Raw genomic sequence first — 72,089 nt, 5'->3', positions numbered from 1 at the left:
GCCCAATAATGTTATCGGGCTAAATTTAAAGTCTAAGTCCTTATCTTATCGGTTCGATTCAATCGGGCTTGGGCTTGTCCTGTTTCCATTGGCGACCTTAGTAAAAGATTTACTAACAATCCTTTAAATTAAGCCAATTTACTTTTTTTCTGATTTCTAAAATTTATAAAATTGTAAATAAGGCTTTCAACGACAAAAAAAAACGTTGCCAAAAACTTATCATAAAAAGTAAGACACTAGAGAAATTGTGACGTTATAAACGTCGCCAAAGACAATCATTAGCCACATTTTTCCATCATCACTAAATGTTTTGTCGCTAAAAAGCTCATTTGTTGTAGTGACGTGGACAAACATACTTAGGTTGCATAAAGTAAACAATAGGCCCTTCGGGCCAAATACAATAGCCTGCTCTGATACCATATTAAAGATGAGCATCCAACTTAAAACCAATTGGTGATAAGTGGAGAGGCCCCCAAGACTTATATATTTTTATGTGTGGCTTAACATATCCCATGTGGAACTAAACATTTCAATAGGTCTTTATGATCGAGAGGTAACATTCTTCCTCTGCCAGTTTTTTGCTGCTGTTAAGTTCCAATGGTATCAGCTTGTACAAGAGCTTTTTTGGGGTATGATGGAATGACACTAGCTTAGAGATGTTCTCCCTCAAGTAGTTGTACCTTCCTCTCATAGCCTCCGAGATATGTTTATTAAGAGATCTAGATTTCAGGATAATATTTTATTTGGGGTGCTACTATCGTGCTTTGTTGGTAAAGTTTGTGGAGTTGTTACCTCATACACCTTTTCCATCTAGGCTTACAAGGTGGATTGAAAGAATCTTATTCGAGGGAACATATGAAAATAAATAAAGTAACATATCATAGTTTATGTGTTTTATATTTAATATTAATAATATTAAATATAAAACACATAAACTATTATAAATTTTGGGCTCGGCCATTATCAGATCGGACATAGGTATGTCCAGACCTAGCCCAATAATGTTATCGGGCTAAATTTAAAGTCTAAGTCCTTATCTTATCGGTTCGGATTCAATCGGGCTTCGGGCTTGTCCCAGCCCATTGGCAGCCTTAGTAAAAAGATTTACTAACAATCCTTTCGTCGCCAATTTACTTTTTCTGATTTCTAAAATTTATAAAAATTGTAAATAAGGCTTTCAACGACAAAAAAAACGTTGCCAAAAACTTATCATAAAAAGTAAGACACTAGAGAAATTGTGGCGTTATAAACGCCGCCAAAGACAATCATTAGCCACATTTTTCCATCATCACTAAATGTTTTGTCGCTAAAAAGCTCATTTGTTGTAGTGACGTGGACAAACATACTTAGGTTGCATAAAGTAAACAACAAAACTAGGCCCTTCGGCCAAATACAATAGCCTGCTCTGATACCATATTAAAGATGAGCATCCAACTTAAAACCAATTGGTGATAAGTGGAGAGGCCCCCAAGACTTATATATTTTTATGTGTGGCTTAACATATCCCATGTGGAACTAAACATTTCAATAGGTCTTTATGATCGAGAGGTAACATTCTTCCTCTCGCCAGTTTTTGTCACTGTTAAGTTCCAATGGTATCAGCTTGTACAAGAGCTTTTTTGGGGTATGATGGAATGACACTAGCTTAGAGATGTTCTCCCTCAAGTAGTTGTACCTTCCTCTCATAGCCTCCGAGATATGTTTATTAAGAGATCTAGATTTCAGGATAATATTTTATTTGGGGTGCTACTATCGTGCTTTGTTGGTAAAGTTTGTGGAGTTGTTACCTCATACACCTTTTCCATCTAGGCTTACAAGGTGGATTGAAAGAATCTTATTCGAGGGAACATATGAAAATAAATAAAGTAACATATCATAGTTTATGTGTTTTATATTTAATATTAATAATATTAAATATAAAACACATAAACTATTATAAATTTTGGGCTCGGCCATTATCAGATCGGACATAGGTATGTCCAGACCTAGCCCAATAATGTTATCGGGCTAAATTTAAAGTCTAAGTCCTTATCTTATCGGTTCGATTCAATCGGCTTCGGCTTGTCCCCCATTTCATTGGCAGCTTTTTTAGTAAAAAGATTTACTAACAATCCTTTCGTTAAGCCAATTTACTTTTTTCTGATTTCTAAAATTTATAAAAATTGTAAATAAGGCTTTCAACGACAAAAAAAAAACGTTGCCAAAAACTTATCATAAAAAGTAAGACACTAGAGAAATTGTGACGTTATAAACGCCGCCAAAGACAATCATTAGCCACATTTTTCCATCATCACTAAATGTTTTGTCGCTAAAAGCTCATTTGTTGTAGTGACGTGGACAAACATACTTAGGTTGCATAAAGTAAACAACAAAGTTCTTCGGGCCAAATACAATAGCCTTGCTTTCGATACCATATTAAAGATGAGCATCCAACTTAAAACCAATTGGTGATAAGTGGAGAGGCCCCCAAGACTTATATATTTTTATGTGTGGCTTAACATATCCCATGTGGAACTAAACATTTCAATAGGTCTTTATGATCGAGAGGTAACATTCTTCCTCCTCGCCAGTTTTTTCTTCTTTGTTAAGTTCCAATGGTATCACTTGTACAAGAGCTTTTTTGGGGTATGATGGAATGACACTAGCTTAGAGATGTTCTCCCTCAAGTAGTTGTACCTTCCTCTCATAGCCTCCGAGATATGTTTATTAAGAGATCTAGATTTAAGGATAATATTTTATTTGGGGTGCTACTATCGTGCTTTGTTGGTAAAGTTTGTGGAGTTGTTACCTCATACACCTTTTCCATCTAGGCTTACAAGGTGGATTGAAAGAATCTTATTCGAGGGAACATATGAAAATAAATAAAGTAACATATCATCCTATGCCAGGTTGTAGTTGGCAATTTCATGTCATAGTCTCAGAGTAGAGCTTATGTAAAGGGAACCACACATAGAGATCTTATTTTAGATTGGGATGCTAATAGTCATGAGAATTCTCGGTCGTTCGATCTTGTGGCGGCTCTCTCCTGTTAATGCCTTGCTAAAGGATCGAAGTTTTTTGGCATTATGCTCATATTTTCCATTGTAAAAGGATCTCTGTAAGACACTCAAGCACAAACTTAGGAAGAATGAAGGACTTCTTTTTGATGAATTTAGGACTTCTCAATAGCTTAATTATGCCTACTTTCCCAATTAGGGGTTAATGAGTATTACCCCCCCCCCCTAGATGAGCCAATTAGGATCCCCCCCCACTAGATGGGAAATTAGGGCATCCCCCCAAATACACACAAAAAAAACACAGTCAACCCAATTTGACTTTTTTTTTGTGTGTGTGTTTGGGTAGAAGGGGGTGTTGGTGTTAATACTCGTTAACCCATCGTAAAAATGATCTACTAATGATATTCCTCTTAGGGTGGTGGTGGTGTTAATATTCGTTAACCCTTGAAATTATCTACTAATTAAGAGGAATATCATAAAAATTATCTACTAATGATATTCTTTTTAATGAGGAATATCATTAGTAAATAATTTCAAGGGTTAACGAGTATTAACCACCCCCCCTCCCCCAGAGGAGTTGGATCTTTATGTTGGAAAATATGACTAATGAGTGATGACAGAAAGTAGTTTATGTAATTCTGTTACACAATTAATGGTTTCTACTTTCTCTGCTTGGGTCTCTCCTTATTCATGATCTACATTTCTTAAGTCGGGGTCTTTGCTTTGTCGTTTGGCTTCAGTACTTTCAGTATTTATATAAATTGTTTTTCGCTTGTGCTTGTGTTCCACAATCTGATGTTGATACCATGATAACCTTATCTGAAACCTTTGCTAATCTTCTAGGTGATCGAATATCATCAAGCAAGCAAATTAGACACTTCTAGAACAGCAAAGGCTGCGGTCGCATACTTTCAGAAACTAGGAATTTCATTTCAATCTGATGAGGTATGTGTACCTCGTGAACTCTTTGTTAAGTACTTATATTGAAATAATAGATGAAAATATTGTGGATCAACTCCTACCTTCGTTGGATTACTTCGGTGTGGTCACCGACAGGTAGGATTTTGAAACCACCTTTTATACTTGCAACTCTGGCATTGGATTTACTTTTTCTTCTTAAGTAGAGAATTTTACTATTGTTCTTGTTAGGTGGTTTAAGTTTGGCCCTTTTGATGCTTTATTGAATAGGTATCATAGGTCTATATCTAGCTATAGACCCATTAGCCTCTCTTTGTCATCACCTATATCCCATATGATCTCATTAACATTAGCTATACCATGTACTCACTTTTGTACCTAAACACTACTACACCATTACATTGACAAGGATACGTGTGTCCGAATCCTGACACGGATATGAAGTGTCTGACACGGTGAAATATCAAAGATGAGGTATAATACATACAATATGTGTCTCGTGTTGTTAGGTTGCGAGACATGTGGATACAAATCCAACACATATTATTTTTAAAATATGGAGGTCCGTGATAACATTAAGTACATGGTTGACAAAGTGTCATTATTAAAGAGATGAATGGACCGATGTACGATTATTAAGTAGTTAGTTTTTCTCCTTGATTTTCTCTCAGAAACACAAACCTAATCTTCTCCTCTTCATTTCAAGTCAAGAGATAGACTTTATAATGGCGGTTCTAGCTGATTTGGTTGAGATCTTCTTTTGCAATCTGCAATCATATTAGTTACTTTTGGAATGAAGATTGCTGAAAGTTTCTGGGCCCCAAATTTCCAGAAAATTAAAATAGGGAATTATCCAAGATATAAATATCTCAATCATCACCCTATTTAATCATCTGAAAACTCAGGGTGAAACGAAAACCTAATAACCTATTATCAAACTAACACAACATTACTTAATAGAGATCAAATAAAACCAAAACTTACAATCCTTAATCACATTATTAAATTAAAAAGAATCTGACCAATTCTATTACATCTGTTTCAAAACAAAACTGTCCACTCCATAAAACTTAAACCAGAAAGACTCCAAGAGCAAATCCAAATCAAACGTCCTCATTCACTCATCCACTGCACTCCACCATATATGTTCCCAAGAACATACCCACGCTTAAAAAAAGAAAAACATGGGTCAAAGAAATTGAATTTGCTGGTATGAGTAAGACTAAAATAAAATATATAGTACTACATTCAATCTTTCAAATAAAGAAATACACTATTACAATCATTTCAACGCTGAAAGACAAGTTAGTTATGTTTTCTCAAACGGCATGTAGTTTCTCCCCAAGTAAGATTTAAATCCCAATATCTTGTAAATTAATTTAATTAAAATCGTACCTATAACCTCTTACGTGATAGGGTAGGATAACGTCCTTGCATAAAATGTTAATAAGTCATACCTTCCTACAAAACAAAGTTAGGTTTTCCAAACATAAACATTTAATTCATACATATACTTCACTCTCACAACAACCATGAGGATACACAATATGACATAATATATCACCAATATTAACATTCATATCACACCACCATATCCATCATATCACGCTAACCACATTCACATTCCATCATAAAAGAAATCATATGCATCATATATACGACCAATTATATCCAACAACTCGCTCATACATAAAGCCAAAATTTTACTTAAAAACCACTCGTCTACTTATGAGAATGATGAAATATCACAACCAGGGAGTACATTCATCTCTCGTGAGTATCAACTCACACAAACCACATAAACATTTCTTTATAAGAAATCATATACATCATAATATATAAATATTCATATGCAATAACTCACTCATACGTAAAATCAATATTTCACTTTGCTTATTAATTATCTCGTTAACTCAATTATTAATAGACACAACCCAACCTTTAGTTCCTACTCCACGATTTGCACTTTACACATTTGCCAAATCACACATACCCGTGTGCCTCATCCATACCGAGTACCATTACAAGACATATGTCCCAAGTGGGGATATCGCCTACAGGAACATATTTCCATCTTATAAACTTGTAATTTGTGAGTCACAGCCATCTCTGGGCTTTCAATGCGCATAAACAAAGCCACTTTTTTAGGCATAAAAATAACAATGTGTCATTCCCAGACATTCAAGGAATCTAGACCTACATTCCATTAATTCACTCAAAAAATCCAGACCTCCTCTTTAAGGCGACTTTTCACATAATATCATTAGTTATAAACATTTCATTTCTTTTCTTTTCATCGAAGAGGCGTGAAGAGATCTAAAGATGTGGGCGACACATTAAATTTTCACAAGACTTTTTACAACACTTTTTAACACCCAAGAGTTATTATTTATTATAATATTTTCATCATAAAATAAACATTTTCTCACACAGTATAATCATTAATAAAGATTTCAAACACAATAGTCATTCAACTCGCCTCAATATCAAATATATAAACCATGGGTGGCGTTTAAAGAACATATAAAATTGACATACAAAGTCACTCAAGTTGTCAGCCTTTTGATTACTCTAGATCTAACGGTCAGTAGAGAATTGAACAAGCTATTTTCAGACTGGGTTTTTTGGGTGAAAACCGGTTCAACAAAAACTCGTTCAACAAATGAATTGAAACCGGTTTCGGGTTTCACCATTCTCATCTCAAAACAGAATACGAGAGAGTGATGGGGAAAGAAAAAGAAGAAGCTAAGCTCGCCAATCTTCTTTCTCACCTGCCCTAATAATAATAATTATGTTTCATCAAAATATCACTTTGTCAATACTCCATTTTCTCTATAGCAACACAACAACACTATAACTTGTCCCTCCTTTCGTCTCTCTTTCCTTGAAAATGAATCAGACACAGAGTAAGAGGAGAAAGGTAAATTTCACTACTTAGTTTTTGAACACTTAGTTTTGAAAAATTGTCTATTTTTTAGACCAATAAATGCCTTCCACTGACTTACCCATATGTTTCGGATTCAATCTGAAGTAGTCAAAAGATGGAGCATACATGTTCAAATTTGGAGGTTGAAAATCATAAAGAGCCATAGGCGGGCATGCTTTTTTATTCAATTGATGAAGCTAAGGATAATTATCAAGAGTATGGTCGACAAGAAGGATTTACTATTAGAATAAAATTATCGTAGAAAACTCAAGCTCGCGTTGATGCAATCGCAAATGTCTTACTTGTATGTTCACGTGAGGGGACTCATAAAAACAAGAAAGTCACACCTGTCATTGACTTCATGACTGAGGTAGATTTTCCCAATAGAATAATTCTTGCATTGAAAAAAATATATATAAAAAATAATTAGACTGTCCAAAACCATCATTAAGCTTATTAAGTGCAACATATATGCATGTTATTAGTAGAAGAAGATAAAAGAAGAAACATGAATAGTTTTACCCCTTCACATTTGAAAGAAGATAAAAGAAGAAAAGAGAGGATAGAAATATTATCCTCATTAATCTATACCGACCACTATATAGTTTGATTTTGGACATTTAATTATTGTCCTAAGCATGCTTCATTTGTTATTACTTTGAACATAGTATTTGGTGTCTATAGATGTTAGATGCTAGAACTTAGTCACCAGATCGTCGAGCGAGAGCGAGAGCGTCAAAGCGCTCAACTTGAGAAGCTCCCGAATTAAGAGCGTCTATAGAGCGCCTATGAATATAGTATTTATAATTAATATATTCAATAAATACTAAGTTAATAATCACCAAAAGAAGTATGAAATATTGTTTAAATTAATAAATTAGGTGTTTATACATTAAAAAGAAAAACATATATTTATTAATTGACAAAGTAACAAAATTATGTTTGACACTTGGACCCCTATAGACTCAAACCGGTGCTTAGAAGTTGCATAAACTAATGTGCCGGAGAGTATTGGAAAATATGCCCCACTTGAAGCTATTTTGAAATGGAAATACGTGGTGCGAGTCTCCTTTAGGATACCCATTTTTTCACTTCAGAGCGAGTTCAGAGAACAGAGAAGCCACAAATTTATGAATACATTATAGGGAAGCAAGGATGTTCACCCATGATTGGCTTAATTGGTATCTATGACATTGAAAGGAAAGTTAAGTGACAAATATAGCAGTTTCATTCGATCTCATATCATTCAGTTGGGTTTCAAAATACTTATTTCAAAATTCTTCCTCAACTTTTGTTCATCTTCTATCTATATTTTCCTTATTCTTAGCCAATTTATTCAATTGGGGTGTGCAAGGGGCGATAATTTCCTTCAAATAAATGGAATTGGTTTTTGATGTGTAATCTCAACTCAATGAATGATAAATTGTTGATTAATTGCTCTAACATTGTAGAGCGTGGTCTGCAATATTGTAGAGCCGGTTTTAAATTTAGGGAGCCTTGAATTTAGGGAGGTTTTGGTCTTAAACCGTCGGCCGCCGGTTTTTTAGCCGGAGCCGAAGGGCAAGTGCACGGTTTGGGTGACTAAGTGCTAGAATGCACAGGTACTTCAAAATGGAAGTCGCACCCCATGTCACCGGTGTCGGCACTCCCTATTTAACTAAGAATGCAGAGTGTCCTTGCCATGTCTCAGCCGTACCTGTGGTGCAACACAGTTTGGAATTGACTTTTTGTCTTTTTTCTATAAAACCTCTATAATCTCTACGTATCTAGTTGTTAACTTATTATCTAAGTGAAGTTGACAGATACATGTGGCTGTCTGACACGGTATCTTGAAAGTACATGGAAACATTAGCTTTCCTCGTAAACCAATAACAAGCTACTAATATTGTGCAATTCACAACAATAACAATTTTGAGTTAATAGAGTCACAATCTTCAACAAAATTATATGTAAATATTTTCTTTCTTAGAAACTTACCTGATTCGCTTTTCCACTTAGCTCTCCAGAGCGCTCAACGCCTAACTTTCTCTCATCTTTAGAAGTCGTAGGCTCTCTTCCACTAACAATAGGTGCCTATATATGGTAAAATCAGATACATGGTAAGAGGGTGAAGGCCATAGTAACGGTTGATACTCTCTGATAAGAAATGGTCTATTACGTACTAACACTATTTAGACAGTAGAGAAGATAAATGAAAGGGCCTCAAAAAGTGTTGGAGGAGGATACAACCTCTTATTTGTAGTAGTAGTATATAACCATAGCCGAAGAAGAAAAGATTGTCCATAAACACAATTGACAGAATAGATAACACTTACCTTGGCCCAAAACAACAACATACCTAAGACACTCATACCGTACAATAACAATTTTAATATAAAAAATTGTTTCCATACACAAACCTATATGTCGTGCATAATTTAAAGTAAACCAGAAACAATTGGTGGAAAAATACCTGTAGAATGCTTTGAACTTTAAGTATCCAAAGCACTCTAAAATTCTTGGAAGCCACTAAAAAGAATGGAAATTACTGCCAATCACATACTTAAACAACTAATTAAACACCATAGTTTCCATATGCATTTAGACCGTGGGTTCATTTTTTATATGAATTTCACAGCCAGTTGGCAAAATAATTAATCTTTTCTCCCCTGTCTTGGCCTAGTGCGTGATTTCACACCAAAAATATTTAACCTATTTCCAATTTTGAACAACTCGATAACCCCAAGTTTCAAAACTAATATTATAAGAAGCCCTATAAAGGGATAAGCTATGGAAGAAGGTGGAAATTTTTACCTCTGAAACATGACGGCCTAACCTGATTTGCAAGCAACACTTGAACTAAACTGACTTTAAAGCTTACTTCCAGCTCAATGGAGTTATAGGCAAGGCACCAGCTCTTCTTCCATCCCTTGTACATCAGTACTAAAAATCAAATACTTCGGATGTGTTAGTGTTCTAAAGGACATCTTCGAAAGGGATATAAGTGTTGGGACATCTCCACCTCTCAATTTGAAGACGCTTATTTATACAAATAATGAGAAAAGAAGCAAGGGCATCAACAATGGTAAACAAAATCATCAAAATCATGTACCAGTAAAAAAAAAAGCTAGAGTAATAAAAAAAAGTTATGAAAGGGAAGCTATCATAACAAAAAAAACAACACAGTCTCATTTTAATTTCACCAACAACTGTTCATCAAACCAAATAATCTAATGTGTGATAATCGAGAATGTACAAATATGCGATAACGCATTCTTAAAAATACAACTCTTAACGTGCAAAAAAATTGTAAGTGGCTAATCAAGAAACCGGATGGAAGATTCAAGAATTAAAATCCCAATGTGAAGCCCATATTCAGAAGTTTAAGAAACAATTTAAGAGAACCCGCCCATTCTCAGATCGGTGACACCCGAAATGTATTTTTGAGTGCTTCAACAGATATAGCATTCGGTGCTGAAGTTGGTGCTGTGACAACCTGCAATGAATAAAGATAAGCAATTCAGTTAATAGAATAAGATAGAACATGAATCTGAAAGCGAATTGTACCATTGGCTAATCTAACCAAGACTCTGATACCACTTGTTGGGGGTTTATACCAATACCAATCGATTCCCCCACTACATAGATAACTTGTATTTGAACACAATTCAGCTCCAGACAAATTCTAAATATCAACTACAATCTATGCTAACATGCCCAACTCGCTAAACAACTATTAACAACATATGATAATGTAAAGCAGAATTAAAACAAACCACAACACAAAGATATACCGTGGTTCAGCCAATGGTGTCTACTTCCATAAGAGCTAGTCCTTTATAAAGTGGGAATGAATATTACAATCTCTTCTTTCAGTCTCTCACCTTACTAGATCACTCTTATCTCTTTACAAGGTTGTATCTCTGTAAAGGTTATCTCTCAATCTTGATAACTTTCAAGATTGGATTTTCTCTGAATTTTGTGCTGCCTCTCGTGTGTTTTCTGGGTGTTAGGTTTTGCCAAAAACTCTAACCCTTATTGCAAACTCACGGTCCACAATTTCTTATGAAAATAGATTTGGGCACGGGTCGCGTCTCGGGCAAGACCAAGTCGAGCGCGGGTTGCGATGAAGGTATTGGAAGTCTTCTACGGCATGGCGCTGGGTCGCCTTTGGTCAAAACCAACTGAGCTGGTCGCTTAAAACATTTCCACACAGAATGAACTTCGTTCTCTCCTCATGTGAGAGATAATTCCAACATCATAGTGTGTATAAAATACAGGGTTCAAGTTGTAAACCATGCACCTAGGCGGCTAGGCTAAGCTTCACTTACTTTTAGTTTTCTGTTGCAGTGTGTTCAGCTTTGGCTTTTGATTTGCAGATAATGCATAGCTATACTGCAACGTTGGAGTGCCTTTTGTAATGGGAACTACAGGCGGTGATGGAGAGAGGCTGCATGAGACGGTGGAAGAGTAACATGTTTATGCAGTAATATCACCACAGATGGCTTGATTTTAACTACTGAGAACCATTCTATGGTTCATATGTTACTAGAAATACCTTGTCCATCCGGCACACCAATGTTTTGGACTCTCACAGGATTGGCAGTATTCCCTGTCTATGATATCATGAAAGTCGGCATGCCGACTTCGATACTTCAGAATTTAGGATTTTATGCTTGATCACACTCGAATTATCTTGAAAAATTGTTTACAGTGACAAAATGATATTGAAATCTGAAATGTAGATAAAAATCACGATATTTCAAGTATTTTCTAGAAAAAAAAAAAAAAGTTAAATTCATTGGCATCCCTTGATTTTAGAAGAGAAATTAAACTGAGTAGAATACCTATTCTGTTTTACCATGCACATAGGACTATAGGAGTGGTTGATCCCACATGGAATATGTAAATCCATAAATATATATTAGCTCTTGGTCTCTCCACTAATTTCCAATTTGTTTTGAGTTGGATGCTCTTAAAAATTTAATATGATATCATAGCAGACTATTGTGTTTGGTGTGTTCTTTTACAAGTGAGTTAGTGAGGAGCATATTGAGATGTTTAATCCCACATGTATTATATAATTTAGCTCTCGTTTCCACTTCAACTAATTAGTTTTGAGTTGGATGCCAAATATTTAATACACATAATTTAATTGTTATTCTTTTCCTACAAAATTGGTAGAATCCTTTTAGGAATAGATTTCGAGAAACGAGATTAAACTTCTCGGTCTTCTTGAGCAGTTTAACAGTCAACACCTCTTTCGTTATAAAAGATGTTAGAGGTTTTCTTCTACGTGACATTTTTGAGGGCATCCCAAGGCCGTATTCTCATCTCTTTTTCTCCATATTTATCGTCTTTCTTTATACTTAAGATATTATAATATTATATAACAGAAATGTATATTAAGTATAGAAACTTATTAACGAAACATTTTTTTATGTTTGGCTTCTGCATAGGTTGTTCAATTCCTTGCCCGCTTGAAAATGCAGGCTGAACGCTCGTCTAATTCTTTAATGGGATACTCTTTAAAGGTATGCTCTTGTGCTTCAACGATTCTGTATCCTTCTGAAGTGTTACCGTTATGTACATGGAAATGGTGTCGTTAGCTCATGAATCAAAATATCTACCAATATATTATCAATAGATAGTATCTCCTCAGGCCCTGTTATCCAATTCAACCAAGTTTTTTCACTCATAAATAAGTATTCCAAAGGCTGGGTTCCACTGAAAAGGTCGAAAGTATATCTGTTTCTGAACATCACATATAAATCGTAGATGCCTCTGCATAATGCATACGGAATTCGTTATTGCAGTATTAGAAGGTTAAGCATATGTACTCATTCTTGAATTTTATGAAGCAGAGAAACTAATGTCATATGCCTACAATTTCCACTCTCAGTGGATCACTGGTCAAGCATTGAGAGAAACCATTGTCATATGCCTATAATTTCCACTCTCAGTGGCTCACTGGTCAAGCGTTGAGAGAAAGCATTGTACCATGCCTATACTATCACTCCTCAGTGTCCCACTGGTCAAGCATTCAGGGTTTGGCCCAATGTCTTGGGACATCCCACCTTCACCAAGGGGGAGGGGGTCTTATTGGTTCAGGTTTGAAATCAGTAAAACTTGTATATGTCCAAAGAGAGGGAGAGAGGTCTATTACACATCTGTTCAGGAAAGCAATAATTAACCAAAATAAGAAAAATAAAGTGTAGATATTTATAATAAGAGTTGAGATGTGCAGGATGCCGAGGTTAGGAGTATCATCTTTTGAATGATTTGAAGTCTTGGATGTTATGTGCCAGTTCATACCTTCATATCAGAAATTTGATGCTACCTCTATAACACCCCGTGTTTTAATTTAATATTTTTCTAGTACAATAAATAATAAAAATAATAATAAGAGATAAAATAAAATAAAAGGATAAAGATTTGAAATAGATAAGGTAAAGAGGATAAACCCCAGTTCCTATTTTTCGGGAGTTTTGGGAATTTTTTTTTTTTTTACACAGGACTTTATGCGGGGAGTTTTTAACAGGGAGAAGGAGTTATTTTCACAGAGTGGAAAAGAGAGAAAGGAGAAGATTATTATGATTGTTTTCTGACGATTGTTAGTGGCGTTTTCGTTCTCAAGTTTTTATTTCTTCACGCCCCTCGTAAACACAACAGAGGTGAGTAGATCTTATATATACGGATTGAAACGTGATTTAAACTTTATGGATTATTCGTTGGGATTTCAAAATATATGATCCATCGTTCTCATGGTTTTTTATGAATCGATGTGCATGATAATACATAAGGCATTTGTAGTGTTAAGCTGTAGGAGCGTTTTGTTATTGTGATCTATATATGAATATGGGAGCTAGATCTATATATGAATATGGGAGCTAGCCCCTTCTTAAACTTAAAGGCTGATTCTCTCGAGGCACGTTTCGAATAACTAACTTTATTATAAAGTGTCACATTAGATACTTGAAATATAGGTACTGCATGGCAGTTGCAGTCCTTGTAACATCTTGATTTATGTGTTTTGTCTTTGCTGCAATTTGATTGTTATATTGGACAGTGGATATTATTGTGCCTGTTTTTGGTTGTTGTGTGCTGAGTCCCGCATTGAGGGGAATTATTTTCAGTCTTAATTCATTATCTTTCCTGAAAAAAAAAATGAAAGAAACATAATTCATTTGGTTTCCAATTATCTCTTGCTGTGGACTTGGTGGTGATAGGCCACAACCAGTTCATGCTCTAGACTAAAGCCATTCTTCCTATTGTAGACCGCTTCATATACTATGTTGATAGACAAAAGAAGGAGGATATTATGTAACCTGCTGTAGTAAACAGTTTGTCTGATATGGTTTCCATAACATTGAATTATATTATCTTTAAACAGAAGATATAGATTAATGAGAGTCTATTGGCTTGTGGCCATTGCTGTGATTCAAATATTGTAGTAAAAGATTCAATGTGTCCATGTCTTTTTTCTTACAAAGTTATCAGCCCTCCCGTCCTCAAGAGTCGGGTCATCCAAGAGACAGCTTGTTTCATTTACAACTCAATCGACCTCCTTGCATTCCGAGGTTTATGGATATGGTTACAATGTTCGGAAGTTGGCATGTCAGAATTTTCTGACTGCAGAAATTCGGTCTGTGCCTGGTTTGGAATCGAGTTTTCACATAGTTAGAGTCAGATTCAAACTCTTGCCAAAACATGAAAAAATAAGTTTTATGTGTCTACTTTCCAACCCAATTGGCCTCGTTTCATTCCGAGGTCTGTGGTGGTAGATATGATGTCCGGAAGTTTGGTCGACAGAAAACAGTGCGTCAGAAATCAGTTTCTACGCACTGTGTTCAAGTCCAGTTTTAATTTAGTTAGAGTTTGAACTAGATTTTTATGAAAACATGAAAAAGTAAGATTTGGAAGTCTGCTTTCTATTCCAATTGGCCTCATTGTATTCGAAGGTCTGTGAAATTAATTATGACGTTTGGAAGTTTGATGGCAGAAAACAGTGTGTCAGAAATCAGTTTCTTCAAGACTTTGTTCGAGCCTAATTTTGGCACATTTAGAATGAGATTGAGTATTTTTGTAAAACATGAGAAAGTAAGTTTTATGTGTCAGTTTTTCAACACAAACAGCCTCGATGTGTTTGGATACTTGTGAAAAGAGTTGTGTCATTCGAAGATAGTCCGTCAAAATCTAGTTTGCTGAAAATTAGGATTTTTACCGTTTTTAGACCTAAGTTTTCTTTTAGATGGGCTGAGGTTGGGACTTCGAGTTCTACATGAAAAGTATGTCTACATACCCTAGTTTCTAAATATTTAATTTACATGTCATTTGGATGAATGTAGGAAAAACTATAGCTTTGATAATGTGGCTAATAAGAACTACTTAAGGCTTGATTCCAATCTTGAAAGATTTGGATACGTAAAAGACTTTGAGCAAAAAAGTACAACCACTATATTATATTAAATATTATATATTAGTTATTGTGGTAACTATATGTGAACGTGATTGTGTACGTGATTGTGGTTATTTAAAATGTATTCACGAAACATTTAACTAATGTGTTATTTCTGATTGAACCTTTTGATATCTACGATTTATATAATTGATAATGAGGTGAGTTGATTAGTTATTGTGTTTGGAATCTTTAGTAATGAATTATTGTTTGAGACGATGTTTGTTTTGTAATAAAAATATTATAATAAAATGAGAACTCATGAGTGTTAAAAATCCGGTGTAAAAGTGTCCGGTGAAAGTTTCATGTGTCGCCCACATCTTTAGATTTCTCCACGCCTCTGTGACGAAAAGAAATGTTTATGGCTAACGATGTCATGTGAAAAGCCGCCTTAGAGAAGAACTAAGGCATTCGCCTTGCGGATGGGCTGTATTCCTTGAATGTACGGGAATGTAGGTGGATATTCCTTGAATGTGGCGGGAATGACCCAAGGTATTCATTGAATGTGCCATTAATGACCTGTTAGTGTTATGATATGTATTCCTTGATTGTGGCGGGAATGACCTAAGGTATTCATTGAATGTGCCATGAATGACCTGTTAGTATTATGATGGGTATTTCTTGAATGTGGCAGGAATGACTCAAGGTATTCATTGAATGTGCTATGAATGACCTGATATTTTGTTATGCCAAAAGAGGCTTTGTGGATTATGTGTATGGAAAGCTCAGAGATGGCTGTGACTCACAAGTTACGAGTTTACAAGATGAAAGTATGTTTCCTGGAGGCGATATCCCGCTTAAGACATATGTCTTGTAGTGGTACTTGGTGTGAGTGAGGCACACGAATATATGTGATTTGGCAAATGTGTGTAGTGCAAATCGTGGAGTAGAAACTAAAGGTTGGGCTGTGTCTTTTAATAAATGAGTCAACGAGATAATTAATAAGCAAAGTATAATATTGATTTTTCGTGTGATGGAGTTATTGCATATGATGTATATGATTTCTTATGAGAAATATATACGTGGTTTGTATGAGTTGATACTCACAAGGGATGAATGTACTCCTTGGGTGTGATATTTTTCCATTCTCATAAGTAGACGAGTGGTTTGTAAGTAAAAGTATATGAATTGTGTGATGTTATGGATGTGAAGTGTGACTGCGAAATGACTATAACTTGATATGTTATTACGAAAATATTAATGACTTGTGATAGTCTGAGATCTGTGGTTATGCACGCAGAAACTTTATGACGTAATGATGTCATATGAATGACTACCCTTAATATATGTATTATGATAAGTGGTATTCCCCGAATATGCGGGGCGAACCATGTTATATCAATTAGACTTAAATGTCTTAAATGAGGTTTGGTTATGAATGGAAATTTGACTGACTGAGATAAATTATTTTATTGTGATGTCTAACTCTGTTTTGCAGGAGGAAGATCTATTAATCTTTTCTGCAGGGATGTAAATATCCTATCCTAAGACGACGTGTTGGCTTAAAAGTAAGGTATACCAAACTCATATTTAATTAGGTTATCCTATGTGCATTTAATAAATAGAATGTAAGTGGTATTTATGTTGTGAGTTATTTTGGAAAGTGGGAATGATGAGTACTGTTAGATGAGATTCTTGGAATTTGTATATTGGGGGTGAAATCTTACTTGGGAAGAAACTACTCGCCGTTTTGGAAAACGGAACTATATTGTCTTCCAAGTTGAAATGGTTGGTAATGTTATATTTATTAATTTGAAAGATTATTATATATATTTTGTTGTTAGTCTACTCATACCAGCAAATTCAATTTGCTGACCCATGTTTGTTTTGTTTTACAACGTGGGTGTGTTCTTGAGAACATAGATGGTGGAGTCAGTGGATGAAGACACGTGACTTGGATTTGCTCTTGGAGTCTTCTGGTTTAAGTTTTTCGAAAGTGTACGGTTTTGAATTGAAACAAAGGTAATAGAGTTGGTTAGTAAAAATTTTATTTGTAAATGAAGCGTTGTTCTTTCAGTTTTAATTTGATCTCAGATTTTAATATCGTGGTTGATAATATGTTAGTGGGTTTTATTTCGTCTTGGGTTTCAGATAATTGAATATCAGTTTTATTTTTTTTTGGAAATTTGGGGTGTGACAACCTTTGCTGGAACAGATTTGTTTGTCGTCCCACTTATGCCATCCTCCTCTGTGTAGTCAATTTCACAATGCTCTGTTCCGTATAATTAGTTGGTTAATCCTGGTGCCATTTCCTGTGGTAGAATCCCTTTTAGTTTGAATCTTTTACTTTTATAGCATAAAATGCTGGAATGCCATCAACTTTATTTCAATGTGCAACTTTACTTCTCAAGTCTTTATCCAATAACTTTGGCTGGATCGTGTTGGAGTTCGAGTGAGGGTAGTCATCTCACTGAGGTAACGTGGGTGTGCTACTGATTATTATTATTAATTTCTTTTTACGTGCTAGGCTGCGGTTCAAGAAACCTGTTTGTCAACTGTCACATATACTACACCGATAGAATTATTTGTGTTAGATCCTATGCCTTGCAGAAAATCCATTATGGGTATTTGTTAGGTGGATGCTTACTAATATGCCGAGTTGGCCTTACACTTCACTGCTCATTCATTCAGGGCCAAACAAAAAACAACTTAATACCAATTGCTGATAATTGAGAGGCATATATATATATATATATATATATATATATATATATATATATATATATATATATATATATATATATATATATATGTTTTAGGACCTCTCTAATTATCAGCAATTGGTATATATATATAGCTTAATATATTCTATGTGGGACTAAACATCTCAACACGTCCTATCACATGTGACATTATTTGAGTCTAACACGCGTTCAGAGTGGAAGCTAGGTTTTTTTTTATTTATTTCTTCTTTTATTTTTCTTTTGTTAACCATTTAAAACTTTTTCTTTTCTTTTATTAAAAATTTAAAACCTTATCAAGTAGTTGGATGGGCGCGAGATAACCAAAAAATTTGAGCCTAAAATTTTGGGCGGGTTGGAAAAGTTTTGAAACAAAATTTTTGTCTTTAGTGACATCAAAACATCAGCGACGTTTCTTAACAACGTGGTAGAAACACCACATTTTGTGACACTAGTATCGTCGCTCATTTGTGCTTTTAATTTCTATATTTATACCCAACCATTGGCTACGATAACAAAATGTCGCGAAAGAATAATTTCTAGTGACACTTTTCTACCAACGTCGGGATATACTATCATCACCGATGATGAAAAACGTTGTCATTGGTAAAAAGTAGGGTTGTCAACGGGCCGGACCTGAATAGGACACACCTAGGTCCAGGCTCGGCCCAAATCATATTTGATATTTTGAGTTCAAGTCCGGCCTAAGTCCTATTGGGCAAGTTCGGATTCGGGCCAGGCCTAGGTCCATTAGCAATACATGGGAACGCACAATACTAACCAATATGGCTTCCAATTTTCTATGCCAACTTCCAGTAAATATAATATATATATTAATAATATTAAATATAAAACACATAAACTATTATAAATTTTGGGCTCGGCCATTATCAGATCGGACATAGGTATGTCCAGACCTGGCCCAATAATGTTATCGGGCTAAATTTAAAGTCTAAGTCCTTATCTTATCGGTTCGGATTCAATCGGCTTCGGGCTTGTCCCAAACTTTCATTGGCAAAACTATAGTAAAAGATTTACTAACAATCCTTTAAATTAAGCCAATTTACTTTTCTGATTTCTAAAATTTATAAAAATTGTAAATAAGGCTTTCAACGACAAAAAAAACGTTGCCAAAAACTTATCATAAAAAGTAAGACACTAGAGAAATTGTGACGTTATAAACGTCGCCAAAGACAATCATTAGCCACATTTTTCCATCATCACTAAATGTTTTGTCGCTAAAAAGCTCATTTGTTGTAGTGGCGTGGACAAACATACTTAGGTTGCATAAAGTAAACAATAGGCCCGGGGCCAAAATACAATAACCCTTTCGATACCATATTAAAGATGAGCATCCAACTTAAAACCAATTGGTGATAAGTGGAGAGGCCCCAAGACTTATATATTTTTTGTGTGGCTTAACATATCCCATGTGGAACTAAACATTTCAATAGGTCTTTATGATCGAGAGGTAACATTCTTCCTCTGCCAGTTTTTTTCTTTGCTTTGTTAAGTTCCAATGGTATCAGCTTGTACAAGAGCTTTTTTGGGGTATGATGGAATGACACTAGCTTAGAGATGTTCTCCCTCAAGTAGTTGTACCTTCCTCTCATAGCCTCCGAGATATGTTTATTAAGAGATCTAGATTTCGGGATAATATTTTATTTGGGGTGCTACTATCGTGTGCTTTGTTGGTAAAGTTTGTGGAGTTGTTACCTCATACACCTTTTCCATCTAGGCTTACAAGGTGGATTGAAAGAATCTTATTCGAGGGAACATATGAAAATAAATAAAGTAACATATCATAGTTTATGTGTTTTATATTTAATATTAATAATATTAAATATAAAACACATAAACTATTATAAATTTTGGGCTCGGCCATTATCAGATCGGACATAGGTATGTCCAGACCTAGCCCAATAATGTTATCGGGCTAAATTTAAAGTCTAAGTCCTTATCTTATCGGTTCGGATTCAATCGGGCTTCGGGCTTGTCCCAGCCCATTGGCAGCCTTAGTAAAAAGATTTACTAACAATCCTTTCGTCGCCAATTTACTTTTTCTGATTTCTAAAATTTATAAAAATTGTAAATAAGGCTTTCAACGACAAAAAAAACGTTGCCAAAAACTTATCATAAAAAGTAAGACACTAGAGAAATTGTGACGTTATAAACGTCGCCAAAGACAATCATTAGCCACATTTTTCCATCATCACTAAATGTTTTGTCGCTAAAAAGCTCATTTGTTGTAGTGACGTGGACAAACATACTTAGGTTGCATAAAGTAAACAACAGGCCCTTCGGGCCAAATACAATAGCCTGCTCTGATACCATATTAAAGATGAGCATCCAACTTAAAACCAATTGGTGATAAGTGGAGAGGCCCCCAAGACTTATATATTTTTATGTGTGGCTTAACATATCCCATGTGGAACTAAACATTTCAATAGGTCTTTATGATCGAGAGGTAACATTCTTCCTCTCTGCGGTTTTTCTTTGTTAAGTTCCAATGGTATCGGCTTGTACAAGAGCTTTTTGGGGTATGATGGAATGACACTAGCTTAGAGATGTTCTCCCTCAAGTAGTTGTACCTTCCTCTCATAGCCTCCTCCTATATGTTTATTAAGAGATCTAGATTTCGGGGATAATATTTTATTTAGGGTGCTACTATCGTGCTTTGTTGGTAAAGTTTGTGGAGTTGTTACCTCATACACCTTTTCCATCTAGGCTTACAAGGTGGATTGAAAGAATCTTATTCGAGGGAACATATGAAAATAAATAAAGTAACATATCATAGTTTATGTGTTTTATATTTAATATTAATAATATTAAATATAAAACACATAAACTATTATAAATTTTGGGCTCGGCCATTATCAGATCGGACATAGGTATGTCCAGACCTAGCCCAATAATGTTATCGGGCTAAATTTAAAGTCTAAGTCCTTATCTTATCGGTTCGGATTCAATCGGGCTTCGGGCTTGTCCCAGCCCATTGGCAGCCTTAGTAAAAAGATTTACTAACAATCCTTTCGTCGCCAATTTACTTTTTCTGATTTCTAAAATTTATAAAAATTGTAAATAAGGCTTTCAAATCGACAAAAAAACGCGTTGCCAAAAACTTATCATAAAAAGTAAGACACTAGAGAAATTGTGGACGTTATAAACGTCGCCAAAGACAATCATTAGCCACATTTTTCCATCATCACTAAATGTTTTGTCGCTAAAAAGCTCATTTGTTGTAGTGATGTGGACAAACATACTTAGGTTGCATAAAGTAAACAACAACAGGCCTTCCAAATAAATACAATAGCCCCGCTCGATACCATATTAAAGATGAGCATCCAACTTAAAACCAATTGGTGATAAGTGGAGAGGCCCCCAAGACTTATATATTTTTATGTGTGGCTTAACATATCCCATGTGGAACTAAACATTTCAATAGGTCTTTATGATCGAGAGGTAACATTCTTCCTCTGCCAGTTTTTTGCTGCTGTTAAGTTCCAATGGTATCAGCTTGTACAAGAGCTTTTTTGGGGTATGATGGAATGACACTAGCTTAGAGATGTTCTCCCTCAAGTAGTTGTACCTTCCTCTCATAGCCTCCGAGATATGTTTATTAAGAGATCTAGATTTAAGGATAATATTTTATTTGGGGTGCTACTATCGTGCTTTGTTGGTAAAAAGTTGTGGAGTTGTTACCTCATACACCTTTTCCATCTAGGCTTACAAGGTGGATTGAAAGAATCTTATTCGAGGGAACATATGAAAATAAATAAAGTAACATATCATCCTATGCCAGGTTGTAGTTGGCAATTTCATGTCATAGTCTCAGAGTAGAGCTTATGTAAAGGGAACCACACATAGAGATCTTATTTTAGATTGGGATGCTAATAGTCATGAGAATTCTCGGTCGTTCGATCTTGTGGCGGCTCTCTCCTGTTAATGCCTTGCTAAAGGATCGAAGTTTTTTGGCATTATGCTCATATTTTCCATTGTAAAAGGATCTTTGTAAGACACTCAAGCACAAACTTAGGAAGAATGAAGGACTTCTTTTTGATGAATTTAGACTGTTCAATAGCGAATTATGCCTACTTTCCCAATTAGGGTTAATGAGTATTACCCCCCCCCCCTAGATGAGCCAATTAGGATCCCCCCCCACTAGATGGGAAATTAGGGCATCCCCCCAAATACACACAAAAAAAACACAGTCAACCCAATTTGACTTTTTTTTTGTGTGTGTGTTTGGGTAGAGGGGGTGTTGGTGTTAATACTCGTTAACCCATCGTAAAAATGATCTACTAATGATATTCCTCTTGGGGGGGTGGTGGTGTTAATATTCGTTAACCCTTGAAATTATCTACTAATTAAGAGGAATATCATAAAAATTATCTACTAATGATATTCTTTTTAATGAGGAATATCATTAGTAAATAATTTCAAGGGTTAACGAGTATTAACCACCCCCCCTCCCCCAGAGGAGTTGGATCTTTATGTTGGAAAATATGACTAATGAGTGATGACAGAAAGTAGTTTATGTAATTCTGTTACACAATTAATGGTTTCTACTTTCTCTGCTTGGGTCTCTCCTTATTCATGATCTACATTTCTTAAGTCGGGGTCTTTGCTTTGTCGTTTGGCTTCAGTACTTTCAGTATTTATATAAATTGTTTTTCACTTGTGCTTGTGTTCCACAATCTGATGTTGATACCATGATAACCTTATCTGAAACCTTTGCTAATCTTCTAGGTGATCGAATATCATCAAGCAAGCAAATTAGACACTTCTAGAACAGCAAAGGCTGCGGTCGCATACTTTCAGAAACTAGGAATTTCATTTCAATCTGATGAGGTATGTGTACCTCGTGAACTCTTTGTTAAGTACTTATATTGAAATAATAGATGAAAATATTGTGGATCAACTCCTACCTTCGTTGGATTACTTCGGTGTGGTCACCCAAGCGGTGGATTTTGAAACCACCTTTTATACTTGCAACTCTGGCATTGGATTTACTTTTTCTTCTTAAGTAGAGAATTTTACTATTGTTCTTGTTAGGTGGTTTAAGTTTGGCCCTTTTGATGCTTTATTGAATAGGTATCATAGGTCTATATCTAGCTATAGACCCATTAGCCTCTCTTTGTCATCACCTATATCCCATATGATCTCATTAACATTAGCTATACCATGTACTCACTTTTGTACCTAAACACTACTACACCATTACATTGACAAGGATACGTGTGTCCGAATCCTGACACGGATATGAAGTGTCTGACACGGTGAAATATCAAAGATGAGGTATAATACATACAATATGTGTCTGTGTTGTGTCTGAGACAGACATGTGGATACAAATCCAACACATATTATTTTTAAAATATGGAGTGTCCGTATAACATTAAGTACATGGTTGACAAAGTGCGTATTAAAGAGATGAATGGACCGATGTACAGACATTAAGTAGTTAGTTTTTCTCCTTGATTTTCTCTGTAACACAAACCTAATCTTCTCCTCTTCATTTCAAGCTGAAGAGATAGACTTTATAATGGCGGTTCTAGCTGATTTGGTTGAGATCTTCTTTTGCAATCTGCAATCATATTAGTTACTTTTGGAATGAAGATTGTTGAAAGTTTCTGGGCCCCAAATTTCCAGAAAATTAAAATAGGGAATTATCCAAGATATAAATATCTCAATCATCACCCTATTTAATCATCTGAAAACTCAGGGTGAAACGAAAACCTAATAACCTATTATCAAACTAACACAACATTACGAATAGAGATCAAATAAAAACCAAAACTTACAATCCTTAATCACATTATTAAATTAAAAAGAATCTGACCAATTCTATTACATCTGTTTCAAAACAAAACTGTCCACTCCATAAAACTTAAACCAGAAAGACTCCAAGAGCAAATCCAAATCAAACGTCCTCATTCACTCATCCACTGCACTCCACCATATATGTTCCCAAGAACATACCCACGTTGCAAAAGAAAGCAAACATGGGTCAGCAAATTGAATTTGCTGGTATGAGTAAGACTAAAATAAAATATATAGTACTACATTCAATCTTTCAAATAAAGAAATACACTATTACAATCATTTCAACGCGAAAGACAAGTTAGTTATGTTTTCTCAAAACGGCATGTAGTTTCTCCCCAAGTAAGATTTAAATCCCAATATCTTGTAAATTAATTTAATTAAAATCGTACCTATAACCTCTTACGTGATAGGGTAGGATAACGTCCTTGCATAAAATGTTAATAAGTCATACCTTCCTACAAAACAAAGTTAGGTTTTCCAAACATAAACATTTAATTCATACATATACTTCACTCTCACAACAACCATGAGGATACACAATATGACATAATATATCACCAATATTAACATTCATATCACACCACCATATCCATCATATCACGCTAACCACATTCACATTCCATCATAAAAGAAATCATATGCATCATATATACGACCAATTATATCCAACAACTTACTCATACATAAAGCCAAAATTTTACTTAAAAACCACTCGTCTACTTATGAGAATGATGAAATATCACAACCAGGGAGTACATTCATCTCTCGTGAGTATCAACTCACACAAACCACATAAACATTTCTTTATAAGAAATCATATACATCATAATATATAAATATTCATATGCAATAACTCACTCATACGTAAAATCAATATTTCACTTTGCTTATTAATTATCTCGTTAACTCAATTATTAATAGACACAACCCAACCTTTAGTTCCTACTCCACGATTTGCACTTTACACATTTGCCAAATCACACATACCCGTGTGCCTCATCCATACCGAGTACCATTACAAGACATATGTCCCAAGTGGGGATATCGCCTACAGGAACATATTTCCATCTTATAAACTTGTAATTTGTGAGTCACAGCCATCTCTGGGCTTTCAATGCGCATAAACAAAGCCACTTTTAGGCATAAAAATAACAACAGGTCATTCCCGTACATTCAAGGAATCTAGACCTACATTCCCGTACACTCAAAAAATCCAGACCTCCTCTTTAAGGCGACTTTTCACATAATATCATTAGTTATAAACATTTCATTTCTTTTCTTTTCATCGAAGAGGCGTGAAGAGATCTAAAGATGTGGGCGACACATTAAATTTTCACAAGACTTTTTACAACACTTTTTAACACCCAAGAGTTATTATTTATTATAATATTTTCATCATAAAATAAACATTTTCTCACACAGTATAATCATTAATAAAGATTTCAAACACAATAGTCATTCAACTCGCCTCAATATCAAATATATAAACCATGGGTGGCGTTTAAAGAACATATAAAATTGACATACAAAGTCACTCAAGTTGTCAGCCTTTTGATTACTCTAGATCTAATGGTCAGTAGAGAATTGAACAAGCTATTTTCAGACTGGGTTTTTTGGGTGAAAACCGGTTCAACAAATGAATTGAAACCGGTTTCGGGTTTCACCATTCTCATCTCAAAACAGAATACGAGAGAGTGATGGGGAAAGAAAAAGAAGAAGCTAAGCTCGCCAATCTTCTTTCTCACCTGCCCTAATAATAATAATTATGTTTCATCAAAATATCACTTTGTCAATACTCCATTTTCTCTATAGCAACACAACAACACTATAACTTGTCCCTCCTTTCGTCTCTCTTTCCTTGAAAATGAATCAGACACAGAGTAAGAGGAGAAAGGTAAATTTCACTACTTAGTTTTTGAACACTTAGTTTTGAAAAATTGTCTATTTTTTAGACCAATAAATGCCTTCCACTGACTTACCCATATGTTTCGGATTCAATCTGAAGTAGTCAAAAGATGGAGCATACATGTTCAAATTTGGAGGTTGAAAATCATAAAGAGCCATAGGCGGGCATGCTTTTTTATTCAATTGATGAAGCTAAGGATAATTATCAAGAGTATGGTCGACAAGAAGGATTTACTATTAGAATAAAATTATCGTAGAAAACTCAAGCTCGCGTTGATGCAATCGCAAATGTCTTACTTGTATGTTCACGTGAGGGGACTCATAAAAACAAGGATGAGAACATCGATCTCAGGGGAAAAAGTCAGAGTTGTTCCATGGTGAAAAAACATTGTTTGGCAAGTATGCGCATATTATACATGAAAGAAATTAAGAAGTGGAAAGTTTATGTCTATGAAAATGCGCATAACCGTAATTTTGTTACACCGATTAAAATACATCATTTGCCGTCGAATAGGAATATGCCTGCGGCTGCGAAGGATTTGACTGAAAAATTCGATAGGTAGAGTATGTAGATTTCGAAGGTTCCTTCTATTTTTGGAGGTGACCAATTTGGTTATGGTGGAAGAGATTGCTATAACCACTTGTGGACAACGAGGGGAAAAAAAAAAAAAAAAAGGTGATGCTCAATCAGTTATCAACTATTTTCGAAGAAAGTATCGAGAAAATCCTCAATATTTTTTCGACGTGCAAGTTGATAAAAAAGGAAGAGCAACGAACTTCTTTTGAAACAGATGTAATAGAGTTGGTCAGATTTTTTTTAATTTAATAATGTGATGAAGGATTGTAAGTTTTGGTTTTTATTTGATCTCTATTCGTAATGTCATGTTTGATAATAGGTTATTAGGTTTTTGTTTCACCCTGAGTTTTCAGATGATTGAATAGGGTGACGATTGAGATATTTATATCTTGGATAATTTCTTTTTTTAATTATCTGGAAATTTGGGGTGTGATAGTTTCAGACCTGGATTGGCTGAAAAATAAGGTGGAACCTCTCACCAGGAACAATATTTCTCTTTTTGAGAATCTTCCTTTTTGAACCAAGTGTTGTTGATCATATCAACGACTAATATTCCATAGTGCTATCTTCTTTACTTAAAATTACTTCTAATATATGATAGCTTCCTTATGTATGGAAATTATGTGCTTTGAGTCTTTGACATAGGCAATATGAACATTACAGATTATTGTTGTCAGTAACATTCAGCCGTCCATCGTGATCTGATAATACATCTTCGTGTTCTTGATTTCCATCTACTCAAAATTTATTTCTCATTTTCATAGATACAAAAAACAGCAAGACGAATTGATGGATGTCCCTGAAGAAAACTTAGATAGCCATGCATTACACACCTATCGTTTAACATCACCGAAAAAACAGTAACTAAACACTCTGTATTATTTTTGGTTTGAATGTTGCATACTTGAGCTTTCACATCTAATAAGCATCAATTTTTTTGTTTCTACATAATTCCTAAAGAGATAAAACATAATGTATGTGGAAGGGCATAGTATGTAGAGGGCGCTATTGATGCTGCCATTTTCCTTGCTAAGAAGGTGCGGATTGCTACTCTTTAGTACACTTTCATAAATTAATTTAACCATTTTATAACTAATTGTTGAAATATTTACTTTCATGCAGATTAGATCAAAACAAGAGAAGCGCATCTATATATGACATGATTGATGCATATCCCTTGACAGAAACATGCGCGGATAGTCAACTTCTGAACTTCCAAACTTTGTTATGATTGGCGAAATATGCTGAGAAAAGTACATTAGCAATGAAAATATGGCGAAATACATGTATCTTAGCAGACCACTATTTTGATTAAATTTAATGGTGAATAATTCGTCACATTAGAGGAGGCATTTATGAGAGGGAAAAAGAAAAGAACAGATTTTCCTATTGTTGGATACCAATACCAATTGATTCCCCCACTATACAGATAATTTGTATTTGAACAGAATTCAACTCTAGATAAATTCTAAATATCAACTACAACCTATGCTAACATGCCCAACTCACTAAACAACTATTAACAACAGATAATAATATAAAGCAGAATTAAACGCATACCACAACACAAAGATATATCATGGTTCAGCCAATGGTACCTACTTCCACAAGAGCTAGTCTTTTATAAAGTGGGAAGGAAGATTACAATCTCTTATTTCAGTCTCTCACCTTACTAGATCACTCTTATATCTTTACAGGGCTGTACCTCTGTAAAGGTTATCTCTCAATCTTGATAGCTTTCAAGATTGGGTTTTTTCTAACTTTTGTGCTGCCTCTCATGTGTTTGGTTTTGCCAAAAATCCAAACATATAGTGCCAAACTCGCGGTTCCAGAAAAATAGAATCCTGCCAAAATAGGCATGGGCTGGTCGTCGCCATTCAGTAAAGTCTAAGTCGAAAGGGGGGCCGTGATTTAAAAAACGTATTTATTAATTAATTAATTAATTAATTAATTAATTTATTTTAAATTTGGTTGGATTGGATTTGGGATACGTGGGCCTGATTTTTGGGCCCAAGTATGTGTTGGGCTTAGGTTTCAAACCCAGGTATATATTCATATTTTTCTAGAGAATATGATTTTTGAGATAAAAATAAAATAAAAAATGGAGGCGGAGATAAAGGCTTAATTGCTAGAGCATTGGAGCGCGACGATTCGGACGATGAGGGATTCGTCGAGTTTTAATACAGGTGAGTAGTTTTTCTATACGATTCTTGCTACGTTAGTGATCCTTTAAATCCCCTAATGTTTTATGCCAAGTTGCTTGAGTTATGGTGCATTCATTCTTTTGTTATCGTATATAACACAGTTGGTTGGCTTGGGGACTGTGACTCTCATTTTGGAAATTCCATGTGAAATCTTTCTTTGAAATAAACATGAGGTATAATTCCAACAAGGAGCACTATGGTTCCGGACGAGGTTTAATTTGCTAGTGGCATTACATATGCAAACTCTTTGAGAATCTCAGCCACTTTGTGTCCAGAACTTCAACCTTGTGGGTCAGGTTTGACCTCAATGAAAATCGATAAGTGACAGCACCCTTCCCATAAGCGCAATATATATGATACAACCTAATACTACCATCCACTCATGCATAAAGCATTAGAGCAGCTTACATTGTAAGTAATACGTTACAAGTGTTATTCCTTCATTGGGCATGATGCAGTGTTCACCTGCTGTGTACTGATCCCATTTGCTTGGAATCCGACATCAATGGCGTCGTCTGTCCGTTTTTATTTTGAACTCTTGTTGTCGTGGTGATTTTTATGTGTTGGTTTGAGGTTGGTTAGTGAGGTTTGATTGAATGTTGGATTGGGTGGGGGCTGTCGAAGTTGCAGAAGCCAATAATGGAGGTCGTGAATTTCAGATCTAGTTTGAGGAAGAGTTTTGATTTAATGATTTTAGGTTTTTGCTTTTGTTAAAGTTTAAGGGGTTTTCATGAGGATTAAAATTGGTGGGTTAAGAGGGGAGGACAAGTGGTGGCCGATTTGGTGGCTGGTGGTAGCTGATGGAGAAGATGACACTGTTGTTCTGTTTGGGCCTTGGGCCTTAGCTAGTTTAAGTTGTTGGGCCATTTCATTTTAAGTTGTGTTGGGCCCATTTCATTTTAAGTTGTGTTGGGCCAGTTTATTTCTTTTTGGTTTGGGGCCAGTTTCTATTTTTATTCTGGGCCGACCCATTTGACTTAAAATGGGTCAAAGTGAGTCTTTAAGGGTTTAGACTTTTGGGCCTTGGTTTCGGCCCGGTTTTGGGCTTTATTTTGGTTAGTTGGATTAGGACCATGGGTTGACATGTTTTACCTACGAGTTTGTGTTAGGACCTATTTGGATGAATGACGAACTGGTGACTGTTGGGTTTGACCATTGATCGTTGACCGTTGACTGTGGAATGTTGACTTTTTTCAGATTTCACATACTTAAGAATATGGACAAATGTAGTAATAAAATGTTGTCAAAAATTGTATAACTTTATTTGTCATTATCTAATTAAGATTGACGTGAGTAGTGTGTAAAACATATAAATATTGTCACGTAATAATAGGGGAGTTCTTATAAGACTTAGATATATACGTTTTTATGAGAATTAAATTATATACGGACTTAGATTCATGGACTTTAGTATTGGGCTTTGATGGTGAATTGAGTTCACACAAATATATTGAACGAATACATTACATGATTGATTACTATTATGAGTTGCTACTTAAATGAATTGTAGTATTTATGAAGGCTTGAGATATTCCATAGAGTGTAGTGCAATATATGATTGACACGTGAAATAATAAGTTTCGAGATTTGATATAGAGATACTTGGATAGCATGCAATGAATAGTATTGGCACGTGATAATGTGGATTGTATTATAACCAGAAGAAAAAAAATGACCATTTAGTACCATGAACTTTGGTGGTTTTATCAATTTGGGCCATGAACTTTTTTTTTTGAGCAAATTGGGCCATGACCTTTCTTTTTTGTATCAGTTTGGGCCACCGGTGTATTTCCGTTAGAAAATTTGTCTCTGTGTACAAACGGCTGCCTATGTGTACAAACGTCTGTTATGTGTGCTGGACTTACCCATGGACCCAATGGGCCCAAATCCAAACTTTTTGGACAAATGGTAAGCCTAGCAGCTTTAATTCTTCAAATATTTCTTCAGCTTGCTCAAGACTTCCAGCCTTGCTATACATATTAATAAGTACGGTCAAAGTTATCTGATCACAAGTGAAGCCTCTTTTCTTCATGGCACGGAGAGTATTTTTCAAAGATCGTGTAACCGATTTTGCTTAGCATAGCCATCAATCACTTTGGTGTAGTCCGTGATATATTGGCTTCAAAAGAATCTTCCAGAGGGCATATTCTCGTTACCTAAGAATGATATAGCATACAAGAATTGTCAACTTAAAAACACAAACAAGAACCATACTTACACCGACGCTACTTCGACCAAAAAAAGATTTAAAATTTGAAAACTCTATATGCGACAGCAACGCAATTCATGAGGTCTACATCCTTCCCCAAAGTACACACTAAATATTCACAATGCTACTATGCCAAAAATCCATATTAAAATTTCTAACACAACAGAAACAAGTAATGTAGATTTAAATAGAAACATAATCACCTCAAAGACCAATGGGACTTCCAGTTTGGTCATTTCTTTAAGAATCAATAACCAATCAGCTCTACGAGGCTTCATAATCTTCACCCAAGACCTTAATATAGAAGAAAGCGTAACCCCATTCTTTTCAGAATAATCAAAACAAATAATCTGTTTCATGAAAGCCTTATCTCTTTTACTCATTTTTGGAGGGAGTTCGGCAAGGGGCAGTTAATTCAGGGTATTGTTAAACGTTTCAAAACTTTCAATCACTGTTTCAAAACTTTTCGCCAAAACTTTCTGTTTCAAAAGATTGTCTTCTTCTTCTTTTTTCCCTAACCTTTTCTAATGCTTAGAAGTTAGAACAAGTTTGAAATACTATTCCTTATGACAATGGTTATTCTTAATTATGTAGAGAGTAATTATAGGTTATTAAAATTTCATCTCAAGAATATGGCGAGGAAGATGAATAGTGAAGTTTTTTTGGTTTTGTTAGGCTTGGGCCGAAATTAATATGTGGGCTTGAGTGTTTTATGTTAGGGTTAAAATTTCTGTGAAATTTCGGGTTTGAAACACTTTGAAATTCCATTGCCACATCACCGGTGATTAGGTGTGCACTTAAACGGTGACACATAAGCATTTGGTCGGACACATATACATCCGGCACGCCACATAAGCATGTGAAGTAACGGAATGGTAACGGTGGCCCAAACTGATACAAAAAAGAAAGGTCATGGCCCAATTTGCTCAAAAAAAAAGTTCATGGCCTAAATTGATAAAACCACCAAAGTTTATGGTACTAAACAGTCATTTTTTCTAACGAGAAACGTTGAGCTTCAATACAATTAAGTATACTGGCATGAGATAGTATAAGAATTATTCTGAGATATAAATGTATGACACCTGAATAAATTACGTAACGAAAATCCTAGAACCTAGCTACCACAACTCATGAGATTTGGCCCTAGTGATGGGCGTATGTGATATGATTGGTCCTTCGGGCATTTCAGTGAATCTGAATGGCCCTTCTAGCATAAGTAATGTGATTGGCCTTTCTGGCGTTTCAGTGAAGCTGAATGGCCCTTCTGGCGTAGCCGAATGGTGACTTGATTATTCCGTTCGCAAAATTAGAACGAGACGCGCGATATTTTATGCCGAGTAGTGGCAGTACTTACATAATGGCTTTCGTGTGAGGGTTACCTGGTGTGTGGCATCCCGCTCAGGGTAGTTACGCACGGAGTAGTTCATTATGTGAGGGGAGGCATGTGGATGTACATGTTCGACGTTGGGAAGCGATTGTGGTAGCCAGGAAAACTAGGTAAGACATAGATATGACGTGATTTTAGGGACACGCAAAGAAAGCCTTAAATAATATAATTATGGTAATATGTTGGTTAATGATATATCTTTAAATATATGATTAGATAGAGTTTTGCAGAAGGGTAGGTCAAACTAATTACTTGTGCAGAGACGACCCACTCTGTAATTGAGCATGAAATGCGGTAAGTATAGAATATGTTTGGCTGGTTAGTAGTTTAGTTAGAACCTAAGGCACCTCGGGTGGAGGAACTAAATGCCTTTGTATTATTATTGGGAAGCTAAAAAGCCTCGATTGGAGGAACTACACCGCCTTTAATTATTGTACTTAAGGATGTTGTATTATTCGTTGGATGTTAAGGCGCCTCGGTGGATGAACTAACTGCCTTATTTAGTGTGTAAATATATGTATAAGTATATATTGTATTTTAGAGCTACTCACACCAGTATTTTTATAATGCTGACCCGATTTGCATGTTTGCTTATCGGGTGTGTTCATTAAATGAACATAGTTGATAAGTTTTGACAGGTTTAGTGTTGGAAAAGGTTGGTTGCTGTTTGTGGTTTGCATTAGCGTTAGCGTCGCATTTCAAGATAGGTTTTGTTTTCCCTTGAGGTGAAATAGATTTTCAATTGAGACAATGTTATTCGTATTTTCATTTGTAATTTTAAATAAAGAGTTATTGAAAAGAGATTTGTAACCTAATCTTATTTGTGAATTTTTGTAATGAAGAGGACTTTTGTTTAATTTAAAATTTTTATTGGTTTTTAATTATCCATATATTTAAACTGTTTATGGGTTTTTGGAAGTTGAGAGTGCATCACACCTCAAAAATCGAAGAGTCGGGAACAAATAGTGTTTTTTCCGAATTCTGTCGAAATTCGGGGTGTGACACCAAGTATCTGCTTTGCTTGACCCAAATCTTTCATTTCAAAGGAGTTACTCAAGTCTTTCTTCAGTTTGGATATCTTGTTAATGTTTGGGCCAACTATCAACATATCATCCACATACAGTAATAACACTATGAAATCCCCATCTGGAAATCTCTGAGCAAACACACAATGATCGGAAGCAGACTTCTTGTATCCTTGCTTCGCCATAAAGGAATCAAATTTTATGTACCACTGCCTCGGTGCCTGCTTCAACCCATACAAGCTCTTTATCAGCTTGCATACTAAGTGCTTTTTGCCTTTGACCTCAAACCCCTCTGGCTGGTCTATGTAGACATCTTCTTCAAGGTCTCCTTGAACAAAAGCAGTCTTAACATCTAGCTGCTCAACCTCTAGATTCATACTTGCGGTCATACCCAACACCACTCGGATAGAAGTCATCTTCACTACAGGAGAGAAAATCTCATCAAAGTCAATCCCTTTCCTTTGACCGAATCCCTTTACAACAAGGCAAGCTTTGTGCCTTGGGTGAGGATTGTTCTCCTCATGCTTGACTTTGTATATCCACTTATTCTTGAGAATTTTTCGTCCTTGCGGTTTCTCAACTAACTCATAAGTGTGATTCTTATGCAAAAAATCCATCTCGTCATGCATGGCCTTCAACCACTTTTCTTTGTCTGTACTTTCAAGTGCCTCTTGATAGTACATAGGTTCTCCACTATCCGATAGTAGCACGTATGTATGTGGTGGATACCTGGTTGAAGCTAGTCTCTCTCTGTTTCACCTCCTTGCCCCATTTGCTGGTGCCTTAAGAGGGTGCACTTCTGCTTGCTTTGGTGGTGGTTCATGCATCTCATTTGCATCTTCTATACTAATAGGTTATATCTTATCATGAGCAATAAGATTCTCATCATGAGCTTCAAGCCCATGGTTCTTTGTATTCTCAATACCTTCTGCACGTTCCACAGTAGGAACTTCTAGTTCTGAATCAACAAGATCATTGGTGAAAGCCTGTTGCTTCTCACCCTCCTCAAAGTCTGCTATGGTTTGGTCTTCTAAGAACACAACATCTCGACTTCGGATTACCTTCTTGTTAATCGGATCATAGAGTTTGTAACCAAACTTTTCATCTCCATAACCCAAAAAAATGCACTGCTTGGCTTTGTCATCAAGCTTGGATTTATCATCCTTCGGAATATGCACAAATGCCCTGCACCCAAATACCCTCAAGTATCCATAATCAACATCTCTGCATGACCATACTCTCTTTGGATAATCACTATTCAGAGGCTTTGGCGGTGATAGGTTGATCACATGCACTACGGTATGCGCATTGCTTCTACCCATGGGTTTTAGGTAGCTTAGAGTGAGATAGCATGCATCTCATCCTCTCTACATGGTGCGGTTCATTCTCTACTATTCCATTCTTTTGTGGTGTCTTGGGGAACGATCGCTCATGACGAATCCCATGACTCGGCAATACTCTTCAAATGGCCCAATGTACTCACCCCCATTATCGGCGAAATACACCTATGATAACTTCCCAGTCTCTCTTTCCACCATGCTGTGGAATTTCTCAAACACGCTATTTCATCCTTGGTCTTCAGACTATAGGCCCATATCTTTCTTGACGCATCATCAATGAAGGTCACGAAGTATGAAGCTCCCCTATGGGACTTCACTTTTATAGGACCACATAAGTCTGTGTGCACTAGTTCAAGGACATTGTCCTTTCTGTGAGACGGGAATCTTTGGAAAGACACCCTGTGTTGCTTTCTTACCAAATATTGAGTACATGTATTTAAATGTGTACCTTTAATGTTTGGCAAGGCCTTTTGCTTAGGAAGAACTTCCATCCCTTTTATGCCCATATGACACAGTTTCTTGTGCCACAGTTCGGAGGAAGCTTCTTCTTCTGCCGCATTCACTTCTGCTTTGCACAAAATAGCCTGTGTTTTGTAAAGAGAGCAAGTTTTCTTCCATCTAGCTGCTACAATGGAACCTCTGCTCATTTTCTATACCCCGTTACCAAACGAGTTTTCAAAGCTATCGTCATCTAACTTCCCAGCCAAAATTAGGCTTAGCCGAATGTCAGGGACATGTCTTACATTCTTGAGTGTCAAGGTGTAGGCGACATTGGTTTCTATATGAACATCACCAATGCATATAATCTTTGAGACGCCACTGTTACCCATCTTCACTTCACCATATTCACCACTCGTAGGTAGTGAAGAATTCCTGTCTTGATTGTGACATGATAGGATGCTTACGTATCTATCACCCACTCAGTATCGACTTGAGGTACTAAGGCGGCCACACACCACAATCGACACAATTCCCCACTAGGTCATCGACTAGTCGCGGTAGTATCTCTCAAGTGTGTTTCCGTTCCTCCGCACCATATCTTCATGTACCGCACGGTTATTCTTCTCATCCCTCTTCAATGTTACGACTTATATCCGAAGTGGCCCTTGGGCACAATATAGTAACATTGTCTATCTTCTTTTAGGAGTTCTAGCTTCACTGTAGATTTATACGTCATCACCTCTAGAACAAGATGGTTTTACGTATCTATCTCTTCCCCGTTTCTCGTGATAAGGATCTCGGCGAGGAGGCGCCTTTTGAACTCCTTCTAGTCTCCTCATTCAACAAAGACGGTAGCCATCTCCATGGTAACTATTCCATCCTTGGTCTCCTCCGTAGAGATCGCTAATGTCCCCCAACTTTCGGGTATAGAGCCTAATAGAAACAAAGCCTCAACTTCGTCTCCCAAATTAATCTTCATCAAATGCATCTAATTGATGGTATTATGTAATTCGTTTAAATGCTCAGACATTGAAGAACCTTCTTGGTATTTCGTGTTGGCAAACTTCTTAACGACCAACACTTTGTTTCCGCCCGACTTCCTCTCATAAAGGTCTTCGAGTTTCTTCCAGAAGCCAAAAGTTGTAGTCTCTTGGGATACATGGTGAAAGACATTGCCGTCAATCCACTGTCGAATGTACCCAATTGCTTTTCTGTCAAGCTTGCTCCACTCAACTGCAGCAACCGTTTTCGGTCTTTCTCCTCCATTCTCAATGGGTTGTGCTAAGTGCTTGCAATAAAGGAGGTCTTCCATCTTGGCTTTCCAAATGGTATAGTTCTTCCTATTTAGACTCGTCATGCGAGTGTTCATGGAATGGTCTATTTCTACAAGTTATTTAAACTCAAATCTTCTCTTAGGAATTTTGTCAAACACCTTCCGACTAAGATTTGGATAACACCCTAGGCTAATCTAACCAAAGCTCTAATACCACTTGTTGGGGTTTATACCAATACCAATCGATTTTCCCACTACACAGATAACTTGTATTTGAACACAATTCAATTCCAGACAAATTCTAAATATCAACTACAACTTATGCTAACATGTCCAACTTGCTAAACAACTATTAACAACAGATAATAATGTAAAGCAGAATTAAACGCATACCACAACACAAAGATATACCGTGGTTCGGCCAATGATACCTACTTCCACAAGAGTTAGTCTTTTATAAAGTGGGAAAGAAGATTATAATCTCTCCTTTCAGTCTCTCACCTTACTAGACTACTTTTATCTCTTTACAGGGTTGTATCTTTGTAAATGTTATCTCTCAATCTTGATAGCTTTCAAGATTGGGTTTTCTTTGACTTTTATGCTGCCTCTCGTGTGTTTGGTTTTGCCAAAAACCCAAACATATAGTGGCAAACTCGCGGTTCCGGAAAAATAGAATCTTTCCAAAATAGGCATGGGCGCAGGTCGCGCTCGCGGTAAGACTAAGTCGAGCGCAGGGTGCGCTCACTCGTCAGGAGATTCATCAAGGCACGAGCGCAGGTCGCACTCCGAGCAAGACAAAACTGAGCGCGGGGTGCGCTCAAGCTTTCCCATATAGACTGAAATCTTTTTCTCCTCATGTGAGGGATAATGCCAACACCAATTGCGAGTAAAATGCAGATATGGATAAAGAGTTAGTTGGGTTGTTCTGCTTAGTTGCGTAGGCCATCACCCATACAGAGGAGAGGAGAAAAAAGAAGGTTAACACCATAGCAACAATTTTTTGGCGAAATTTGATGAAAATTTTGGTTTTCCAGTACCTCGGCATGACATATGCTAAAAGTTCTACACTTGTAACTTCCAAGACAGTTGCTTTATTAAACACTAGGGTATGCGTGTCCGATAAGACTCGCGATAGAATCGCTGCGGCGCTAACTCTATAGAAGCGGCTGAACTTGAACACACCCCCCCCCGTTTTGATTCTATTATCTGGCTATTGTTCTATTTATAGTCAAGAATGATGATTATTAAATTTGAAACTTCGACATCACACTAACTTGAACCACGAAAGGGTGATTTGGATAGAACCTCCCCATTATTTGATGATTTTCCAATGTTTTGGATCATGTTAAAAGGTCAGAAAGACAATTCTCATTCAATAAATCGGGTAGTGATTTTGCACATATGTTCTAGACTCATTCATCTAAATGGACTTAAACATAGAAGAACATCAATTAAGCCAAATGAAATAAGAACAATATGAGAAACAAATACATAATCGGACTCCAACAAGTGGTTTGAATGAGGACATCAAAAGCGATTACCAAAAGAGCACCCACAAAAAGTACGCCAAGAACAAAAAAGTAGCAAAAGTACGATAACATTGTTGACAATCATAACTCTTCCGAAACCCGGCCTCGTTAAATGTCAATGTCATTATCATAAATCCCAAGCCTTGAGGAAACTTCATCGAAGAAGTATGTAATTATCTGTTTTAAATTAGTTAAATAGAGTGAGTAGGAAATACTATATATACTAAAGAGAAGAAGAAATTTACAATTTAGAAGTGAAACAATGAGCGATTGTATTCACCTCTAGACTCTTTTCTAGTTTTGGAACAAGCAAATATGTAACGCCCCAAAACTCAAACAATTACAAACCTATGACCGCGTGGTTTTATAGTCAAATTTCAAAGAAAGATCTCCTCGTATTTTTGACATTTCATAAATATAAACCTCATGTCATAACACGAAAATCACAATCATATATTTCTCATTGGTTAATCCATTTACTTAACCGTCTCGGCGGATGCCGGAAGTTTGGCTTACAAAAATGAGACCACTTCAACATTATGACTTAGTACACCAAAGTATTTGACCTAATGCCAGATCATCAAAGCACCTCGTACAAAGTCATTACTGAAAACACAAGTAAAATACATACATCAGAGTCCCATAACTATCAAAAGGTCTACACCCATAACAAATGATATTTACAATGTATACATATACCATATTTTCTAAAATTTTCATTGGGGTAGTTCCATAAACGCGACTTTCTGTAACGCTAATAAATCAAAGAACAAACAATAGCCACCGAAATGCTACCTACACTAAAATACCTATAAAAGCAACATAACCAAATCAAAGCTCAAATCAATCAAAATTAATACTTTTTGACAAACCCAAAACCAAAAAATAGAACCTAATAAATAAGCAAATAAATACAGAATAACAACACGAAAAAGCTTTCGAGTAAACCTTTACATAGAAGAAAACAAATAAGTCATCTCGGCTAAACGATTTTAAAATGAACTGAATCTTTACATGGAAAATCAAAGAGATTGAGTTATAAGAGAAGAGATGTTACTGTTTCACTTGATTTGAGAATCGTGAGATCACACTAAGTTATAGTGATTGGCCAAGGTCCCATCGTCCGCGTTCATGGATGAAAAAATTAAACAACACAATAAGTAGAGACCGAGGGAAGGAAAAATGAAAAAATGAAAGGAACATACACGAGAATCGCCAGAGATCACTAAGTTTGAAGATATGAGAATTGAAATTTCTTAGATTGACTAAATACCATATAAAACGAGGCGTCACCATTTAGTAGGAATTGAAATAGATTTGTATAGAACTATAAATTCGGTGTTGTAAGATCAAAAAGAAGAAATTAGGGGAAAAATAACTAACCAAGGTTAAGCAAAAAGTTCTTTAGCAATCTTCTTGACAAAATGTAATTACACACCAACTTCATAAAACCTACATAATTTGAACGAAGCAAATTAACCAAGTAAGAGCAAATACAAATGTATCAATTTGATGACTATAAATTCAATGAGAAACTACTCAACACGTGACTATAAATGAAAAGAACTTACGGATTATAGTAAGACTTACGGGTAAACAAAGTTTGGGGTGTGACTTTTCTCAATTTGGAGGGAGGAGAATCTTGATTAAATGCGAAGAAGTGCACCTTGATAGTCGCGACATATAATTGACCGTGGCTGAAAACTTGGTCGCGAAGGTCAATCCCCACATACTTCACCGATTGTCCTTGTGACTTATTTATAGTCATTGCATAAGCAACACGCATTTGAAAACCTGTCTTCTTGTCATATGAAAAGGAAAATCGAGAGACGATGGTGACAAAGATATTCTTGGAATAAATGCATGATTACCCGCTTTTCACCACCAAAATTCTTGTGAAAGAAGCGTGAAATTCAATGATGGACCACCATCAATCGGGTTCCATTGCATAATCCATCTTTGGGAGCAATATTTACATGAACAACATTATAGGACAACCGACTTTTAGGTTGAGGCGAAGCGGTGGTAGACCAATTTGGATCAAGTGAGTTTAGGTACTCATTTGGGTATTGATTAATATTGGTTTGATTAGTTGCATCCTCGTCGCCATCTTGTCTGCAGACTAGAAAGAGTACTTTCCCACAGGAACATATTTAAAGGCTGCCGCATTAATATCATTGACATCATCATTAGCGTCTTGAGATAGAATTGTCGCTTCGGTTAAATATTACGGTGTATGGCTGTGGTAGGTTGATTTAGGCGAGGATATGTAGTAGAAATGAGATCACGAAGATTTGCACATCGATGAATTGTTGATGGTAGTTCAACCGTCTCTCTTAGGTCACTTCCTATCTAATTAACCAAAATAGTAATGAATATTAGTACAAAGAATGATGCAAATGAATATCAATATTAAGCAAAATAGTACAAAGAAAAAATACGGTTTGGTACCTCCATTAAGAAATTTATAACGCCTTGATATTTGCGAGTTTCCATTTTCAATCGCGTGTTTTGGGCAAGAGTTAGAACATGAATGTGACTCGGAGGAAGGAAGACCGCAAAGGAAGCACGCCAATCGTGCTCGAACCCGCTTTGGGTATAAGCTGGAAGGCATTGGCCGGAAGTCACCACCAAGTACAACTGTTGTTATTCCACCAAAAGGTTTATTATTGTCGAGTATCGAAGTGTCGCGATCAAGCTGCCTCCACACAAAACTTATTTTGCATTGGGACTTCATCCCAAATAATAAGTTTAGCTTCCACTGAATAATTAATGCATTGAATTCTTACTAAACCCACAAACAGAGGTATCAAGAATATCTAGTGGGATCGCGAAAAGGTCGAGTGAAGCGATGCGACCACCGACCCGATAGTAATGAAGCTATTCGGGATGAAGCGACCATAATAACAATATGCCCTCCGGCCGACCGTAGCGGCGATTGTTTGTAAACAAAAGTTTTGCTGTTTCTGTTTGCTCCATTCAAAAGAAGAGTTTCCCAAAATTTTTTGGGAAACGGAATCTATCAACTTGTTTGATATGAAAAGCGTTGCTCTGCATTTAGGAGAACCACGTTGCCATGTGCTTTTGCATTTTGAGGATCAAACCTGAAATTGTCATTGGTCCCATATGAGTCGGTTTGCAACAACTAAGTTCCATCTTGTAGTTAACAAAGGCAACGGCATTAGAGGGAAATTAGCCCGATTGATTTACGACTCTATCAAAATCTCATTTAAGAGAAATAAACCATAATCTTGCACTTGGCCAGGGTAGGTTACGGAATGTTGAACATTGTCGCGAAGCTTATGTGGAAGGTCATCACATATATTTTCCCAAAAATCATTCCACAATGTTTGGGGTTGCAAAGGATTGCACTCTGCGAGAATAACACAAAATAGTCGGCGAAGATGATATCCGTCTGCATGGTGGAAGCTTCTGTAGACATTGCACCCATTATTTGTCATCTTCCGAGGAAGTCCACGTCGCGACACATGCATCTTTAAAAGTTGGAAGTGGAGGACCATTATCAATCCTTTTCGGATCATCAAATGATTGAGGTCCTTTTACAACGGTTAGAAGTAAGCGCTAAGTAAAATCGCCCACCGGAGTTAGGGGATGAAATACATTCTACCAATAGCAAATTTTCCTCTCGTATCCTTCTTGTCCAAGTCCGAGATTGTTTGTTCGGACATAGTATTCGGGGAACTCTTGATAAGTGAGGCTTCTTGCTCTTAAATCGATGCACAACAATCAAAGAAGGCGATCAAAGTTGACTTTTGGTGCTCATGCTTTGATAGTATATCATGTATTGGTTCATCGGCTTTATAAACTACTGCGGTGCATTCGGGGAGATGAAGTGCCAAGCGCCTAACCGTGGGAATCTCCTCATGAAGATGAAAACTTAATAATCTCCAAACCGCTTCGGTGGGCCAATGTATCTCGCATCCAAGTATTGTTGGATCTCATCCAACTCATTCAACACTATTGTTGTCATGTCATGCCCTTTAAATATATACTTATGAATGTATTTAACCTGGCGGATCAGCCAAACTTCGACATTAATATGGCGGTTGAACATCTTAGAAAGATAAGGATTATAAGGAACAACATCCACTGTTATCAATCATGCCCCTCCATGATATATGATCTACCATTGTCCATTGTCGACGGCGGTAGATAGGATATCCATCTTTATCCATGGTGGTAGCATCTGCAAAAGTCCGGGGATAGTGATGCTTGCATCTACCATTTACCATGCATGGAGAGTTAGGATTATTTAGTCCACATGGACCATGAACCATACATGTGAGGGCGGTCGAAATAACTTCGGGTTGGTTTTACGGATCGAAACTCTGCACATACAATCACGATCAACTTGGCGGTATCACGGATCTTGTCGAATGTCGGAGATATATAAAGTGCATGCATATGGGGCAACCAGCGTTTACGGAACTTCAATGGTGTAGACATGTGCAGCGGCGATTACCAAACACACCTTTCTTTTTAATTTCATTCATCAAGGCCGCCCGCTTTAGTTCAAAGACGGGCCCCCGACCTCAGTCGATGAGTTCTGATTTGGTGCTTTCGAATGATGCCTCAACAACTTCATCCCAGTCGCGGTTTTGCGGTCATTGTGAAATATATCGGGATGCTTATTGTAGCGTGTGATGGCCATTGAATCCCGAAAAATTTGAACATGTGCCTAGAAATTGCCGACCACAAGATCTTTGGTAAGACCACTTTCGTCTTCCAATCTGGTTTGGGTCGAAAGCTTCAATTTCCAACATCGATGATACCTTGATAAAGTTATTTCGAAAGCTTGTCTTCTTTCGTAGCTATAATATCTCATTTTGTTACGTTCGATCCACGCCCGTCCATCCACTTTAAACTCTTGAAACGGTTTGTGCCAGCGTAAGATTGCGAGAATATTCTCGAGGCGTTCAAATATCCGATAAGAGTAGAAATCCATCCGTGTCAATCGGTCATTAGTATTTGAGCGCCTCATATCGGTGACCACCCAAGCTCTCCATAAGGAAACATTAGCACATAATGCAAAGGCAAGTAAAATTTGGATGACATTCAGCGATCTGCATGAATTCTTGCCTCCTTTAAGATATATCACAATATCCCTCATATTATCCCGCTTCATTTGCCATCCCGAATTAAAATGACGACAATCTCATCTACCGGGTTGGCAAGTTATAACGACGTCGTCTCTAGTAGCATTGTAATGCAAATAAGCGAGGTACATTGAAGTTCTCACCATGTTGAAGAGGCGGATCTAAGAACATCGTATGCATGGCGAAAAGTAGCGAGAGAAGCAATTATCTTGGAGCATAGTTGCATGAATTATCTTCGAACATCGTGTTCAAACGGGGATTCTGAAGTTGGCGTATATCCAATCAAAGACTTTGGGATCATATATGTAAAGCCGAGAGTAAGTTGGCTCACGCGATGTCGAGGGAATTAGAGATCCAGTTCTATGGCGAATGAACCCGACCATGTATAGTAAAAAGGCCTTGGACCTCGTCCCCAAGAAAGACACGCCATTTCCTCCAGGCTCGTAAATCGCAAGCTTGGTTGTATTGTCTCATGTACTTCGAAATGACTTTGACTTGCGATCATTTCCATCATATAAAGCTTTAAAGATTTTGGGAGGTAATGGCCGTAGTGGAGGCAATTTGACTTTCCGCTTGCAAAACAACAAGTCCCGAATCGAGGGCGTGATAATGATGAATCTTTTAGTCGCTCATCCATCCAATGGAGTGCATTACAAAATGGACATTTGAACATCCATTCTCCCAAGGAGTGTCTTCCTTGTTCAATCAGACGGTTAGAAACAATATTGTCAACTTCGTCTTCATCATCACTTATGTCGGCATTATTAGCGAGAAATTGGACCGGTCAAAATCATTATGGTGAAACTCCTCACAATATTGTGCGGGATCCCCAAATGGTTGTTGTCGCAAGATAAATAATTGTATATATTTTGACAAAGGTGCTATTTTATTGGTATTCCAATTTCAATAAGTGTGAAGAAGTATACCGCATAAATTTCGGTTAGTTGATGATGATGTAGAAGGCTGCGTTTGTCGAATGTGATGTTGGATGAACAAAGGATGAGGTAGAAGACCTACGATTCACAGCGTCTTCGCGAAGAAACTTGTGATGTTAGGTCGGATCTTATGGTTTTCTTTGAAACTATAAACCAAACCACAAAGAACCAAAAGAAAGATGTAATAAACCACGTCTTAACCTTGCATTTTGGTGAGATGGTGTTGGTACAAAGTTCTCATTGGTTGAATGTGGAATTGCATGAGGTAAGGATCACGAGGCGAAAGAGATACATGTACTACAATGAAACTTGCAATTGAGTTATATATAGATTTTGATTAAAGAAAATCGCTAAGTGAAGTACTCACGTGTTGTTTTGATCCGATGAATCGGCATGGGCACTTGATGTGACACGTTCTTGGGGCGTAAATAGCACTACGAGGATTAAGGAATGATAGAGATTTCGAAGAGACTCAAGAAGAAGAAAGACGTCGGTATGGTGTTGCATGAGGTGTAACTCGGACTATTATGTGTTTGATGCTTATCGGCTTGAAGTGGAGTTTGTGGAAGTGAATGAGAGTCATTCAATGTTGAACTCATCGGTTGGTGGTCAATGACATGACGGGTGACTACTTGTGCACTTTGGATGGTGAAGTTTGTCTTTTGCCAATTAGGTTAGTGCTCCTTTCTCTTTCCGCCCGAGCACGTTGTCCTAGTATTCTATTTGTTATCCGCACCTAATTATAAGTATAATCAACCGAATAGATTGGGAGAAAAGAGGAATGCATGGATGATAGCAAAGATGGTAGTTAGTATTAAAATTAGAAAACGTGAAATGTAAAGATGGATGACCACATGCAACACGGTTGGTGGGTAAATATTATACATATAAGCGGGCATTAAATGGAAGTTATTAAATAGCGATGAATTTACTACAATTATAGTGTACAAAAACACCTTTTGACAATGCATGAGCAATTATAGTATTATTTTAATTAAAGCTTTTCTTACATGAGAACCGGATGGCGGGGAGAAGTGCTTGATGCTTGTCGGCTTGAAGTGGAGTTTGTGGAAGTGAAAGAGAGCCATTCAATGTTGAACCCATCACCTGGTGGTCAATGACATGACAGTTGCCAATTAGTTTAGTGCTCCTTTCTCTTTCCCTTCGAAAGCATTTGTCCCTAGCATTCTATTTGTTATCTGCACCTAATTATAAGTATAATCAAGCGAATAGTAAAGATATGAATGCATAGATAATAGCAAATATGGCGTTAGTATTAAAATTAGAAAACGCGTGAAATGTAAAGATATGAATAAAGTAGTCAAGGATAATAAGTGATCGAAGACCCAAAAATAAAAGCAAATTGTAAATGAATAGATGGATGACCACATGCAACACGGTTAGTGGGTAAATATTATACATTTATACATATAAGCTAGCATTAAATGGCGGTGAATTTACTACGATTATAGTGTACAAAAACACCTTTTGGATAATGCATGAAGCAATTATAGTATTACATTTTAATTAAAGCTCATCTTACATGAGAATCGGATGGCGGAGATGAGATAGAGGAACACTATCCGATGGCTACACATTTATAAAGCAAAAGAAAAAATAAGACAATGCAATATACATAAGCAACATGTAGAAAAATAATTCGCAAGTAGGAAATGAGATTCATAAAGTCGGTATATTAAAATGGCGGTGAAACACCTTATAGACCACGATACATCGCCATTACATTTTTTTAACCGGATGGCGGGAGATTAGATAGAGGACATTTATAAAACAAAAGAATAAATAAGGCAATGCAAGAGAGAAATACACGGAAGCCAAGAGGCGGTTGAAGATTGAGCCTATCTTGGGGGGAACAAAGACATGTTTGTTTTGGTTTGAAGGTTCCTTAAAAAGAGTCCATAGGGCATTTTCATTTGTCAAGAATTGGTCGTAGGAAGCTATAAATATTTGAAAGAGAGTTCAAAAATGTGATGTAAAACCAATAAGAGGGGTAACTCAAAGTATGTTAATAGAAGTTATCAATACACGAGGCGGCAGTGTCGTTGAGGAGTAGGTGGTCAAGGTAGAGTCCATCTTGAACTGGAACATAAATATTGTTTTTCTTGTTGAAGGATCCTTATAAAGGTCTATTGGGCGTTTGCCCTTTATCTATGGGATCCTGTAGAAACAAATAGAAATAGATACTCAATAAAACCTCTGAGAAACAAACATAAAAGATATAGGTGGGGATAACATACCATTGAAAGTCGAATCTACAATGAAAAAGGGTGCCTAAAAAAAAAAAAGACAAAGCGGTAGTGATTATTTTGCATGTAAAGGTAGTAGTACTTAGGCGTAAAACACGGATAAAAATTAGGTGGCAATAAATAAAACAAAAGGGATTTAAAAAGTAGAGGGGGTAGGTGACGGTAGTAAACCACGAAAGCGATGATTATTTAGCATGTAAAGGTAGTAGTAGGGTTTAGCATGTAAACACGGATAAAAATTAGGTGGCGATAAATAAACAAAAGGGATTAAAAAAGGCGGTAGTAAACCACCAAATTTTAAAAAAACAAAAACAAATGAGAAAAAAAATCGACGATTTAGTTACATGCTTTAATTTTAACTAAAAGGGAGGTAAGACTTGGCACTTAATTCATTTGGGTGAACTCCCACTTCTCTTGAAGTAATTTACAAGATGGAATTGTGAACCTCGAGCATGACAAACGATGATCCTTCTTGCGACTATCCATATTCTCTCTTATTTATTTTGTGAAACAATGACAGAGGAAGTTTATGTTGTAGTACCTAGTACCCAATATCCCTTAGTATATTTTCTTATCAATTCTATACGTCCCGACCAACTAATTAATTGCGGTTTACTTGCGACTTAACACGATCTTCATTTCTTGAATATCCATCACAAATGTAGCCCGCCTTTCCAAATATCTATCTAATAGCTTCAACACACCGCTCTCGAAGTCTCAAACTGCCGGGGGCCTTTTATCGTCTCTCGAAGTCTCAAATATCCTTCTTTTTATCGTCTCGAAGTCTCAAAACCGTCCTTCCGGGTTGGAGTGAGAGGCTTTAACTTTGGATTGATCGATCGAGGCTTAACATCCCTAAATTATGATCTAAATCTGCTCCACTCAACAATCTCGGTTAAGCGTCATTATGCTTGCGAACAATCGTTGATCTAAATCTTTTCCACTCAACAATCTCGGATAGCTGCTGGGTGCCAAACGACACATTTATACCATTGATCCACATATTTTCCACTAAACCTTGGATATCGAGGTTAAATTAACCATTCATTCTAAGTGGACTACTTAGAACAACAAGATATAGGATATGAAACTGAATTTTAATATTCAGAAAGATCCAAACCAAAAAAATCAAATTGCAGAGTAAAATTCAGGAAGATAAAGACTTTTATTGAACAATTGCTGTTATATATACCGTCAAAATACTACACCTATTAGTGTTCTAGAAAACGGCCTATTAGTGTTATTATTAAAACGGCCTATTTATGTGTCTGAACATTCTTGGATTCTTTGTTTTAGTGTTATAGGATTAAGTTATTTAATTACATTCTTGGATTGTTTGTTATATATACCGCCAAAATACTACACCTATCTTCCCGAATATTAATGTGTCTTATTATTAATTAATGTGTGGAACATTGTTTTAAAACGCCTATCAATGTCTGAACATTAAAACGGCTATCAATGGTATAAATGCCTATAATGTAGCTATTAACACCTTGGCTCCAATGTCCGAACGTTGATAACATAAGCTATTAAAACGGCCTATCAAGATATTAATGTGTCTAACATTGCTTTTGAACTTCAACACACTTGATAACAGAAGCAACAGATGACCACCACTTAAGCAAATAAAATGTTAGAATCATCGAAAAGCAACAGAAATTTCAGCTGTTTGGCTCCAAGAACCAACCAACTTGAACAATTCATAATACAACCAAACTCCTAGATTCGCTTCAAAAATCATTGAGTGGGTATGAATATGACAAACCTTTAGATTCGCTTAAACAGGTAGACCGCAAAGACGCAGACTCTCCCTTCTCGCAAAAGTTTTGTTGAAGCAGAGAGAAGAGTGAAAGTGTTGAACAAAGGCCATTTCGGAAACCTATAAACGGCGGCCGGTTATGCATCAAGAATAGACGCAGTTGGAAAACAGCAACTCTTGACGGCGGCAAGAAGAATAGGGTATTGATGTTTTGTTTGAAGATGAGGAAAAGATCCAATAGATCCGAGTGTTAGGACGTAAAGAAGCATACTCTTTGGGATTGGCTTATTTTGCCATGTCACAACTTAGAAAAGACAATGGTAACCACTGGATGGAGGCCCTATGGGCCCCACACCATTGTGTTTTATTAGATAGATAGATAAGAAGATTTCTGATATATATCACGGTTATCACCAATATTTTTTGATGTATCTGTATATTTTCTGCAATGCGTGTGTAAACAAAGATATATATATCTTTGTGCTTTATATATCCCATCTTAAAAATTATTTTCCCTGCTAATTGGAGAAAACAGTGAACCTTTCAGTGGGGAATATTTATCTTTATTGGCAAGTGATGGAGCCATTTAGTAGATTACCTAGATTGTCACTAAGTGATGGAAATATTGCAAAGGTAAGTTCAGCAGACCTTGCTAATCAAGTAAGGGAAGAAATGATTATATTCACTCCCATTTACTCTGTATATGTTTTTTTTTGTTATGATGGCTGATTCTCTGATAGACAATGACCTTCCTTGATCCAACTATAGAAGCCATGTTGCAACTGATCCAAGTGTTTCGACTAACAACTCACTATTTCTAATGAAGTCTCCAAATGTTGGGATTTATCCACATTTTGATTTCCTCAAAATGCCAAATGGACTCACCATCATTTGATACTATCTTTGTCATAATAAGTCTAGAAGTCAAGAATTCTCATAGTAGCCTTCTCATAGTTTCTGGCTACTTGACTGGAAAACCGTTTGAGTACTCTTCCACCAAGTCTAATCCTCATTTCTCTCTTTTCTTATTCCTACGCACGTTCCCTCCTTTATATTTCTTTACTATATTCAAAAGCAAGAAAACATCATCCTCTTTTTCAAAAGCTTCCCCCCCTTCTCTTTCCTTTTCATAATACCATGCTTTCTCACTACCTCTTCACACTTCACTCCTTGTTAAGTTGTTTCAGCTTTCATGCTGTGTCTTTCTGATGGGGAAAGCTTTGTTTCAGCCAGTTTTTCCAGTTATACTAACACTTCTTTTCATGCTGCTATCTCCTTATGATGTTGTTGCTATTGAACCAAGTGCTAGAACTGATGGGGAGGCTTTAATACTGTTTAAAAAGATGATTCAAAGAGATCCCAGTGGAGTTTTGTCAACATGGGAGCTAAAGAATGATCCCCTGCACTTGGAATGGGGTTTCTTGTAATCTTGGAAGAGTAACACAGCTTGATCTTAGCAACTCCAATCTCGCTGGTACTATTACTTTCCATCCATTTACATCACTTGACTCACTATCGGTACTTAAACTATCCTCGAACTCATTTACTTTAAATTCATCATCTTCATTGTTACAACTTCCATTTGGAATTGAACAGCTTGATCTATCTTTCACAAGAATGGCTGGTACGATTCCAAGTAGTTTTTCTCCAAGTACTCAAATCTTGTTTACGCCAATCGAGTTCTCTGGTTCATGTCTACAATGTCTAGATTGTCAATCCGGTAAGAAGCTACAGTATGTCTGTTGTACTACTATATCTTCTCATAGATAAACAAAAATTATCTTTTTTAGAGTTACTAAAAAAAAATTTCCGGATTTCAAACGCCTCAAATTCAAGGGTATAAATTTCAAGAAATTAGCAATCATTCAATCTAGGGGTTCGATCCACATAATTTGAGGCGTGTTTTTTCTGACATCAGTAAGAGAGTTCGATCAACAACAATTGGGAAAATAATTGGGGGTGCAAAAAAAAGCAAATAAAAAAGAAAACAAGTCGTGCATCTGATTAATAAAGTTAATCCATACTAATGTCAATGAAAACCTTCATATTATAATCTAACGTAAGACTTAGATTTCAGCATCTCCTCTTCATATTCAACGCGGTTTTTCTTTGTAAGTTTGAAACTTTCATGAACAAATAAACCAGTGTTGACGTGAACATACACACATTTTTTGCAGTTTTTAAGTCATAATTGGTCTTCCACTGATGTACATCATAACATTTCTAGATCAATCATCACATGTGTTTCCAAACAGCTTGATATGGAAGTGGGAAAAAAACAGCTTGAAAAAAACAGATTAAATCACTGATAACCACGTCCAAACAGCTTGATATAGAGACATGATCCTCCTAATCAAATTCATTGTTCAAATGCTAAATAGTACTGATTAAAACTAACACACATGCACGCACAATCGCACATTCACACACACAAATAGAGATAGAGTTAACGACAGTAATCAGTTAAAATAAAATTTCAGAAAGTAACCAACCTTTGCAGAAACGAAATTGGTTCACGGGGCGCATATGGCTCATAGACAATTCCAGGACTCAACATAGAGACTTCCACAGCCCCCTACAAACAAGAGTACACCTAATATATCACCAATTGTGCATCTTTTGCCAGAATAAAGGGTAAATGGATGTCGATTAGGTTGCAAACAGCCAAACATTTAGTTAGAAAGTTGTCAAGAAAATTTAGCAATCACACTTCCAAAATTTATCACGAATTTGTCAACTCCATATTTTGAAAAGAATCATTCACACACATATATGTAGAGAGCGAATTTGTAGAAGCAGCCTCTAATTGGAAAAAAATCGTCTTGAGGAAAAAGGGGTACATGGCGAAAATGGGAAGATGTTTTAGCATTTCTTTTGAAGCAAAGTAGTGCTAAAGATCACAGAACATCAATGTGGTTTTATCTAAATGCTCCAGATCTCAGATCTAAACATCTGCAAGTAAGGTCTTCGCTACTCACCAGGGGTTGTGGTTGTTGTGGAAAGAAAAGCACAGTGAGGCGTGGATACCTGTTCAGTCGCGAGTTCTCGAAACTGAGGCGTATACCGCGGGTTCTCGACAAGATGAGAAAATGGGTGGGAGTGATGGCGGCGGTTAGGGCAGATATTGGAAGGAAATGATTATTTCTTTTTTTTACCCTAAATTAGAGAAGAAGAGATATCATAGAACTGCTATTAGCTTAGAAATGCAAAGACACTACCTGGGATGAATTTGAAAGTCTTGAGTATCACAACTTAGAAAAGATAATATTCTATTAAATTAGATGGAGGCCCCCACACCATTGTGTTTTATTAGATAGATAGATAGATTATGAAATGTCAGAAAAATATTCAGAGCTCACTGAAATTTTAGAAATTTCAAGTTTTGTGTGCTATGGACTATGGTTAAAGTAGCGATTGTATTTGGCTAAAGGGTGCACGTTGGTGAAGGAGTATTTACTGTTTAGAGTTTAGACGTCTCCTCACTTTTCTTACATGTATTTTCCTCCACGGGCTTCACGTGTATGCATGCTTGAGAACATTCATTTGGTCATTTACTGAAAATATACCCCATGCTTTAGGCAATTAGGCTTAAGCGGTGGACCTACACAGATTTTGAAAGAACTCTTATTTTGGTTATTGTGGGTGTTAGTAGTGTTAACTGTTACTAAAGTGTAAATATCATGAATATAGACATTAAACACCAATCGTCAAGGTCACGGTCATGATCGTCTTTTGCATACATCTCTCAAAAGGGCAGTTGATTGGATGTACATGTACGTCAAATATTTTAATGATGATCTAAATGGCCAATCTATCCACAAATAAAATCGTCAATTTTGATAAGTACTAAGATTCATGACGCATCTACATGCACAAACTCTGTTATGTTTCATAGGCTAGTACCAAAATTTTGATTGTTGATGCTTTTAAGCCACTGAATGTACCATATTTTTCAAAATCATAATTGGTATCTTCAAGGTAAGGGGACATGGATCATCAGGGTATATGTGATGACTGATCTGTTCGTCACATACCACTTTCGGTGTTAGTGATGTTAACCTTCGGGCCAAAGTCATCCACCATATCAAGTCTAGCTAGCTAGTAACTGTTAAAAACTATGACTGATTCATTACCAAGGTGATTAAATGTGAAGTGTGTATCAGTGTATGAGACGTGAACTATCCGACTCTAATATTAGTAGATCCTCCATTTTATTTCGCACCACCATCTTGATATCCCTGTTCTGTACAACAAGTAATATAGCAACCAACTAACTCCATCATCATGAAGTTAGCTATATATTTTTTTGTTATAGTTTACGTAGAGCTTCTCTCTTCCCCGCGATTGATATCAAGTGATGATCCTCTCATAAATGAAAGAGTGAACCCAGATCATTCTTCTCCATTTCCCAGCAACTTCCTCTTTGGAACTGCATCCTCTTCTTATCAGGTGTGTACCATAGCTTCATCTCCATTTGATGATCCCATCTTTTCATCTGAAGTCAATAAAATTACTTTCTACCGTAGAGAACAAAAATCAGGTAATTAATAACTCAATGCCGTCTATGATGCATAATACTTTTAACTTAATTGTTATGATCAGTTTGAAGGAGCATTTTTGAGTGATGGAAAAGGTGTAAGCAATTGGGATGTGTTCACTCATCAACCAGGTGAGTAGGGTGACCTTAATTTCAAAACAGAAATAGGGGGGATGATTGTTTAGTTAAATAATGGGTTCTTATATGGCCTGGGTGATATGTTGATGTCGCTGCAGGCACTATCATGGACGGGAATAATGGAGATGTTGCAGTTGATCAATATCATCAGTATCTGGTAACGTCATCTGTGTTTGTTTGGTACCGTCATATATTTTTTTCTTCCTCCCTTAAGCATATCAGCATATGGGATAGGAAACTGAACCTGACCCAAGGCCCAAGGCCCAAGGGTATTAGTTGGTTAAGCACTTAAGCATATGGGATAGGAAAAATGTAGATAGCCATTTTCTTAAGAAAAACATGAGTAGCGTATTAAAAATGCAATTGCAGCTAAGTGTGGAATTCGAGGGCTAAGCGGCTCGGGCTAGGCTAATTTAGCTCTCTCGTTTAACTATGTGAGCCGAGCTCGAGATCAAATTAAAACTCATGTAACAAATGAGTTTGATGAAGCTCGGCTCGTTTAGCTCAAATAACATATTTGTAGTGTAAAATAACTGAGCCACTTGAGCTCGACTCGAACTCGCTCGTTTAACTATATGAGCCGAGCTTGAGCTCAATTTAAAGCTCGTGTAATTAACGAGCTGAGCTTAAGAAAAGCTCGGTTTGTTTAGCTCGAATTCCACCCTTAATTGCAGCAGTGGGCTTGGTTGAGTTGCCAAAACAAGAAGTTCAGCTTTGCCTCCATCACTATCAAAATTAATGGAGTGAGGCCAGTATATTTGACTCGGTGGGCATAGATTAGGCACAGACTTTCAGTTATTGGATTTCAGGCAGTTTTTGGCATACAAAATTAATGTTTCATTTCATCTTGTTGGAACAGAATGTCTAATTATTAGCTCACGTATTAGGTTTCTGTTAATCTAAATCATGGTTTTAATATGTGCTTCTGTATCTCATTGCGAATTATCTCAAGTTGCTTCAAACTAGTTGTGATAGATCAAATTTCAAAAGACTTTTTTTCCGTTACATGGACATCAGAATAAACTAGATTGTTATATCTAAAACAGGGTTTGCAACTAATGAATTGTTGTTATATCAACTGAATTTGATTATTGCAAAACAGGACGATATAGAACTAATGCATTCTGTTGGAGTCAACAGCTATCGCTTCTCGATCTCCTGGGCTAGAATCCTACCAAGTCAGTAGAAATGATCTTGTGATTTAGTATAATTGCTACACAGGACAGCTTATTAGATTAATCCCCTCATTCTGATTAAACTTTTGACACTTACAAACAGGAGGGAAATTTGGAGGTGTAAATCCAGCCGGTATCCAACACTACAACAATCTTATCGATGCTCTACTACGAAAAGGTGTGTCTTCCGTATTGCGTCTTAATAATTTTCAGAAAAATGTTTACTCGCCGTGCATTCTTGTGAACGCTCACACACACACACCACGCTCACAAAAACGCACAAAGAGTAGCTACAAATTGTTGTATTTTGGTCCTGATATATGTATATGATATCAGATACCTGTTAGGAATATACAACTTAATTGTACTTACTCTTTACCAATTACAAAACTATACAAACCTTTTGTCTTGTAAGTGTCTTGTACTTCTTAATTAAATCCGAGCCTAGTGTAGATACACTATGTCCTTAAGACAGATTTTCCCCCTCACGGTGCTTGAAGGTTGATGGGAAACTATCTCCCAAGATAGAACGGATTTCCTTCTATAGAAAGCTAGCACTTCAATTCTATAGACTCGTGAACCACAACATAGTATTTGACTAAGAACGGAGGGAGAAGAGAAAGATCGAAACTCGTGGTGATCTCGTGTCCTTTTCCTCTCCAAATTCATCCACTATTTATAGGTGAGTGGTGCCTTTTCAAACAACACAAACTCTCTTGGGAAAAAGTAAGCAACTCTTTGAAAAGTCACATGTTTGAAAAGGACACACCATTTCGCATATATAAGCATCGTTTGAACCGGTGCCTATTTCGAAAGGTTGCACCTTTTCGGCATGATACACTTGTTTCAAACCCAAGGTGCACATTTCGAAGGTCGCACCTTTTCGGCATAATGCAATCGCTTCAAACAAATGCATCATTTTGAAAAGGTTTTTCTCACATTACGCATTGTTTCAAGAAAAACCCATTTCATCTTAAGTGGGGTAACTTGGGAGACAAACTACTCATTCATATTTAAATGGATTTGAGCAAATCATTTTTTCTAACAATCCCCACATGAATGAAAATTTGGCTTCTTCTATCATAAACATCGGTTTACGTTCTTTTACAAATGAAAAGATACCGTCGAGTCAAGTAGCATGGGAGGCCTTAAACTTGCCTTAGTGAAAGACGATCGGATTTAATTGGACGATCAGTAGACTTCAATTAATGTCCTTGAACTGTCAGCCGTTTGTATAAACCTAGACAATCATCTTCACGCGATCACGCCTCGAATCTTGTTGGTTCTCACGTTTGTGTTCATTTTGGCCTTGAACATTTCTTGGTTTCAGATAGTGCTTTTGAGACATTTGTCTTTAAAATTCTCATAGAAGCGGCCCCACTTTGCACTAACATAGGTGATTTCTATAAAGAGTATCCTGCAATACTCCACTTGGATAACATAACTTTCCAAGATATAGTAAATCATTAAAAGCTTGACTTATCCTAGTTCTCGCGGCAGATATGCACTGTCTTATATAGGAATGTGTTAGAGTATAATATTACTCTCCAGTGCTAACTGAGTCACAAATATAATTCAGTTGGCCCATTGAACCTAGATCTTGGGATCTCCAGTCAACTAGGTTGGTTTTTCCATTATGATGACTCTTGGTTGATTATCTCAAAAGCTTTAAGCCCATTCCCTTGATAATCTTTCTACTTGCTCTCTTGTTAAACCTTTTGTAAAGCGGATCCGCAATGTTATCTTTTGACCTTACATAGTCGATTGAGATAACTCCATTTGAAACAATTGTCTAATCGGTATTATGTCTACCGGCGTATATGTCGAGACTTCCCGTTATACATGCTACTGCGTTAACTCTACCAATAGCAGATTAGGCATCACGATGTATATACACACCGCCGTTGGCATAGGTTTAGCCCAGTTTGGAATATCCTCTAAGAAATTTGAAGCCACTCGCTTCTTCTCGGCCTTGTCTAATGCTATGAATTCTGATTCCATAGTGGACCTCGTTATGCACGCGTTTGTTTTGAGGATTTCCAAAACAATTTGCACCTCCAAGTGTAAAGACATATCCACTTGTGGACTTTGAGTCTTTAGTGTCGATATCCACTAGCATCGCGATACCATACGAACGGCCGGATATCTTGTATAGTGCAAACCAAAATTCTGAGTATACTTTAAGTATCCTAAAACTCTCAATATGTCACCCAATGATCGCCGCCGGGATTACTCATTATATCGACTTAGCTTGCTCCTCACGAGTATGCTATGTCGGGCTTTATACTGATTCATGACATACATTAAACTACCAAGTATCACGAGTATTCTAGTTGAGATATGCTATCTCCGGTATTTTTGGCTAAATGAAGATTTACGTCAACTGGTGACCTTTTTTGTGTGATGTTATATTTCTTGAACTTGTCAAGAATCGTCTCAATGTAATGAGATTGTGATAGAACAAGTCCATCCTCTATCCTAGAGATCTTAATTCCTAGAATAACATCAAATACACACTAAAATCTTTCATGTCAAACTTACTAGACAACATTTGTTTGGTAGATTTTATGACATCCATATTACTACCCAAAATTAGCATATCGTCTACATAGAGACAAACAATGACACTTCCCTTTTGAGTGCTTTTGACATAGACACACTTGTCACACTCGTTTATTTTGAAACCGTTTGACAACATTGCATTGTCAAATTTCTCATGCCATTGTTTAGGTGCTTGCTTTAATCCATATAAAGATTTAACAAGCTTGCAAACTTTCCTTTCTTGTCGGGAGCAATAAACCGCCGGGTTGTTCCATGTATATTTCTTCATCTAACTTCGCACCATTCAAGAATGCCGTCTTTACATCCATTTGATGTATCTCAAATCCATGTATTGATGCTATTGCTATTAGCATCCTTATGAAAGTTATTCTTATAACCGGGAGTAAGTGTCAAAATAATCCAATCCTTCCTTTTGCAAAGCCTTTGACCACAAGTCTAGCTTTATACTTGTCGATTGATCCATCGGTCTTAAATTTCTTTGTGAATATCCACTTATATCCCAAAGTCTTGGAATCACGGTGGTAAATCTACCAATTCCCATGTATGATTTTGCATTATGGATTCAATCTCGCTATTTATTGCTTCTTTCCAATAAGTAGCTTCGGAGATGACATTGCCTCCTTGAGCGTTTGAGGATTATTTTCCAACAAGTATGTTAGAAAATCAGGTCCAAAAGACGTTGGCGTCCTTGACCTTTTGCTTCGTCTAGGTTCCTCCTCAATTTAAGCTTTGTGTAGGATGGTTACTAGTTGTAGCATCTAAAGTTCTCTTTGTTGAACTTGACTCTATACACATGTTATACGGAAACGTCTTTTCAAAGAATGAAGCATTCCTTGACTCTATAATTGTATTAACATGTATATCTTGAATCTTTGATTTATGAACCAGAAAATGATATGCACTACTATTGTTTGCATATCCAATGAATACACAATCAATAGTCTTGGGTCCTATCTTCACCTTCTTAGGTTTAGGGACTTCCACTTTAGCAAGACACCCCCACACTTTTAAGAATTTGTAGGAAGTCTGATGACCTTTCCACAATTCGTATGGTGTTTTAAGCGTCTTCTTGTTAGGAATCTTGTTGAGAATGTAATTGGCGTAAAGCAAAGCTTCCCCACAAAATTTTGGGGTAAACCGAACTTAACAACATAGCGTTCATCATCTCTTTTAGAGTTCGGTTTTATGTTCCAAATACCGTTTGATTGAGGTGAATAAGGAGCCGTAGTTTGATGAATGATTCCATGTTCAGAACAGAAACCTTCAAAAGGTGATTCATATTCACCTCCTCTATCACTCCTTATAGCCTTAATCTTTTTGCTTAGTTAATTTTCAACTTCATTTTTATAGTGTTTGAACACTTCAATTGCCTCATCTTTACTTCTCAACAAGTAAACATAACTATATCTAGTGCTATCGTCAATAAAAGTCTGCACGTACTTAAGATCACATATATCTGTGTGTATTAAGTCTAGAGGTTCAGTACTTCTTTCAATGGAATGAAAGGATGATCTGGTCAACTTGGATTCTACACAAGTTTCACATTTATGGTGTGGTTCTATTTTTAATTTTGGTATATAGTCCAAATTAATTAATCTACGCAGTATCATAATTAACATGTCCTAATCTACCATGCCATACATGTGAAGACTTCAATCAAGTAAAACAGAAGATTCAACTTTATTGGCTTTTTGGTAATAATAGTAAAACAAGACATCCTAAAGAGCCCATCCTGAAGATAACCCTTTCCCACGAATACATCATTCTTAGTTAGTACAAATTTATCAGAAACAAAGACTAACTTAAAGCCATTCTTGCTCAGCAGCGACCCAGAAACCAAGTTCTTGCGAATGTCAGGCACATAGAGCACCTCATTCAGAGTTGTGTAAAGACGAGGACATTAACAACAGGAGTAACTAGTGGTGTTGCCATATTCTGAAATATAACTACAAATATAACTACACTTTGTTATTTCCTTAAACCAAAAAAGAAAAGAAAACAGAAACAAATTCTGTTCGGTAAAGAAGAAGAAGAAAAACAGAATCTGTCTTAAGTTGTTAGGAATATACAACTTAATTGTACTTACACTTTACCAATTACCAAACTATACAAACATTTTGTCTTGCAAGTGTCTTGTACTTCTTAATTAAATCCGAGCCTAGTATAGATACACTATGTCCTTAAGACAGATTTTCCCCCTCACGGTGCTTGAAGGTTGATGGGAAACTATCTCCCAAGATAGAACGGATTTCCTTCTATAGAAAGCTAGCACTTCAATTCTATAGACTCAGCGAACACAACATAGTATTTGACTAAGAACAGAGGGAGAAAAGAAAGATCAGAACTCTGTGTGATCTTGTGTCCTTTTCCTCTCCAAATTCATCCACTATTTATAGGTGAGTGGTGCCTTTTCGAAACAACACAGTGACTCTTGGAAAAAAATAAGCAACTCTTTGAAAAGTCACATGTTTGAAAAGGACACACACCATTTCGGCATATAAAGAATTTGTTTTGAACCGGTGCCTATTTCGAAAGGTTGCACCTTTTCGGCATGATACTGTTGTTTCAAACCAGTTGCACATTTCGAAAGGTCGCACCTTTTCGGCATAATGCTGCTTTTTTCAAACAAATGCATCATTTTGAAAAGGTTTTTCTCACATTACGTACTGTTTCAAGAAAAACCCATTTCATCTTAAGTGGGGTAACTTGGGAGACAAACTACTCATTCATATTTAAATGGATTTGAGCAAATCATTTTTTCTAACAATACCTTCATGACTCCATGCATGAACTCTTGTTTGCTTGTTAGTAAGATAAGTATAGGCACAACACATAGGTTGTGTTTACTTGACATAAAGTAAGCCGGTTATGATGGTTACCAAAAAGTAAACAGTAGTAATATAGACAAGTAGTGCGGACATCTAAAGTTGAGTACGGGAATATATTCGCCAATATATTCTGAGAAACATAGGTACTGACATTCACGACATTCTACATAGTCAAGAAACACTTCTAGTCATCGATCGATGCATTGTGAGAAAGAAAAAAACTAATAAAGTATCTCCTCATTGTATGCAGGAATCCAACCCTTTGTGACTTTATCTCATTATGATTTCCCTCAAGAACTTGAAGATATATATCAAGCTTGGTTGAACCCTTGCATACAGTAAGTGTTGTTCCAGTATATGATCCAGACCTGAACATGGCCGGCTTTAAATTTTTAACCAATTGATATATGGTGCACTACCTTTAAACCTGCATGTACAGATCACAATAATAGTATGCTTTGTTATGAATTTAGGTTGCTTTCATGCAAGAGTAAAAGGAAGATAAATTTATTATTTGCAGACTAACCTGTCAAAGATATTCACTTTTCAGGGAAGATTTCCGATATTTCTCAGATGTCTGTTTTGAGGCCTTTGGAGATAGAGTCAAGTATTGGGTCACCTTTAACGAGCCAAACATTGTAGTCATGCATGGTTATCGTACGGGAATTTACCCACCATCTCGTTGTTCAGGATCATTTGGAAACTGTACATATGGGAACTCAGAGACCGAACCATTCATTGCAGCACATAACATCATACTCTCCCATGCAGCTGCAGTTGAAACTTATAGAACCAAATACCAGGTACTTGGAATGATCAAGCAGTAAGTAAGGAACTTCACTATTTTAGACACCTTGCTGTGGCCGTGTAGCAGTAGTAGCACTAGTAACGTTAGGTAGTAGTAGTAGTAGGCAACAAATAGAACCCTCCAGAGGGACAGTTTATATTAACAAGGAAAAGGAAATGTACTCAGTTGAAAACAGAATGAAAATCTGAAAACAACAGAATATTCTGATGAAATTGATTGGTCAAGACAAGATGTTGATGTATGCTTTAAAGTAGAGGGTGCAGAAACAGAGTAAATGGGAGCTTAGAGGCGAAAAAGAATCTAACATTGTTTCCTTAGAAGCTACTAAGTTCTGAAGAAAACTGTAGAGTATAATGGATTGAATTCATTACTTTGGCTTGCAACTTAGCTGTGTATTCATTCAATAAACAATTCACTCCATCATGTTTAACATCAAAGCATATTGCGTTGAACATTTTTCCCTTTATTGAAGGAACCTGCCATTTGCCTCATATATACATCTCATCAAATGTACAGGAAGAACAAAGAGGTAGCGTTGGGATTGTGATAAATGCTATATGGTTTGAACCCATAAGCAATTCGACCAAGGACATATTAGCAGCCAGAAGAGCTCGATCGTTCCTTGTAAACTGGTAATTTTAAGCACTCGTGAGCATCGCCGTTTACTCTCTCGATCTTTTTCTGATCATATATTCACATATATGTATAAATGCATTACAAAGCGTTACATGAAGCAGAGATTTACGAAGTCTGTAAATACTTCTTTATGGCAGGTTCTTGGACCCCCTTATATTTGGACAGTATCCTATGGAGATGCAAAAGATTCTAGGATCCAGTTTGCCTAAGTTTGAAAATAACGACCTGACAAAGCTGCAGGGGAGTTTGGATTTCATTGGTGTCAACCATTATACTAGCCTCTATGTGAAAGATTGTCTTTACTCTACATGTGGAGTTGGAATGGGGACTTCTAGGACAGAAGGTTTCGCTCTACAAACGGGGGAGAGGAATGGTGTTTCAATTGGAGAAACTGTATGTAATGTTACTCATGTACCTCCACGTACATATACTCCTTGTATAGTCACTAACTGTTGGAGCTTCTTAATCGTACAGACCCCCATGAAGTACTACTACGTTTATCCACAAGGAATGGAGAAGACAATTACATATATGAAGGAGAGATACAACAATATACCTATGTTTATTGCAGAAAATGGTGAGAGAATACTAGATAGATCTTTCTGTTACCAAGTTGTTATCATAACTTACTTTATAGTTTATACTGTTGTCATCTGATTTTACTGAGTGTTATAGGATATGGTGAAGAAAACATCCTCAATGCTAGCGTCGAAGATTTCTTACATGATGTGGACAGAATAAACTATATGAACAATTACTTGGATGCTTTAGCAACGGCAATCAGGTATCATATAATCATATATGACAAACAAATGTAGAGAGTTTCCAGATGTGGCTGTTTTTGGAATCTAATACCTTGTAATGTATTGGTTTGCACAGGAAAGGTGCAGACGTGAGGGGATACTTCTCTTGGTCTTTGCTTGACAACTTCGAATGGATTTTTGGGTACACGAAGAGATTTGGTTTATACCATGTGGACTATCCAACGCTGAAGAGAACTCCAAAGTTATCAGCTACTTGGTACAAACAATTCGTCTCGAAGCATAAGAAAACTAAAACGATAATTTTGGAGAATAACGAGAATCGTCTTACCTATTAGGCATTGTACATAAACTTATTGACTTGTATTGTTCGTTTTGAATTTTGTGAAGAAGGAAAACTTTATTACAAAATGACTTAATTGAGTTCTTACAATCATATTCAGTTGTTACTAAATATGCTGATGTGTACTTTGCGCGCTGAGCTGGATCTTCAGAAGCTTCTATTGACTTTGTTGACTGAGAATCAAGCTGAAGGGAGAGGGTTAAACTGAAATCTTGCGAGAGAGTAACTTGAAGATCTGGTAGACTAACTTGAACCTTATTGCAGTTGATAAAGTAAGCTTTAGTAAAGATACTGATATGATCCTTAGCGCTGAGATATTGAATTGAGATATGGTAACGTTGGGGAAAATGACAAAAAAATACGTTGAACTTTGCACTTGGGTTCAAAGCAGTCAATGTATTTTTTTTTTATTCAAATAAATATTGTACTTTCACAAAGTTTCAATTTAGGCATTCCGTCCAATTAATTGGATGTCCAGCTTACATGGACCATTAAAAATTCCTCCCATTCTAATTTGCCTATGTGGCAGTTGTTTAAACCATGGAGGTGACATCCATCCAACATTTCGACACACCAACTCAAAAAATATCAACTGGAATATCGGTTAAATCAAATTTAAAAAACAGATGACCTGATATTTCAGCATCACGTGAGTTGCCTCCCCCCTATTTATCTCTTTCTTCCTCATTATATGCTCCAACTCCATTAACGTGCCCGGTGGAAACTACAAATTGTTTACTAAATATTTTTTTCAAAATTCAAAATTCAAAATTGAACAAACTAACATGCCATTCAACAAGATTAAACCAAAGGGTCTTTATTATGTTTGCAAAGGAAGAGCATCCATATTAATTAGCATGAATTCATTGCAACAAAAAGACGAGAACCATTACCATGAATTTGAACTCTGTTTTAGCTAAAAGGTAAGTGTAAGAGATGCATGCTTATCTAGTTCTATTCTAATAAGAGCACTAGTTGTAAATTCTTCAAATTTGAACTCTGGGTATTCATGAATTTGGCTTCTTATTGAAACCAACCAGTCTTTTTCTTCCTTTGTTGTGTTCATAAGTTGCAGTGAGTAGTGCTCATTGAATTCTCCATGAAATGCAACACAACAAACAACAAAGAGAATTAAAACAATACCCATTACTCAAAATTGAATAATTTTGAATGAAAGCATCAAATTTTTGTTAATACTGAGAACTAGAAAAAAAGTATTTTGACTGTGTTACAAAATATTTTTAAATTTGGAGATCTTGAAATTTGGTTTAACCGATATATCAGTTGTAATTTGATGAGTTGGTGTGTCGAAATGTTGAATGGATGCCGCCTCATGGTCTAAATAACTGCCACATAGGCAAATTAGAATTGGGAAAATTTTTAACGGTCCATGTAAGCTGGACATCCAATTAATTGGACGGAATGCCTAAATTGAAACTTTTTGTAAGTACAATATTTATTTGAATAAAAAAAAAGTACATTGCTTGTTTTGAAACCAAGTGCAAAGTTCAATATATATTTTTTTATCATTTTCAGGGGGGGCTTTAGGAAATGTTATTGAAAGGAATAAATCATCTCTCACATAGCAAAAATAACACTAAAATGGTAGTGTATATTTATGTTAACTACTAGTATATAGTGTAATTTTTTTTTCATAGAAAGTGTAAAGGCTCTAATTGGGCGAACCTTACGAGTGTAGGAAATTTGGGGAGAATGATGTTGTGACTGAGTTCAAAGGATCGAACTGTCTACGTATCCAGTTCTCTGACGAACTGAAATCAAGTCGAACGTATTTCATTGTTTGGATTCTATGATCGAATGATCGATGGCAAATGGAGAAGATGGAGAGTGGAGAAGAAGCATAGAATTCTCCTCCTTTTGTTAGAGAGTGGAGGACAAATATATAGAATTCTCTCCCCCCTTTTGTGCTCCATTGGTTAATGATATTTAGTATTGCATTGATAGCTTTATTGCATGTATTCATGTTCATTTTGTAACTATTTGGTAACTCATGACTCTTGAGATGACCAATTGTGATGATCCAATAAGTTAGTCTAAAGATATGATCAATGGCAATGACACGTGTCGATATATGTCCCTCACATAGCCCCTCTCGTTAGGTTGTGATTTCTTAAGAACGATATGACGAGAGAAATAACTTGACACGTGTCAAAGTGGAATAGTGAGCGTGTTGGAGCTCATGTGAGCATAGGTCTAGGACTCTTCGTGCTTAAGTAAGTGTTATGCTCGAGTGAACGTAAGTCCAGGGACCATTTAGCGCTTATGTAAGCGTTCTACTCCAGTAGGTCAAGGGACCTTTTAGCGCTTATGGAAGCGTTATGGTCGAGTGAGCGTAGGTCAAGGGACCTTGTAGCACTTATGTAAGTGCTCTGCTCCAGTAGGTCAAGGGGCCTTTTAGCGCTTATGGAAGCGTTATGCTCGAGTGAGCGTAGGTCAAGGGACCTTTTAGCGCTTATGTAAGCGTTCTGCTCCAGTAGGTTAAGGGACCTTTTAGCGCTTATGGAAGCATTCTGCTTGAGTGAGCGTAGGTCAAGGGACCTTTTAGCGCTTATGTAAGCATTTTGCTCCAATAGGTCAAGGGACCTTTTAGCGCTTATGGAAGCGTTCTGCTCGAGTGAGCGTAAGTCAAGGGACCTTTTAACGCTTATGTAAGCGTTATGCTCCAGTAGCATTCAAGCTTAAGTGAGCGATGTGGCCCATGGGAGCCTGGTGCTCTTAGAGAGCGTTCTGCACTGAGTTGGTCCTAAAAGTATAGGTCCCCAACTAGTGAGAAGTGGTGGTGCTATGTAGCGTTTGAGCTCGATGGAGCTAGCGTGTGATTTGGTGATCACAGTTGATAGCTAGCCTTGAATTGGCATGACTATAGTTGAACCAAACTTGATCCTTAGCAGGGCATCAAGTTGATTGGTTGATAGCTAGCCTTTTAGGGGGCGTTACTATGATTAACAGTTGGCCTTGAATTGGCGTAACGTACTGTAGCTAGCCCCAGTTTTGGAGCTTGATTGACCTGTAAAAAATGCGAGCTAGCACCAAAGAGTTAGTATGAACTAACATTACGTAATAATTCTGGAGATGCATAATAACATAATTGAACATGTTTAGGTGGCAATAATAAGCCCCAGTCCGGAGATGGTTGTGGCTAACCCCCAGTTTGAAGCTTTATTGACTTGCACTAGATTGAACTAATATCCAAAAGGAATTAGAACAAAATAAATGATAATTTGGAGATAAATTGAGCGTCGAGCTCAAGTCATAGCCGGATACTGAGCATATGGCTATTGCGAGCTCCTGGTTTGTAATTTGAGTAACATGTATGCAAACTTGATGGCAACAATTTTCAATCAATCAAGTTTGACTTTAATAAATTACGCCAGAGGTCGATCACTCGCGACTGTGTAAGCGACCTGCACTTAATGGGTAGAGAAGTGAATGACCTCATAATTCAGCAGTTCGCAATTCCTAGTACAGGTGGCCTGCCCAGAGAGACTCTCTTTAGAACGATGCCTTTAGGACGCTGCCTTTTTTATTGTTGCGAACTGGCCGTCTACTTGTTATTTCCGACTTCAGTGGTATATTATAATTCCCAAAAACTCTTCTAATACCCTTCAGTGACGTGCTTTTCAACCAAACTTCATGGGCTTAGATTATGTCATTCTGTTTAGATTGCCTTAACCAAAAAGGTTATTAGCATCCCTGAAAGTAGTTAACATATCCTGAAAGTAGTACACATATTTGAGGAAGAAGATTCCTGGCCTTATGCGGCCATCCTCTATAAATTGAAAGTTTCTTGGCAAAAGAGAATTAAATGTACACATATAACAAGCAAATAAGTTTAGTAACCGTGCAATTTCTTGTCAGGTCGAGCCACAGTAACTCGAGTTCTGATAATTCGACATGATTAAGTCGATAGGTCGATCTTTATACATAAAGTCGATAGTCAATAGTTCGACATGATTAGTTGATAGAAAAAGGAGTTAAAGTTACACTAATATATAAGCAATATTTGAGATAGCAAGAGTTTTGCTAATAAGAGCAACTGGCTATATGATCAGGTCGGTCTCCATGTGAATAAAATAAATAAGCCTCAAAAGTCGAGAAGAAATTGTAAGTGTTTCTTCAGGATATATGACGGTTGAAATGGGTGATGGATCATATTTTCTAACACGGAATGAGATGAATCCCATGGAAATTAGAATGGAGTCCAAATATTAACGACTTGACGAGGTCGTGTTCACGTGAAGTCGCTTAAGAGGAGCACAAAATTTATGCTTCAAACAGTACATATGCATCTTGACTAATACTAAAACGTTAACGTTTAAGACTAATTCTTCATGGATTCGTTTTTGGTAAGATCATGTCGTTGTCTGATAGTAAAAGTATGTGTGTGCCACATGCTCATCTATGACCAGTTAAAGAGTTAAGGTCAAATCGAGTAATCACCGCTTCAAAGTTTTAAGTGTTTCTGTAAACACATATAAGAAGCTAAGCCCACAACGAGATTCTTCTGGAGATCGGAAAATTCAAAAACTTGTTTATAGCCGATACACCAGCTCTTATTTTATGAATGATGAGCGTGATTACCATGTTGCTGCTATATTCTAGAGTCATAGCATAGAAGTTCTACACAAACAAGGTAATAATGAAAATGCGGTAAAGAACTGAGATAGGAAATCAATTTGCTTATCTGTTCTAGCGAGCAGTAGTTGTAGTTGTTCACTTTGGGTAATCAATCTACGACTTTTCTCCAATGCTTCGTGGGCTTGGAAATGAAAGTTTGAGTAGAGAATTAAGTTAACAGTAGACTTGAATTTTCAAGAAATTCGATCCACAGACGGCGCCAATGTAAATGCTCTAATTGGGTGAACCTTACAAGTGTAGGAAATTTGGGGAGAATGATGTTGTGACTAAGTTCGAAGGATCAAACTGCCTACGTATCCAGTTCTCTGACGAACTGGAATCAAGTCAAATGTAGTTCATTGTTTGGATTCTATGATCGAATGATCGATGACGAACGGAGAAGATGGAGAGTGGAGAAGAAGCATAGAATTCTCCTCCTTTTGTTAGAGAGTGGAGAAGAAATATATAGAATTCTCTCCCCCCTTTTATGCTCCATTGGTTAATGACATTTAGTATTGCATTGATAGCTATTATTGCTCTATGCATGTATTCATGTTCATTTTGTAACCATTTGGTAACTCATGACTCTTGAGATGACCAATTGTGATGATCCAATAAGTTAGTCTCAAGATATGATCAATGGCAATGACACGTATCCTAGGTCCGCCCCTAGTAGTGATAGTCCATCTCCACATGTTTTGTGCGTGCATGGAATACTGGACTGTTAGCTAAGGAGATAGCACTAATATTGTTATAGTATATATCATATCAAAGGAGGAACAAATAAAAGAATTCTGAGATCCTGAAAGAGAGGACATATCCAGTAGAGTTCAACAATTGTATGTGCCAAAACTCTGTATTCTGCTTCTATAGATGACCTAGTAACAGTGTGTTGCTTCTTGGCAGACCATGACAAAAAATTGGAACCAAGATAGATGCAAAAGCCTGTGATAGACCTTTGATACATTGGACAGTCTGCCCAGTCAGCATCAGTGTATGCTTGAACTATTAGGGAACTCTTTTTTATCCAAATGCCATAATCTATTGTACCTTTCAAATATATCAAAATCCTTTTAACAACTATCATATGTGGAATCCTGGGATTGTGCATGAATTGACAAACAACATTTACTGCAAAAGCTATATCAGGTCTAGTTCAAACTAGATATTGCAAAGCACCAACAACAGATCTAAATTCAGTAGGATCAATTAAAACTTCACTAGTATGATTATCAAGTTTTCAACTTGAAGACATAAAAGTAAGAAAAAGGTTTAGCATCCTACATCTTGGCTTTAGTTAAAAAATCATAAGCATATTTTGTTTGAGATAAAAATAATCCTGTTGATTATCTTTGAGCTTCCAATCATAAGAAATAATGCAGAAAGCCCAAGTCTTTCATAGAAAACATAGAACTTAATTGCTTGATGATGCTCATGTAGACAGTAGGAGAACTTCTAGTGATCAAAATATCATCCACATAAACTAACACATATGTAATAGAAATAAAATCCTTTTTAATAAACAAAGAATGATCAGCTTGGGAAGTATCGAATCCAATGGACATTAAGGCTTGAAATAACTCTTCATACCAAGCTTTAGGAGCTTGCTTGAGACCATAGATGGACTTGAGTAGTTTACACTTTACAAACATGAGTGAGTTTTAAAGGATCGGTAAAACCTTGAGGTTGCTTCATTAAGACTTCTTCCTTGCATTGAGATGACCATGCAAGAATGCATTGAAAACATCTAATTGTCTGACATCCAAATTGAAATGAACAGCTAAGGATAAAAGCAATCTTATGGTGGTAGGTTTGGCAACAGGTGCAAAAGTTTCATCACATCGACTCTATAATCAATCAAATCTAAAGGAGAATTGGACCTTCTTGCAGTTCTACTAGATGATTCATCACCATTGAATTTAGATTTAGTGGGTTCCTTAATGGATCACATACTGTGAGGAGGCTAGTGGACTCACTATTAGCTTAGTGTGGCTGCTGATGCTAGACCGGCTTATGGTTTCAGACGGAATCATGCCTGTTGTAATCTTTGTAATAAAGCAAAAAGTATATTATTGCATGTTTTTGTCACAAAAAAAGTACAATGTAGTAAGGTTAATATCATGGAACGTACATTGTACTTCTCAATATTTTTGTCTGGTTTTTTTTAGAAAAAAATAGCCAAAAAGGTTCATGCACTAACTTTTTTTTTGGTCAATTACGATAACATACTTAGGCTGGTTCACCGAACATGGTTTCATCAAGAAATAAAATTCATTGAAAATGAATTGCCGAAATTCATTTTCCACTTTTTGAGTGTTTGGTTCATATGTAGAAAAGTATTTCTGGACTAAATCAAGCAATAGTCCCATACACTCAAAGCATAGGATCAAACCTCGAGAAGCAATCAGTAATACCCATCCGAACCCCAATCTCTCGTAAACAACCTTCTTCCTCTGTTCATGGATCATACTCGTTCTCTCTTTGGTGTCAATAAGAAAAGCAACTTCCTTTTATGTTGAATTAACTGATTTTGACCAAGATGAAGAATATGTTTTCCATTTTTCCATTTTCTCAAGTGAACCAAACAACCAAGGGTTTTTACTTTCCAAGAAAATGCTTTCTGTTCCTTCACTTTCCTTGAACCAATCACAACCTTAGTGAATTGGTCAATAAGAATAATCCGTTATCCTTCCATCCAAAATCACAGTTATCTTTTATAAATTTGATAATTAATAAATATGTTATTGTTATGAAATTCGTGGGCCTATATGGATGCCCACCATTGAGCCCATATGGGACACCTCCTTATGTGTGTTTATCCTGGTAATCCTTTATCTTGGTGTAATCATTTTCTTGGTATTTATCCTGGTAATCCTTTATCTTGGTGTTTATCCTGGTAATCTTTTATCTTGGAAAGGAGGTTACCTAATTGTATATAAAGGTAACCTCCTCCCATTCAGACTTACCTAAATGAATAAGAATTCTCTCTATCTCATTCTCTTAATGATTCAATACATGTTAAGTTAGTGTTAAGTAAGTGTGGTGTAATCCTTTATCTTGGTGTTTATCCTGGTAATCTTTTATCTTGGAAAGGAGGTTACCTAGTTGTATATAAAGGTAACCTCCTCCCATTCAGACTTACCTAAATGAATAAGAATTCTCTCTATCTCATTCTCTCAATGATTCAATACATGTTAAGTTAGTGTTAAGTAAGTGTGGTGTTCTCTCTAAGTCGGTTTAATTCTAACACGTTATCAACACGATAGTCTCTAGCTTTGGATTAAAGGTATGTGTTTTAATTATGACGAGTATGCGAACCGTGCTATGCATCGGTGTTTTTTCAAATCTTTAAACCTGTCTCTCTAACATCTCTCTGATAGTATGATTTTTTGAATTCTAGTTATAATCTAAAAAATAATATAAAAATATTAGGAGGGGTTGAATATAATTTGAGTGACGTGAATGAGGTTTTCTAAATTATTTTAAATAATATGAATCTAATTCTAATTTCAATAAAGTGAGAGAGTTTTTGGTAAATTGTTTAAAAAGGAGGGAGCTGATTAGAATAATTAAGGGAGGTGGTTCTAAAATCATAAAATAGAGAGATTACAAATACACAGTTCGGTTGAGAAATTTTCCTCCTAAAGATTCGGCTATCATATAGTGTAGAGATTAATGGTATGTGTTTAACTTGTGATTAAATCGTAATCGATACTGTTGATACCATATTAAGATACCATATTAAATTCGTTACTGTCGAATTTAACTTGACTGTAGAATGATTTTGGAAAACAAATAGATTGTTAGATTCTCTACTGACTTCGTTTTCAAAGATAACTCTCTTGGACTGAAATTTCGTGGGCTGTATCATGTTTAGCCCAATTAAAAGCTTTCAAGGCTTTTGAACCTACTGGTTTTCCACAAGTATGGTTTTTGGCCGGTTCCTCGTAACCACATCTAAATTCCAAAACCAGCAACTCCAAATCATAATGATCACATGGCATAGACCTTAAATCTTCAAAGTATTGAAATAAATATTGGGAGGTGGGTCATAATATCTAGAGAGAAAAAAAAAAAAATACACACACGGATACTCTCACACACAGACAATGGGAAGCTAACTTACCTTCCTTGTCGTTTGGAATAGATTGGAAATCTGCCATAGTCTTCATTTGACAGCAATTACATAATTAGATTATTGTATTCTGCCTTATATAGTTGTGTCTGGAATATCTTTCGTTTAGTTTTACATTTATTCTTTCTTGTGATTAGAGAAGCTTTCAGTCTACTTAAATGATTCTACATAACAATTAGCATTTAGCAAGAATGTATGTAATGGCCAAAATGATGTACAAATTATTTTGTGGTGATTCTTCAGAATAGTGTAATACACACAAAGCAAATCTCACTGGCATTGTAAGCAACAGAGGCATTGCTCCTGAGATGCCATTGCCCATTATGTTTGAATTACTGATATTACATTGTTATACATGTGGCTCAAAATAGTGGTCCAAATATCGATCCAACGTGAAAATTTGATGCCTAAATTTTGTTTATTCTGTTACAGTTACTTGAAAGATGTCAAACCTTACTAAACTCGATTTTCAAGCTCTTTCAATTAGAGGCAACACTTATTTATCATGGTAGTTGGATGCCAAGATCCATTTACAATCTAAAAAACTTGGTGATGCTATTAAAGAAGGAAACAAAATGAACCCAGAGGAAAAGGCCACAGCTCTCATATTTCTACGTCATCATATTCATGACGACTTAAAGAATGAGTACCTAACAGAGGAAGACCCAGCAGGTCTTTGGCAATCCCTGAAGGATAGGTATGATCACCAGAAGATGGTCATACTACCAAATGCTCAAAGTGAATGGCTCAACCTGAGGTTCCAAGACTATAAGACGGTTTTTGAATATAACTCTGCTTTTTTTAATATAGTTTCTCGGTTGAAATTGTGTGGTGAAAAAGTAACTGATGAGCAGATCTTAGAGAAAACTCTTTCTACCTTTCATGCTTCGAATGTGCTCCTACAGCAGCAGTATTGAGAGAGACGATTCTCCAAATATTTTGATCTTATAACATGTCTCCTTGTCGCGGAGCAAAATAGTAACCTTTTAATCAAGAACCACAACTCCAGACCAACTGGGTCAATGGCAATTCCAGAAGCAAATGCCAGCTTTCGAGCTAGTGGTAGTTGTGGTAAAGGACATGGGAGAGGGCATGGAAGAGGCAGAAATACTGGGAGAGGTGGTCGAGGTTATCATCCTTATAAAGATGGCAATGGTAATAGAAAAAAGGATCATTGGAATACTAATGACCAACAAAAGGGAAATTGGAACAAGTGGACAGCTCCACCATATAAAGGGGACTCAAATCCTCATAACAAACGAAAGGAGAGCAGTGATATTTGCTACAGATGTGGTGGTAATGATAGACATTGGGCAAAATACTGCCGAGCTCCTATAGAAGAGGTTGAAAAGTATAAAGCCTCTAGGAAAATGGAAACAAATGTGATAGAGAATTGGAAGAGTGACCACTTTCATGATGGTACTCATTTGGATTGTTCCGATTTCCTTGAAGTTCAGTATGAGGATCCAAATAGCAATGGGCAAATTTGATGAGCAAACTTTAATACTTGGAATGATTTATTTAGTTATATTTTTATTACCAGTTCATGGAATGTTTACAGTTAATATTGTGTTCTCTTCATGGAAAGACTAGGCCATGATTGTTGTTAATATTTTTGAATTTCCTTATTATGAATCTCAAGTTTTATTTTTCATAATACACTTGTGCCAGTATCAATCTTTACAAATTTATTTTGCTTTATGTTAAAATGTATGGATATATAAATGGAGAAAAGTATTATGGATATATGTCTGGTAGACTATACCCATAAAT

The 72,089-nt window shown here is 36.4% G+C and overlaps 1 protein-coding gene, 3 long non-coding RNA genes and 1 pseudogene across 4 annotated transcripts; 3 read left to right on the top strand and 2 right to left on the bottom strand.

Moving 5' to 3' along the window:
- Positions 1 to 7,186: 7,186 nt before the first annotated feature.
- LOC147504049 (uncharacterized) lies at positions 7,187 to 10,047 on the bottom strand. Its single transcript, XR_015192906.1, has 3 exons — positions 9,634 to 10,047; positions 8,818 to 8,913; positions 7,187 to 7,234 (listed from the first exon to the last, which is right to left on the bottom strand). It is a non-coding gene; the product is annotated as an uncharacterized LOC147504049 (long non-coding RNA).
- A 5,279-nt stretch (positions 10,048 to 15,326) lies between these two features.
- On the top strand, positions 15,327 to 27,706 carry LOC147504048 (uncharacterized). Its single transcript, XR_015192904.1, has 4 exons — positions 15,327 to 17,239; positions 22,708 to 22,809; positions 27,227 to 27,303; positions 27,389 to 27,706. It is a non-coding gene; the product is annotated as an uncharacterized LOC147504048 (long non-coding RNA).
- Positions 27,707 to 45,983: 18,277 nt separating this feature from the next.
- On the bottom strand, positions 45,984 to 50,957 carry LOC147504047 (uncharacterized). Its single transcript, XR_015220334.1, has 3 exons — positions 50,783 to 50,957; positions 50,248 to 50,330; positions 45,984 to 46,018 (listed from the first exon to the last, which is right to left on the bottom strand). It is a non-coding gene; the product is annotated as an uncharacterized LOC147504047 (long non-coding RNA).
- A 573-nt stretch (positions 50,958 to 51,530) lies between these two features.
- Positions 51,531 to 61,611, top strand: LOC147504046 (beta-glucosidase 46-like). Its single transcript, XM_086557141.1, has 12 exons — positions 51,531 to 52,204; positions 52,358 to 52,424; positions 52,529 to 52,587; positions 53,533 to 53,608; positions 53,709 to 53,783; positions 59,246 to 59,333; positions 59,546 to 59,798; positions 60,320 to 60,435; positions 60,577 to 60,832; positions 60,914 to 61,016; positions 61,115 to 61,223; positions 61,319 to 61,611. The coding sequence occupies exons 1-12, from the start codon at positions 52,040 to 52,042 to the stop codon at positions 61,536 to 61,538; spliced, it is 1,587 nt and encodes a 528-aa protein (XP_086413267.1). The 5' UTR covers positions 51,531 to 52,039; the 3' UTR covers positions 61,539 to 61,611.
- Positions 61,612 to 70,759: 9,148 nt separating this feature from the next.
- LOC147504045 (uncharacterized) lies at positions 70,760 to 71,806 on the top strand (annotated as a pseudogene).
- Positions 71,807 to 72,089: the final 283 nt, after the last annotated feature.

This window comes from Coptis chinensis, chromosome 4, assembly GCF_015680905.1.
Source record: "Coptis chinensis isolate HL-2020 chromosome 4, ASM1568090v1, whole genome shotgun sequence".
NCBI lineage: Eukaryota > Viridiplantae > Streptophyta > Magnoliopsida > Ranunculales > Ranunculaceae > Coptis > Coptis chinensis.
This window is presented reverse-complemented; position numbering and strand designations above follow the sequence as displayed.

Excerpts from the sequence above, each read along its gene's own strand:
- LOC147504046 (XM_086557141.1), top strand. The coding sequence starts at position 52,040 with ATGAAGTTAGCTATATATTTTTTTGTTATAGTTTACGTAGAGCTTCTC. Across the intron at positions 53,609-53,708 it reads CTGGGCTAGAATCCTACCAA|GAGGGAAATTTGGAGGTGTA; the intron begins GTCAGTAGAAAT and ends ACTTACAAACAG. Across the intron at positions 61,017-61,114 it reads TATGTTTATTGCAGAAAATG|GATATGGTGAAGAAAACATC; the intron begins GTGAGAGAATAC and ends TGAGTGTTATAG.